Source organism: Dermacentor silvarum, chromosome 3 (assembly GCF_013339745.2).
Source record: "Dermacentor silvarum isolate Dsil-2018 chromosome 3, BIME_Dsil_1.4, whole genome shotgun sequence".
In the NCBI taxonomy this organism is placed as follows: domain Eukaryota; kingdom Metazoa; phylum Arthropoda; class Arachnida; order Ixodida; family Ixodidae; genus Dermacentor; species Dermacentor silvarum.
This window is the reverse complement of record NC_051156.1, coordinates 55430835-55493383: the sequence shown is the minus strand read 5'-3', so window position 1 is coordinate 55493383 and position 62549 is coordinate 55430835. Positions and strand designations below refer to the sequence as shown.

Sequence of the window (62549 nt, the reverse complement as noted above, 5' to 3'; positions counted from 1 at the left end):
CATACACCAAATTATAGAAATTTTGTGGTACATTATCAAAGAAAGCTTAGATTCAAAAGCAGGCTACTTCTCCATACTTCCTGACGAAACGACGGACATCGCTGGAATCGAACAGCCTACTGTTTCTGCAAGGTACCTAAACAAGTGTGCCAACGACATCAAGGGAGCGTGTTTAGGTTTTAGCCCAGAATAGATGCCCATCTCTCACTGCATGCGACAGCAGGTTGTATGTAAATGTGTAATTACTGCTGCAGCTTCTAGTCACCCTTCCAGTGACCACTGCAGCAGCAGAGAATATTTTTAATCAAGAGTTTACTAAAAAAACTACTTGCGTTCTACAATGTCTGTGGCCGTATGGTTAGGAGGCGCTTCATAAACCACAGAGGGAGTCAGCCATCAACGTGACCGCTTCGCTCAACGGTAACGCCGAGAGAAGTTTGTCCTTTAGATAGCGAAGCAGCACAAATCAATGCAAGTAAAAAGCACTGTCTTAGGTCCATAAGTTCTTAATATGAAAAACGTAAAGACCGCTCATTAGCTATTAAAACCGCAGAATTTTTCGCCGTTTATTCTAGCAGTTAGCATCATGATCACGATTATCACGCGAATTAAAAAATTACGAGGATGCCAATAACCAATTTGACCCGACATTGCTCATTGAAAGCCCGGCCCGCGCGGCATTCGCCAAAAACACTCAGATGTTGGTTAGTTCAACTTACCGCATCATCTGTGGGCTTCGTTTGTCCTTTTTTTCCTTTTCAGCTACCTGCTTTTATTTCTTTTTTGAAACGAAGGAATACCCTCCTTTAATTTTGGGTGCAGAATAATTGTTGGCGTGTGCAGGCAGTTAAATTACACATTTTCGTACTGATTTATGCATTATTCCTCTATTATTCTACCCACATGGCACTGTCGCGACCGCTGCATGGCCCAAGTACATATCACGATTTCTGCGATCATAGTTATGTTCTTGCCAGGATCATCTGTCTTTCTGTGCTCAAAGTTTACTATCTGTGACTGAGCAACATGTTTATTAGTCGTATTTGACGCATTATATACACTCACGTTTGCTTAAATACGTAGATTTATTGGAGACTCATACGTATTTTTAAATATCTACTGCGAGGTTTTGTGTATACAAGCAGTGAACTTTGTTTCCAGCGACTCTTTTATTGCCCTTTAGCGAGTTGTATCTTCGCATTTCTAATATATACTTTGCAGAACTCCTACTTTTTATTTCTACTCACTGCTGCGAGTATTGCTCGGTGTAATTACAATACACGACGAATTACAGCTGCTCCTGCGCAATCGATTGCAACGAGGGATAGCGCCATTGAGGTTTCTTCCTGGCCGTTGCATATATAGAAAAATGTAAACAAGGTTCTTGAACGACAAAGATTCATCAAAGTATTTGTCTCAACTTATTCATTTCATGGCCTTTACGTTTTTCATATAAGCTGCATGCACTGCTTTGCTGGTTTCGAACTGATATTGACCCTTTTCGCGGCGATCCCGTGGGCGCTGCCATATTTGATCACGTGGTGACGCGTCCATTGCTTGCCTCAACTGCCTCCGTTGCCTCCTGTTTACAATGGAAGTGTATGATGCCGGCGCGGCCTAGAAAACCTCTGTTTTCGGAGATATCGTAGACGGTGACTAGGTGGACGACACGAAGCTTTGATCACAGCTTCAGAGAACATGCAAAAGCGCTTTCGGAGCTGATTGAGCTATGTCCAAACGCGCAGGCAGTTTATATGGTGCTTCTTCTAAAAGCGGGGCTAAATATGCATTCCAAGCTTTGCGATTATGAATTCAGTCAGGATTAGTGTGTTTTGCTCTTTGTTCTTTATGCGGCAAATATTTTGAAGCAGTGGCTTGTCCCGTTTCTGACTCAGTAAAGTTCGTCGGTGCGGTACCTGTCTGATATTTTCTGCCTAGTCGCTCGCGGGTGTGCTCAGTTCCGAATCCGATAGATTTGTTCTTGCTGCGCACAAGGCTTGAAACGTAGCTGTTTTGTACATTGTAATACCTTGTAGCAAATATATATTACAGCTAGTAACTTGCTTACTCTTGTGGACCGTCACGAAACATTCAGCTTCGACCATTGGTGCGCCATAGGTGTAGTCCGTCATTTATTGTGTGTATACAGTGCGCATATATTCAAGTGTGCGTCCATTCACTTATTCTTGATACGTCGGCGATAGAGTGGACGTAAGTTTCCTGCCATTTGGACAGATGGTATAGATAACGTGTGCTATAGATAAGCTTACTATGACAGGAAGCGGCGCTACTCCTTTTGTCATGTTTAACGAGTCGTACTCACTGTTGCCGACGTTCTGGGGATGAAGCCCTTTCTTTGAAGGTTAGTGATACAAGGCTGGCGGATGAGCAAATTTCTGTATCCTCTAGCAAAGCCGTACATCACCAAGTGCCGGTAACACGTTCGGACAGTTGCAGCAGCGGTCCGCGAACTTCGCCACACAGATTCATTCTATTCCTTAACATGCCAGTCACTATTTTTTGCAAGCCAACTACTGCACACGTCTTCAATCCACATTATTCAATCTAGCATGATTGGACTACAGTGTGTTACCGAAACTCAGTTGCATTTCCGACAGCTGATCGCATCAGAAGCAGGGTAGAATCGGTAATGGTTTCGTATTCGTGCGCGGTTCGCTGAGGAAGAGGTATGGCGCGCCTCCGTGAGCGCCATCTTCGTTTCTCTAAACAAATGCTCCGCGAAAAGGGTCACTAGTTCTAAAGTTCATGTGATGTTTTCTTTACTTATTATTTAGACAAAAAAACAAACACGGAAGCATTGATATCAGTTATTTCTGCCACAACTTTTGGGGCATACGAATATATTCTGTTGTGAAAAGATAATATTTTAATGGCCAGTGCATAGCGTTCAATAATTCGTTTGCAGCATCTAATATACAATGAATTGGCAATGCAGTTATTATTCATGCATTTGATCCCTCGACAAATTCTATAAGGAGGAGGCCGCGCTGCAACCTGAGCCCCCCCCCCCCCCCCCCCCCGAACAAATTTCTGGCTACGCCACTGATATATATATATATATAATTATTATATATATATATTGTTACGAGTCAACGCGACAAGAGACACACGTTGAACAAGACGGCGGGACAGCTTAAGAATCACCAGCACAAAGACTGCTTCTTCGTCTTCGAATACCCTGTCCTACTACTCAGAATCAGTTAATGCACATACTGTCATCGTCGTTTTAAACGTCTAGATAGAGTACGCGTCATTTGCTCTCTCTCCAAAGAGCATCGCCTCGATGCTAGACGTGTTGGCTTGGTGAAAATGAAAGTCGCTCGTACAGTCACTCGATGACGTAGGGCTTCATGCGCACTACGTGCACAAGTTCAGAACGGTGTTGGCGCGGCCTTGTGCAGTGAGGGGTATCTGGAACGACCTCGTGTGTGACGCCACTTAGCCGACGCAGCACTTTATAAGGTCCGAAATATCGCCTCAGAAGCTTCTCGGATAGTCCCCGTTTTCGTATAGGCGTCCAGACCCATACTCTTTCATCGGTTTCGTAAGTTACAGGTCTATGATGGGCATTATAGCCACCTGCATCGTATGCTTGCTGCTGGTGTATTCGCACGCGTGCGAGCTGCCTGGCTTCTTCTGAACGTTGCGTAAACGCATCGGCATCCATGGCAATGTCGTCAGGTTCGTGTGGTAGCATGGCGTCGAGCATCCTCCTTACTTCACGTCCGTGTACAAGGCTGAATGGAGTCATCCGTGTAGTTTCTTTTTTTAGCCGTGTTATAAGCAAACGTGATATAAGGCAGAATCTCGTCCCAATCGTTGTGCTCATATTCACGTACATGGAAAGCATGTCTTCGAGTGTTTTGTTCAGGCGCTCTGTTGGTCCGTTTGTTTGTGGATGGTAGGCTGTTTTCTTTCGTTGACTTGTGCCACTGAGCATCAGGACGTTATCTAAAAGCGCGGCTGTGAATGCGGTGCCTCAGTCTGTTATGACGATGGTTGGTGCGCCATGTCTCAGCACAACATTCTCTATGAAAATCGGGCCACCTCTGCTGCTGTGCCCTTACTGGATAGCTTTTGTTTCGGCGTAGCGAGTAAGATAGTCAGTTGCTACAATAACCCAGCGGTTACGACTAGTAGAGGTAGGAAGCGGACCCAAGAGGTCCATTTCGATCTCGTCAAATGGTGTTTGCGGTACTTGAAACGGGTTGTAGCAAACCGGCTGGCTTCGTTGGAGGTGACTTGCGCCGCTGGCACTCTAGGCAGGTCCGAACGTGATGTTTCATGGCAACGGGCAGTCCTGGCCAATAATATCTTTGTCGCACTCTGTTCAGTGTCCGCGTATATCCTAGATGTCCAGAAGTGACCTCGTTGTGGCATGCTTCCAGTACTTCACTACGAAGAGCAGTAGGAACGACTAGCAAATAGCTTGATCCGCTCGATGAGAAGTTCATTTTGTATAGGGCTTTGTTCCTTAAGCAAAACGATGACAATCCTCTTGCGAAAGCTTTAGGTGCTGTCCGAGTTCGTCCGTCCAAGAAATTAACCAGGTAAGCAACTCAGGGTCGTCACGTTGCTGTTGTGCAATGGTAGACGTGTCGAGAAGACCAACGAATGATGTTTCCTCTTCATCGGTCGAAGGAGCTGACTCAATGGGTGACGGAGACAGGCAGTCAGCGTCGGTATGCCATTTCCCTGACTTGTGCAGGACCGTCATATCAAACTCTTGCAGTCTCAGGCTCCAACGTGCCAATCGCCCGGAAGGATCTTTCATATTTGTGAGCCAGCTAAGAGAATGATGGTCGCTGAGAACGTCGAAGTGACGACCGTACAAATAAGGGCGAAATTTTGTAACCGCCCATACCACGGCGAGGCCCTCTTTCTCAGTTGTAGAGTAATTTGCTTCTGCGCGTGACAGCGTTCTGCTTGCATAAACGATCACTCCTTCTGTGTCCTCCTGGCACTGCACAAGCACAGCTCCGAGACCAACATTGCTGGCATCAGTGTGAAGCATTGTCGGAGCTGTCTCGTCAAAGTGGGCAAGCACAGCGGGCGTTTGTAACCGGTTCCGCAAATCATTAATGCAGTTTGCTGTTCGTCGCCCCATACAAACGCAACGCCATCTCTCGTGAGGCGAGTTAACGGCGACGCAATGCGAGCAAAGTCTGCAATAAACCGCCGATATTATGCGCAGGGGCCGAGAAAGCGCCTGACAGCCTTTTTATCTGAAGGAACAGGGAACTGTGCGACAGCGGCAATTTTTTTAGGATCCGGGCGGACTCCCGCGTGGCTGACGACATGTCCAAAGAACTCTAGCTCCTCAAAGCAAAAGTGGCATTTCTCAGGCTTTAGGGTGAGGCCGGCGGACCGTATAGACTGCAGAACTGCTTCGAGCCGTTCAAGGTGCTCTTTAAACGTTCCGGAAAACACTATGACGTCGTCGAGATAGACTAAGCAGATTTTACAGTTCATCCCCGAAAGCACGGTATCCATAAGCCGTTGAAAAGTAGCAGGTGCAGAGCACAAGCCGAAAGGCAAGACCTTAAATTCGTATAGTCCATCTAGCGTGACAAAGGCGGTTTTCTCACGGTCTCTCGGGTCTACTTCAATTTGCCAATACCCGCTTTTTAAGTTCATTGAAGAGAAATAACGAGCGTTTCGAAGCCTATCAAGTGAATCGTCTATGCGGGGAAGCGGATACACGTCTTTTTTGTCACCTGATTTAGCTTTCGATAATCCACACAAAAACGTAGGCTGCCGTCCTTCTTCTTTACCAAAACTACAGGTGATGCCCAGGGGCTCTTGGAAGGCTGAATCACATCGTCTTCAAGCATTTGATTTACCTGCTGCTGTATCGCTTCACGTTCTTTTGGGGCCACACGATAAGGGTTTTGGTGAATCGGTCTCGCTTCGTCCTCTGTGATTATGCGGTGCTTGGTTAGGGGCGTTCGACCGACTCTTGACGTCGTCGCAAAGCAGTCGTGGAACTCGGCCAGTAGGGCAAGAAGTCGTTCTCGCTCACGTTGCGGTAAAGTAGTGTTTACATCAAGCACAGGTGCTGGGTCTTGCGCATGCGCTTCTTCTAGTACTGAAAAGCACCCACGAACATCAGCGACATCGTCAAAATAGGCGACAGCCGTACCCTTTGGTAGGTGCCGTCGCTCTGTGCTAAAATTGGTCAACAGGTTCGTGCGCCCATCGGTGACATTTACGATGCCTCGTGCAACGGCGATACCGTGAGTAAATAACAAGGGGGTTACTTGGTCTGCAACTCCTTCACAATCAAACGGTACGTCACATGCGACCGAAACAAGGATACATGACCGAGGTGCGACGACCACGTCGTTCTCGATTAGACGACAGGCGTTGCGTTTCAGCGATAAGCAGGGAATTAAATCCGGAGTCCTGTGAAACGTAACCAAGCGGTCCGGGAAGTTGATTATGGCGTCGTATTCCCGTAGAAAATCCATGCCTATGATTAAATCTTGACAGCATGTTGCAAGAATGACGAAAGTTGCCACGAAGGACGAACCTCCTATGGTGACTCTTGCCGTACAGCTACCAGCAGGCGTGAGCAGTTGGCCGCCCGCAGTCCTTATGAGGTCCGGTCCAGGGAGTTTTTACTTTCTTAAGGCGAACGGCTAGAGCTTGACTCATTATCGAATAATGGGCACCAGTGTCGACTAGCGCTGTCACTTGCAGTCCGTCAACTGAAACAATAATATCGGCACTCACAATTTCGTCGGTGTTAGAGTTTGTCGGCTTCACGGCGTCCTGCGGCGGGATTATTGGGGGTTTTTCATCGTCTTGTTGGCCGGCAACCATAACCCCAGAGGTCGCCGCCGTTAGTTTCCCCGGCGTGGACTGGGCGACCTTCTTCCCCGGAGGTCAGCAAAAGTACGTCCACTCGGTGCAGATGAATGAGCAGGGGACGGAGAGCGTGACCGCCGGCCAAAATCGGTCTGGTGGTTGGGCTGAGAGTCGTCGTTCAGAGTGCGCGTTGCGGGTGCACCTTGAAAAGCAGTGTCGGCGCGGCGTAGCATGTGGTCGTCACTGGTGCTTCGACCGTCAGACCAGGATTGATAAGGTCGAATGAGGCATCGCGGTACCAGCAATGACGGGAGACATGGCCGATGCATCCGCAGTGATAGCAGAGGGGGTCTAGTGACAGTGCGTGCCTAGTGACAGTGCGCCATACGTCACGAGCCTAGTGACAGTGCGCCATACGTCCGTTCTTCGAATTTGCGGCCTCCTCAAAGGCTCGTCTTGTGGAGATGACCAAAATGCAGCTGACGGCGGCTGGCGGTAGGACGGGATCGGCACAACGGGCGGATGTCTCAAAGGTTCCTCTGTTGGTGATGACCATGGTGTGGCCCTCGGTGGCTGATGGTGCGACCGCATGGGCGTCGTAGCTGGTTGACGTCGGACAACGTCGGCGTAACTTGGAGGGTGCTGCTCATGAACAGGATCGCCTGCCGAGAATGTGTAACTTAGGGGGCGCTGCTCGTGAACAGGACTGCTTGCCGAAAACGCTTGCCTAACTTCATCACGGACGATTTCAGCGACTGATGCCATGGGTGGGCCCACTGCCGGTGTCCAGAGCTTCTGAAGTTCTTCGCGAAGAATCTCCCGAATTAGATCACGGAGGGAGTTCTGACTGGTAACGGTCATTGCGGCGGAGTGGATAGGAGTGCTGGTGGGCAAGCGATCGTACTGCCTGCCTCTTAGATGGAGTGCGCGTTCAATACCAGTGGCTTCCTTTATAAAATCAGCTATGGTACTCGGTGAATTGCGCACAAGTCCGGCAAATAGTTCTTCTTTTACGCCACGCATGAGGTAGCGCAACTTCTTTTCCTCGGGCATGTGAGGGTCAGCTCTAAGACACAGGCGGGCCATGTCCTCGGCAAACATTGCCACAGTTTCATTTGGTTTCTAGAAGCGCAACTCAATTAGTTGCTGGGCACGATCCCGTCGATCAACACTCGCAAATGTTCAGTGAGCTGATGTTGGAAATCATTCCATGTGGTGATGTTGGCTTCACGGTTCTCAAACCACGTGCGAGCACTACCGTCAAGGGAGAAATAGGCGTGGGAGAGGTTTTGTTGAACAGTCCACCCATTGACCTTGGCAACACGTTCGCACTGGTCAAGCCAGTCTTCAACGTCTTCATGTGCGCCACCATGAAAGCGATCGGGAACCAGTGGTTGCAGAAGGGTTACCTGGGACGGACTGTGAGTAGAGCTGTCTTCCGGAACGCGTGGAACTTGTGGCGGGCTGGTGGTCGCCATTGACAGGGGTAGACAGGGCTCGGACGAGCGTTCTTGCAGGGGGTTGAGCTCGGGAGCAAGGCCTAGCAACCGCCGACTGAAGCGATGCACAGGAGTTATTGGAGATGGGCTAGATGAACGGCTTCCGGGAGGAGTCTGGATCATCAGGCGGGGTTGTGTACCCATTACTTCCACCAGTGTCACGAGTCAACGCGAACAAGAGACCACACGTTGAACAAGACGGCGGAACAGCTTAAGAATCACCAGCACAATGACAGCTTCTTCGTCTTCGAATACCCTGTCCTACTACTCAGAATCAGTTAATGCACATAATGTCATCGTCGTTTAAACGTCTAGATAGAGTACGCGTCAATATATATACTTTTTAGGTTCTTTTTGTTTGTGATAATACTCCCAAACGACTTTCTGTCTTTCTTCCGCATCACTGCGCACTAGTGAAAGTTCCGAACAGTGCTAAACACTACAGAGAGGTTTCTGCGGCCAAACAATCCTCAGATGGGTATAATAAAGGTGCTAAAGGACGGTAAATCCGTTCGCACATCCATATTTAAACACCGCGAAATTATTTGTCGCAAGGGATGCAAGGCAACGTACAGTGCATACGACGCATACGATACCCATTTATTTAATCGGACACATAAAAATGTAGATGTTCAACAGTCACTTTAAAAATTACAATCCCCCAAAGAGGACCACAGGCCCCCTGGTCCTTTGCGAACTTTCTCTGCAATGATAATTCCGCACACATCACGCGCGAGTAGCCGCTGCTCATCCCTCCGATTCCGCAGACGCGTACGGCAGCAGCCGAGATAGAGGCGAAATGCAAGTGGCCTGTGTACTGTACGATCAAAGTGCACGTTGAATATTCCCAGGTGACCTAAATTAGTGTTATCCGGAGCCATTCATTACCACCTCCTTCGTAGCCTTAGTAGCTTCGCGATGTTAAAAACAATAAACACCACAGACCAAATCAATACGCGCGGGCGTACATTGACGCTAAACGACTGCATTCGTAAGCCTTATGAAGCCTTGCAAAAGCCTTGAGAATGTGCTAACATCTGGTGGAGCTGAAAACATGGTCTGAATAAAGTCAGTTTTGTGTCACAGGCCAGCCGCAGATACGATCACTTTGGCCGCAAAACAATACTACAAACTGCAAAGCACCAAAGCAAGAACATTAGAAAAAAGTCAACTTTAATGCACTAAAATCCGCGCACAGCTTGGACACATACGCGAGCACTTTTTTTTAAGAGGCAGGAGTAAACCAGGTTCAAAATAAGACGTAATGAAGAATCGCTGCACTTCGCATTGTGCGTTTTTGCTACCTCATTTATGTCAGGCCGCCCGATATTATGCATCCACACTTTTATTTGTGGGTTGCACTCGCCGGATTTCTCGGTTGCGGCAACCGAAGGGGCAGCAGCACGGCTTCACCATGAATTCTCGTCCCTGACACATTTGATCTGGTTCCCCAACGCACTCGATCAATCCATTTGCGGGTACAGCACTTTCTTCACACTGGCATAGAATAAAGCGCGCTTCCAATGCGTGCTTCTACGTAACAGGGATTGGCCAATGGGGGAGAGGAGGAGGCTAGGCGACACGAGGCGGCAGGGAGGAAACACCGGAAGGAGCAGGGTGGCGGGAAGATCTAAGAGTGGTATTATTTCGAAGATAGAGGGGATTTAGTAGGGAAGCCCGAAAGAGAAGTACCGCTGCTGTATACGCCTCATACATAAGGCGATTTTACGGTGGCAACACGTTCTATCGCTAGACCCAATAGCATTACCTTCGACAGTCATCTTGAGATGAGTTCTGCCGAATTTTTGTTTTCGACACCACTCCGATGGCACACGGTGAACGAAAAAGCCTACGCTGCCTATTTCGTGTCAGCAGCCTGTTCTTATATGCGACGAAGCCAGCGCCATGAGAGCGACATGACGAAGCAGAAAACGACTGGTTGATTAAGGTGTATGATTCCGGTTGATCGTTTATTCCGTTGGGATATGCTATTACCATGCAAAAAATGCGGCTGCTGATGTACCACTTTAGGGAAATTGTACAAGGCGATACATTCTGTAATAAGAACAAGAAAGGTGTGAAATTTTATTTTCTAGGCAGACTTTCGCTTAGGTCAGCAAGGACATATGCGACACCTGCCCACAGTGCAGTACAGAGATCCAGATTCTTCGGGTCCTGGATGGTCATAGTGTCCCCCTCCGAGTGATGAAAGTAAAAATATTGGGTGTTATCTGTGGACAATGAAGCCACAGGTACACCCACGAGGTACCAGGAAACAAGGTCAGGTGCCGCCGCTCCCGTCTTCAGTAACGTAGCTTCGATACTGCTGAATAGCCGAAGCACTTCTGCAATGATACATCTTGCCCGCTCGCTGTGTCCACTAAACGCGAGGCCCTTTGGTTTGAATGTACCTGTATCAGACTCCATTGCGATGTTTATGCGTTCAACCTTCTCGTCCATATGCGCCCTGTAATATTGCTTGCCTCCAACCATTCCCATCTCCTCTGCAGTCCACAGTACAGAGCGGATAGTGCGTCGTGATCGTAGTCCAAGTTGATGCAGAACATCCAGGGCTCGCCAAGATATGAATGCGCCTCCACCGTCATCCATAGCACCCTGGCCGACGTCCCACGAGTCCAGGTGGCCACTGATTATGACAACCTGCATTTAGGTGTCATCGTTATCACAAGCATAGTTGCACACTCAAGCATTAGAACAAGCAGTCGCTAGCAAGAGAAAAATTATTACGCACTGACTCTTTCGGATGAAGTATATGCTCATGCAGTACAGAGCAATGATCACATTAAAAGAATTTAATTGACATCATTGATGTGATAGCTGCTGTCGGAATATTTAGCATCACAATGCTCGGCACATATGTAAAAAAAGATCTAAAAAAATTATTTCGCTGTGACAGTATCCAAATGTAATCAAGCTACTAAATAAAAACTTTATCGAAGCATTTCACGATACTCCCACCTTGCAAGCGGTCAAAAGCAGGCATTGCGTTGCCACCTCCTTGACGCTGGCCTCACTGAAGCACTTGTTTTCGCAGTGACACAAGCAGGCCTATATTGCTGCATCAAAACCAACAGATGGTTTCAAAGCAGTTTCAAATCTTCGTTCATGAACGTAATGGCGAAGTCCTTGAGCTGTCTGCTGGCGTCTGTGCCAGTGCTGATGGCGCCTGTGAATGCACATACGACTGCACAAATGACTTAACAGCTGGAAACCGGGTTTACTTTGTCTGCAGATTTATCTGTACTCTTCGTTCGCCGTCGTTGTTACTGTCAAGACATCATGATCGTCGCCTTGCCGGACCGCCTTTTTCCCCTCCGCGTCACCCTTGCCACAAGGTGAACAGAACACTTTTCCCACCAGCGCGACTACAGTGCTTGCGCTGTAGCCACTACAATCCCAAAGTGGCCGCCATCGGTAGTTCATCCGTCTTACTTCTTCTATAGCGATAGCATTTGAGGCGGACTTCACCCGCTTTGGAAGTATCATTGTTTGCCCTAAAGGAGCCGCCGATCTTGAACGCAGTGCACTCTAACACGGGGAAGAATGACGAGAAACTATCATGTGACGCACGCGCCAGAACTTCTAAAGAACGACTTTGGCACTACGAGAAATGTATGTGCGCAGTCGTAAACTAATGATAAGGGTATTCATTTGCTTTGCTGGAGGACAGAGCTGCGACCTCACTATCAAACACGCTTTTTTTACCGCATTATAGACGGGCTTCCCCCAGTTCCCAAAGAAGAATTCGAACTGTGTTGAGCGTACCCGAGCGGGTAACAGTGGGTAACATTGTGCGCGGAATCGGAAGTTTGTAAGAAATACGAGGCATAGAAGGCGTCCCTTTCATATATAGGAGTGTTAAAGGTCACTAGTCATGCGCGCGCACAGATGTCGAGACTGCACAATCTCGGTATGATATAGCATACTTGGAGAGACTAGTTTTTTAGCGGTACAGCTTGTTGAAGTAAGACTAGAGAATAGATATAGTGGCTCTGTTTTATATGAGTGCATTTCATTTTGCATTGGTTGCATCTTTTGGGCGGAGTGACTGATACCTGCGATAAAAGCGGCGCTACTCTTCGCTACAGCGGCGAGGCGCGAAAAAAATTAAATGTATATATATACAGGGTGTTTCAGCGAACACTTTCATAATTTATGTAAGGATGCCTGTGGCAGATAGCCCAATTCTGGTTAATGAGCTGGTCTACCCAGAGAGGCGGACATTATTTGCACAAAAAATTGAAATGCGTAATCGACTAATTCGCAAAAATTCACTAATTAAGTTTTTAACTAATTACCTGATGGCCCATATTGCAATTTACAAATTGTAGCCGTGGAGTTCGGAAGGCCGATCCACTTGGAATTATTTCTCAGGATGCCACCAGTTTCGAGATAATAATTCCTGAACTTTGCGGAGAAATGTATTGGCGTTCCAGTTAATTTTGTGCTTCAATGCATAAAGCGACGTTTTGTTAAGAAACTAACTGGAACGCCAATGCATTTCTCCTTAAACTTCGGGAATTATTATCTCGTTACTTGTGTCATCCCGAGATTTCATTCCAAGTGGATCCGCCTTGCGAACTCCACCGCTACAATTTGTAAATTGCAATACGGACCATCAGTTAATTAGTTAAAAATAATATATATATATATATATATATATATATATATATTATTTATTATGATGCTACAAATCGCCCGAAGGCATTGCTGTAGGGGGGATGTTACAGAGGGGGGGGGGGGACACGAATAATGGTTGCAAGGTGAACACACCAAGAAACATAGCAAGAGTAAAGAAACCAAAAGCAAACAAACCAAGAAAGTAGATTCTGCAAGTCGGGAAAAGCGCTACGCGCGGTCACAAATGTGCGCTCTTAGCTCGTGCACAAAATCTTTGTCGTTTGTCGGCACCACAGCTTGAGGCAGTCTGTTCCATTCTTTAATGCTGCGGGGAAAGAAACACGACTGAACTACTTTTGTCTGGCAAGAAATTTCGCGTTTCTTTTTTTTTCTGATATGGTCACGTCTTTGTGATACGTAGACAAGTGGTTTTAGGTAAACGCGGCGATTGATGGCGGAATTATTCCGATCACATTGATTTAATAGTGAACACCTAGATACCGTACGGCGGTGTACGGCGGTACGGCACTTAGTGCCGTGCGCTATTGCACTTTCATGCATTTTATGTCGTGCAAAGTTTAGAGAAATATTTGAGACATCAGCGCAACAACACCACAGTGAGAATGTAGGAGGTACGTGACGGCGGCTGTACGAGCCGTGCCGTCGTCCCTGATCAGAAGGGGGAAGGCGGCGAGCCGAGCGACGGGGCTGCGACGACCAGCGTGGCTGGCTTTTGGAACGACACTGCGCGTGCCGAGCTTGCGCCCCGAGCACGCGCTGCGCTTCTTTATTTTTCTTTCTTTACAGCGCCTAGGGTGCCTCGATGCCAGCGCCGCCGTTCAGGGTGGTGCCAACCTTTGACCGCCCCCGCGCCGCCGCTTTCTCGCTGCGACGCCATATTGTGTCACAGCGAGCCGTTGCGATTGCTTGGTGCGGGTGCTGAGTTCGAGGCACAGTGCGCGCGGATGCTTCGCGGACGCTTCTACTTGCTAGACAGTGTTCAGCCGCATGACTGACAAGCTATCAAGTGCATCGTGTCGACATGACGGGCTGTTGTGTTCCCAAGTGCGCCGGATCGACGCGTAAAGGACTGCGTTGTTTTCGCTACCCCCGGGACCCAGAGCGACGGAAGAGATGGGACGCCCAAGTAAAGCGCGATCACTGGAAGGCAACGGATAACTCCTGCATTTGCGAGGTAAGTGTCAAGAATGTTTAGACTACCGCACCGTGTTTTTCATTTAAATAAGAAAGTATTCTCTGATCCTCGCTCACGTACCTACGTTCGCTCACGAACTAAGTAAGCACTGCACCGATGCTGTCTGAGTAGCGTATGGTTTGCGAGCGCGCGTCGCATAGGCTTTTTTCGTTTTGATGGGCGCAGTCTGTACCCTTATTTTAAGGACTGACGAAGATGCTTAGCCGCGAAGTAGTCTTACATTAGCTACGAATCGTCACGTAAGCCACCTATTTTCCTTTTTCACGGGAAGCACACATCGTCTGTGTCTCTTGTTTCTTTTTTTTTTTCTTTTTTCGGTACTGGTTATTTGGGACTAAAGAACGCAGTGCTTCGTCTGGGGAGAGCGGCTGTTTTGTACGTGGTAAGCGAAACATTGTGATTTTCTCTGATTTCTCAGGAGATATCTTGCGGACCTCAGGGTGTTACGTTACATAGCTGATTTTTTAGACTTGTACATATTTGTAGCGTGGTGATCGTAAGCCGATGGTCATTCGTGCTCATTCCCGATCGTAGTGGGTACTGTGACGGTCTTTAAATGCCTGTGCACGGTATGCCCAGGTGTAGTAGAGTTAAGGGGCATCATGGAACCAAAATGTTTCGCCGCTTTCTGGCATGGTGTCTGTTGTAGCCTGTGCATTTCTTCGAAACGTGTGAAGCGAGGTAATACAGCATTGCTTCTGCTAAAATTTATTTTTAGGCACTGTAATGGTTTCTCTGTATTTACAAGGCAACTTTTCATATCAATAATCACTTTTGTTGTTTTACCTGTACTTAGAAACACTTTGAAGAGGACCAGTACGAGGGAAATCGACAGGATGGGCGCCGTCTGTTAAAGTCAACAGCCCTACATCATCATGGACTATATTTTTGAAGTGAAAAACATTGCTAATCTGTATTTGACTGTCTTAGTTTCATTTACGGTTTTTGTACGCGATATGCATGCAGTGTTGTTTATTTTTTCAATGTAGTTATCAGTATTCTAATGGTAATTTATAAAATGTTCTGTACTCGCCATCGATGTGTTTGGCTGATGCGACGTATTCGATGGTAGCTGATGTATTCTGGCTGGATATCTTGATTAATATTACCCGCGGTTGCGTTTTCTTGTTTGCATTCTTGTTTTCGATTTATATTGTATGTAATAAGGTTGATGTACTCACTTGAACCCCCCCCCCCCCATGTAATGAATAAATAAAAAAAAACTCTCTCTATCCCGAATTGTGTGTCGAGCCTACCTTGCGAATTAATTTTTTTATCTCGTCTTTCACCATAACCTTCAGGCCCCACACAGTACATATAATTTTTCATGTACACGTCTCTTTCATGATTGATTGTACTAGACATTATAAGTAAATGTATTTTGTGCATCGTTTGATTTCTTGTGTGTACTACGCAAGATTGACACAGACAAGTTACGTTACATTTTTTTCTACAGCACTAACTAAACCTTATTTTCACATCGCAGTTATTTTTACACCAGCTTAATCCTGTCAGCACACAGTTTTGTGGGCAAAAAAAGGAAAAATTGCGCGTAGATATCGTCAAATAATTGCAACGAACGCGAAGAGCACGCGCAACGCAAGGGAAACTAACCGCCGTGCGCGAGTGGCTGGCTACGGTAAAGGAGGCGTGACGTGTAAACCAAAATACAACAGCGAAAAAGAAAAACTTCCACACACAGGGGGTCGCAAACCTTATATACCAAGCATCGAAGCGCAAAAAAAAAATAGTGCGTATTTTAAACATACACACGGCATATTAAATGTGAATAGGCAACTTGGGGCATGTTCCCGGCGCCATACATTTACGTCTTCGACCTTCGACGAGTTAACGGCTATTGGTTATAAAGATATGCAGATGGGACACCGATAAAAAAATCCTCATCAAGGCAAAGCACTTGGAAGCGCGCCGCGAGTAACACTTTATGAACGCAAGCGTAGCTGAGTCTCAGCTCGTGTGACACAATATGGCGGCGCCAGCGGGGTTGTCTCCACCCTGGACGGCGGCGCTGGGCATCGAGGCACCCTAACAGCGCCGACCATAGCGCTCCGCGCTGCGGCGTTGGTGGGCGCTACAGGGCCCCCCGCCCAGACGGAACGGCGATACATTAAATGCCAGCAAAAAGCTTCAAAATGGTCCGGGGTCAGTCCAAGTAGCGAGTCCGTTGGAGGCGAATGGAACTGGCAAGTCCTTCCGGTGGACGAGGCTGATGATAAGTGGTTCTTGAGGGAAAGGGAAAGGTTGGCGCTATCTTCTGCAGCCCTTGAGGGAGCACGGCTCAGCGCCAAACGAGGCTGCGAGTGGCGTTGCGGACGCACGGTACACAGAAGGCCGGCACGGAGAGGGTGAAGGCAGACGCCTCTGCAGCAGTTCACGCAGACCTGGCGGAACGAACGGGAACCGCGCGCAGTCATTGGTGGGCACGACAAGCCGCTAGCGCGGTCGTCACGCGCTGGCATGATGCGTCAGCTCTGGTGGGTGTGGCTTAAGCACGCGCTTGTCAGGGTTTGCCCTACCCATCGTAGAGGTCGCAAGCTGCAAACATCTGCGCGCGACACCGCCCGAGTCAAGAGAAGAGGGTCCGGGACGCGCGGGCCGGAGTCTCAGTCTTGCCACGGTCAACGGCCTTGGACGGGATTGGCGCTCGTGACAGCCAGGAAGGCGTCGTCGGACGACGCTCGATGATGGCACCGGTGCGGGTAGTCGAAAATCTGGGACAGCCGGAGCAGAAGCAGCCGAGTCATGTTGCCTGGAGATATCCAACGCGGGCACGACGCGAAGGACAGGATGAGACGGTGGACGCGAGACTGCATCGCGGCTCGCGTCGCGGGATGATGGTGTCAGTCTAGCTGCCCTATCCTCGTCGCGCGACGATTGTGCACAGCCCCCAACGTCTGACTTGGCAGCGTGGTCGCCAGAAGGGCCCAATGGCAAGTCGGTCGAATGAGAGGACGGGCAGCGCAGGGCAGGGCCGAAGGTTACAGCTGCTGCGTCGCTCTCGATGGCTTGTAGGTGCCGCGGTGTATCGACAGTTGCCAAGGTCGGAGGCAGCGGAGACGGCACGGGGCAGGGCTCTTGCGTTGACCTGGAGGCTCGCTCAGCCGGCAGCGTAGAAAACTCGGGTGAAGCGTTGGTCGGGGACCGAATAGCAGGAGCGACGTCGTTGGCGCCAGACCCGATGGCGTGAGGCACAGGAGCCGGCGTAGGGTCAGTGATGGCACCACTGTCGCGTATCATCGTTGGAGGCGAGCAAGGCGATGGCGTGGCCGGTATCGCGGTCGTGTCGATACCCTTGGTGACGCCATTATGCGCGTACTCGTACGTAAGAGACCCCTGGAGAGAGCCGGAGGCCGGGGACTGTGCGGTAGCGCATCGGGTTGTCGCCAAGACGGTATCGGGGCAAGTCGAGGGAGGAAGGCTTGCCTGGTGGTGGCTTCCGGGCACAGGTTGAGATGCGGGTAGCGCTGGCGGTGGGAATGCAGGCAGCGATTCGCGCACCGTGCGGTCAGCCACTGGAAGTGGGTGGTAGGCAGCGCCGAAGAAGTCGAGCACGCGCTGCCGCAGTTCGTCGTACGGGCGCGGGCCAGGCGGTGGAACGCCGAGGTGGAGCTGGAGAGCAAGCGGCAGTACGTCGAGGAGTACCGCGTGCTTGAACTCCTGGATCCAGATGTGGTTAAGCTCCAGAGCGGCCTCGAACTGAGCGAACCATGCGCCGACGTAGCTGCAAGAGAACGGCGGCAGTGGTGGGTCGAACTGCGGCTCCGGCCAGCGAGCCATGGCAGCGTGTCGCTCGGTGGAACGCGCGTTCTCCCGGGTCACCAATGTAGAAGGGACGTGACGGCGGCTGTACGAGCCGTGCCGTCGTCCCTGATCAGAAGGGGGAAGGCGGCGAGCCGAGCGACGGGGCTGCGACGACCAGCGTGGCTGGCTTTTGGAACGACACTGCGCGTGCCGAGCTTGCGCCCCGAGCACGCGCTGCGCTTCTTTATTTTTCTTTCTTTACAGCGCCGACCATAGCGCTCCGCGCTGCGGCGTTGGTGGGCGCTACAAGAGTACACACGCCACCGCTTCAGTATACTCCTTCTGCCGCTTGCGCATTCGCGCCTAAAGCTCAGTGAGTACACAAGAAAACAAAAAACACGTCGATTAGACCGCCTGTCTTCAAGGAGACTTGTGTAAATGGTTCACATGAAGTGAAGAATGACTTCGTCGTAGAAATCAAAGAAATTCGGCCGTTATTATCTGTTGGCCTTCAAATGCCTTCAGAAAAATGCTTGAACATCAGACGTGCATCTGAAATGCAAGAAATATACTTGTCCTTTTGTAACGCATTTTAAATTTGATATATACTGGGACAAGGCTTCGTACCCAGTCGGGTCAATTCCGACTTTTAAAACTACCAGTGACCAAAAACATTCAGAAAGCGATCTTCTTTTTCTCGCTTAAAACTCGATTGCAATATTGTCTTCTCCAGAAGGTAAAGAACTCAAAAAACTAAACCATACCAAATTTCAGTACCTTCTGGATTCGAATAACTGATTGTTTAGTGGTTCTTACAATAACCCAATTTCTGTAAAGGGAATAATGAGCCCTCGTAGCATACTTATGCGACTATGCCAAATCATTAGTTAACGACCAGCGGTGGTTAACTCACACTCTACAGTGACATTCCTATCCGTTTCATGGTATTAGTGCCATTTTTATAATGTAAACTGCAATCCATGAAGCGCGCAAAACGCATCAGCCAGTAGCTTTAGTGTGCTTTCTACAAGTCTTACCACCTAACCTTGGCACTCTAAAGTCACATTTTCGCATGCACAGCCATACTAACCAAAGTCTTCGCTTTGTAGAAACAAAAACTTTGCTCAACTTGAGAGCTAGGTAGAGTTTTGACAAGATACAAGAATACCGCTGCTGTAAAGATGACTCTTCTGTTTGCAAATAAGATTTTGCATACCAAACTACGGTCTACACTCCGTCTTTATCAGCTTAAGAATTTACTATTGCGATTTCAGAACTTCAGAGGAACATTCAGAACAAGAAAGCACAAAAGCCTACCTCTCCAGGTTTCTCTCTTCCGCGAATTTCCGCTACGGTGTTTCGAGAGATTCCGGAAGAGAGATTCTTGTTGCGCATGACCAACTTGACGGAGACTGTAACGCCTGCGATATATTAAGAGTGAAGTTTCGTGATGAAAAAAAAAGAAAAAGTTCTGTCCGTCAAACCTCAGTGCTCAACGCTCGTTTGCGAAGTTTACAAGCTGTTAGACACCGCATTCGCGAATATATTTGTGCAGTTAAAACGTATTTATAAAGAAGCGCTTGTAATCTAAAAGATCATTCGTTATACAGGCCACTTCGTTGTAAAAATTCCGCACCTTACCTCTTGCAAAAGAGCATGCTTGTAACACGTACGTTCAGCAAAAGAAAGCCTTTCGTTATTTATTATGATACAAGTGGTGCTTAGTGTACGAAGTCGGTTTTTGTCTTTCTGCAAAATTTGTGCGACGGAATGTCTCTCTGCAGCAAACATTATGGAATCAAACTTTCACGCCATACTCTGTTGGAAAGTCAGGCAGTGACGGGATGGGGAGCTTCAGGGCGTCCAATGCTGCTATTCTCTGAGACCCTTGTCATGAAATTATGTCGTTCATCTGCATGCTCATCACCACTGCTGACTTCATCGACCTTTGCCTCCTTCCCGTCCTTGACAGCGTCGACGCTGTCGTGAACCGCCACGTATTCGTCAGCTGTTATACATGTTACTGCGTGGCAACAAGCAGCGTGCAAGTGATTCCTGGATCTGTGTAGCAGGGATGGAACCACTAGCCGTCATCAATGCGATCGTCAAGTGCGTAGCTAGCGCTCTCGCGATTCGTAGGAAATACAGCCTTCCACTTTCACTTACGCATGAAGTCTATCGACACGCTCCACAGAGCACTTGTAATTATATCAACGGCTTATTCGAAATTCTTGGCCATGTGCTCGATGTTTAGAACAAATCGCAGCAGCATTATTGTACGGCAATGTGGTTTAGCAGAAACTAACATTTTAAATTATGGCTGCAACAGCATGGTGAAATTTGGTGGCAAGAAAGTAACTTTTAAGTGCTCTAGCACGGAGGTGGTGTTGTGTGTGGTAGCATATTAGAGAAGAAGGCAACACAACCACATAATTTATCCTAGGGCGAAAGCCACGCTTAGAATGAGTCCACCGTCATCGAAGAAATTTGTTTGGTCACATAGTAAGCAGGAAGAATACGAATGCACTCCTTATAGGTATCGTTATTTTGCCAATTTCTCGACTACAAGTGGCTTCAGCTTTTCCATTACCTTCGGCGATACAACGAATCAGCGCTGCCTAGCATTTCTGCGATGTTTTTTTTTATTTCCTGCCTCTACAATGCATGAATTTTCGCCGCTTCTCTGCGCATGCACACGCACATAGTACAAGCTTGGTCAGGGCAGGGTCAAGCCGTGAAGGGAAGGGCCGGCAAGCGCTCGATTAAGTTCACGTCATTTCTACGGCTCCAGATTGGACAGATCGATGTATATATCTTGCGGCACAACAACACGAAGGTCTATCTGTGTAGTGTTTCGTTTTTTTTTTTTTGCCATCAGGGCCACGCTAGTGCCACTTGCTACAACATGCGCTTGCTACACTCGGCCCGCTGATCTCTTGCTAGTACAGAGCCGGCACTCTCCTGCGCGGTGTTGTTCTTGTGCCAGCCAATGCTCCCCATACTCACTGGAGAACAGTGATGGCTGCGGAGGGCAGTGGCGGCATCGCTACGTGCGTTCATTATAAAGCAAGAAAAAGCCGACCGATACGCTTAAATTTTTCCCTGAATGCACAGGCGAACATGCTGCTGTAGTTTTCACTGTAAAGACGCTCACATACATATGAAAGAAATTTGGCCCGCCACCAGGAAATGCAGATTGCTTCATTACAGGTAATTTTGTTGCCGAAGCATTCATTATTTTTTATTTCAATATACTGAAGACCTTCGCAGTCCATGCAGGAGTGGTACACATGATACGCACTTGATTTACAACGGTGTCGCATAATGAAAGAGACGAACACCATCCAAGATTAGAAGAAAAAAATTTGAAAACAATTCAATGCTGAGTACAGTGTAAACAACACTGTTAACAATACAGTGTTCAGCTCACATGCGAAAACACACAAACCCAATACAAAGTGGGAGAAAAGTAAAAGTTTATAATAAACCGTCTAGTCTGACTCATTACCCCGTGCTGTTGATCATTTATCCACGTACTACCACACTATTTAGAAGAAATACATATGTTTGATTTCTTGAGCAAAGGTTTCGATCGTTTCGGCGTTCCCCGCAGGTGATCGTAGTGCATTCCGGTATGGTATAAATGACGGAAAAACAGTGTTTTCGTGAATGTTATTGCGACTTTTAGGTAGCCGAATTGTCTTGTTGAGGTTACTTCTTGAGGAGTGCCTGAGCGGTTCAAGGAGACGCTCTGTTCTGGATAATCGGTAATGCTCATGATATTGTACGGAGTGTCTACATTATTTACAATGATGGCTCGTTAACAACGTGTGCCTAATAATTTAGTAAATGGTGTGAGCATTGTTGCAAGAAACCTTATATTGGTTCCATTATTTACTTTTAATACATGTTGAAACACGCGCTTGTGTCGCTGAATCGTTGCACACTGAGTGTACAATTTTCAATCATAATACAGGGTGCTAAGCCCCAGAAAAATTCGGTGCTCCTGGCCGGGGTTGCCCACGCGCGTAAATTTATATAGCGTCTCGCTGCGCCGGAGCTTGTTCACTAGCAGCTGAGAGCCATAATCATTTCTTTACACATAAACGGGTATTTGCTTTTGAAAAAATACAGGTATCGAGCGCTGCACTTCGATATACCCTCAGCCTGTCGCCAAATCTGAGGCAAAAGTAGTGCATCCAAACCTCTACGGTGAATTTCGCTAAGGTCGGGTATCCTTCCCCGTATGCGTTATACAAAGACCGACGTAATACTAGGAAACGCGACGTTGACATTTTGCATATGTATCCTGCAGTTTCTGACAAGGCATCTGACAGTGTTACGTTTGGACTAGGTCAGCATTCTGTATACAGTGTCTCGAAACAACATAGGGGGTTCTGGCTTGTGCTGGTGATACCTTTGTACGCGCGTGTAATATTATTTTCGATACGTTGGGATTTCTTGCGTTGGATTTATTCGTAACGCTCCTTTACAGTGCATGGCGATTAAAACGTGATCAGGGGCTCCGAAAACGGGGGGGGGGGGGGGGGGGGCAGTGGAGGCAGTCGACCCCGCAGGTTTTAAACTAGTGGGGGCATGCCCCCACATTCAAAGCTGTTCCGACCCCCCACCCCTCTTCTGCCCTCCCTACACCCGTGAGGCTAGCGCCTCCTTTGACTAGTTAAAGGGTGCTCCGTTCCTTCAACAAACGACACAATATTTTGCAGTCGAGGGTCTGACGAAAGATCGTCTGGTCGAGAGGAATCGTGGCGAAAATAGGACACAGACGCCGACCAAGGTGAAAATGTTTTTACAGCGCCGCTGTTTATTGCTAGGCTTCCGCGCATTTTTCCTGTGTGTGTGCAAAAATGTAAGCCGATCCTAGTGATAGTGCAGAAAGTGTCCAAGCGCAATGGCGTGCACATACCCCTGTAGACACCCGGATGTGGGCTCCGGGACCTGTAACGCGCCCTTGAGCTACCCTTGTCACACCAACAAGGGTAACAAGGATAACAACAGATTTTAGTCGAATTTATTCAGCAGCAGCAAGAGGCACTGCCGCCGCCCCCGAGCAAGGAGTGCCGTAGATGTACTCGTTCGGCGCGTTCACCTGGAGATACAACGGCTAAGATCCGATCGTACAACGGCGAAGATCCACTTCGATTGGATCTGAATATACGCGACCTCCCCATTCTGTCTCACCTCGGTGTCGTGTGCTCAACAGATTCAATAGTCACCCACCTTCACTGGGTGTAGTGGCTCATGATTTTTTTCTAACATTTCGGCCCCCACACGGAAGCCTTGTTCTTAAACATGAAGTCGAGGGTCTGATAAAATCTCGTCTCGTCGGGAAGAATCATGGCAAAAACAGGAAACAGACACCGACCAAGGTGAAAATTTTTGTTTCCTAACTCGCATTTCGCCCCCCCCCCCTCCCCCACGGGAGCCTTGTTTAGCATTGTGAACAAAGGCTAAAAGGCCAATAAAACAAGGCTACAAATATAAAAAAATTAAATGAAGGCTTCCGTACTTGTGGGGGCCGAAAGGTCGGTTAGGAAACAAAATTCACCTTGATCGGCGCCGGGCTGTTTCCGGTTTTTGCCCTGAAACTAAATTTTCTGGAAGCTTGTGATTTCTGAGACTCTCTCTGTCGGTGTTTTTTTCTATCTACGTCGAGAGCCCTTTCAGGAGCACGTCTCAGTGCCACGACTTGAGGATGTCTTTCGTTTCCTTTTTTCCTTGCCCCTATCCAGACCCATGAAAAGCAAGAAGATAACAAATGTCGGCGTAAGCCTGTGTATAGAAAAGCACGATTTAAATCATTAGCCTATCACTCGTGAAACTTGATGCGCGTTTTATTTTGGTTTGGCCCTAACCGCCTTGGCCACACGGAAGGACCGCCAATCCATACACTCGAATGCTAAACATAACGTGACCAAGATATATATTTTTATGATTTAAAAAATTTGGTGCAGTTAAAAAAACACCCTGTATATAAAAAAATTCTTGTGTATGAACCGAAGTTGAAGGAAAAGTGCGCTTTTTTTAATTTTGTGCATCGTTTTAATATGGTTTATATGTGTATATGCTATGTCTGTATGTATACGTCCGTATATTTGTTGACATGTATTCTTTCATTGGAAGCCTTCTTAAACCGTTAGTTTGAAGTTCTCATTCATTGTTGAATATGTGCGTTCTCACTATTGAATCTCCGAAGATTCTATCAGGCTGCATCCTTCATTTTTCTGCACTGCGCTTCGTCAGTGGTCGGTGAAACGCCTAGCAGGGGTGTGCGCGGCAAGTTTGATTTCGTTAAAGTACACTTTCCTAAAGGAGTAGGCGTGTATTTGGAGAACTCAGCAGACCCTGCGAACATCGCACTTGCATGCTCACTTCTGGTCGCCTCAAAATCCAAACGAGGGGACAGTTATCATTCGAAGAACGTATGAAATTTCTTAGATGTATGGTACGTAATTTAATACACAATCCGCTGATTTTCCATACAGTGCCGGACACCAGAATTACCCGCACATGAAATAAATCACGCTTTTTGTGTTTTGAGAATAAAGTATTCTTTCATAAAAAGCAGTAATATATAAATATATATATATATATAATATATATATATATATATATATATATATATATATATATACATGGGAGAGAGGTTAACTACATGATGCGACATGAGCACCCAGACGTCGCCCCCACACATCAGATACACTTCTGGAGCCCCGGACACGTCATATTGAAACGCATGGCGGCCGGAGATTTTTGTGGAACTGGAGGGCACTGCGTGTTCGTTCGGGGACCCAAATACAGTTCCTATGCGTTACTGAGGTTCTTGCCTTCATCGCATACAACAACCAATAAAACTGTTGTTCCCAGGGATGAGGGGTGGCGCAAAGAGCACCGGCAGACACCGCTACGAGTATCGCTTTTGAATCCACTTACCGCTGTACGTGTGCACATTACTATTGTATTATGTGTTTACAAATAAGCTGCTTGTATTTGCTTTATTTTGTGCTTTTGTCAGGACATTACTCAAGTGTAAATAATACCTTTAGCCTTGTTCTCTGCGGTTAATTGTCTTTTGTAAATGAAACAAATAAACTGCAATTTCAAGTTCGACTGCAAGAACAAACTAATAAAAAGATGCGAGAATTACCTCTGTTCTGCAGCCGCTTTAGCAACTCGGCGTCTTCCACGGTGACGGACGCGGCGGGTATGCTGGTTTCATTCGGAAAGAACACGGTGTACCCGGTGTGAGGAGACCCTATTGAAAATGGAGTCAAGGACCGCACCAGGACTGCGACAGCGCCTAGATTTGCTGCCACAGCAGGGCCTCGCAACCTGTACTCCTTCGACCGGGAGTAGGAGACGAACTTCTGGTTGAAGACGACGATCCTTCCCCTGGCCTTTAATTTCAAAAGAAGTTCATTTAAATGCCCACGAGGATGTCAAGAGCTTGGCATGTCTCTGTCAACATAAAGAATTAAAGAAGGAGGTTCGAAATTAAGCAAATGCAACCAAACTATTCACGTGAGTACCACGCTCAAAAGTTCAACCTGTCCACACAACCCATGCTGAGCATGTCGTAACATGCCGATAGAAAAGAAAGCGTTTTTCGCCGCCTAACTACATTACAGAAAGTATTGCTTCTTTCTTATCACGCTTGAATGAAGGGGTCTCCTAAATCATGCTGGTCACACCCACCAATTACATATGAAAAGTTATTTTGTAGCTTTTTTGTGATAATCTGACGATATTATTAGGCTATCATAGCTGATTCTCACAGGCCAAATATAAGCATTTTAGCTTGTCCGTGTACGATTAACGTTACAGTATGCCGAATACGTTGACGCGGGCAGCAGTGCTGTTCCCGCCTTCTTATGACGTGGAATCCAACTCGAGCGCGGATAGCTAGGTGCCTTAACGGATTTATTCCCCTGTTCTAGTGGCGTTAGCAACATCAATTATTAACATACTGTGGCTCTTTATTTGTCTTTCAGTGAGAAAACTCGTGCGACATAAAACAATTTCTAGTGTCTTGTGCTTTCAAATATAGTCACAAGATGTCGCGACCAGTACTACTGTCGGTTATGCCTTTGGCGTTTCTGTATTCCGCTACCGGTAACAATATATCGTCACGTAGTAGTGACGGTGAAGAAACAGTCACAAAGCTGTGAATGAGGGAACGGACTTGTTATTTGGCGAATCTGTGGCCACAAAAGGAAGTTGCGCTGGAAGCACAACGGCGAACACAGTCGGCGATCGTTGAAATCTGATCAGCGGCGAAAAGCGTCGGCTTTTATACATGAGTCATTGAAGGTTCCAGAAAACACTATTCAATTCGCATCGCTCAAGCATTCGGATTACATAAGCGTCGGTGACAACAGACAACGGATAGAAGCATCGATAACGTTCGAGAAACTTTCGATACATGCAGGCGCGTCCTGCGCCTAGCGATTAAGTTTAACATTTGTTGGCCGCTGAAACGCGGTCACCGGTGAAAGATAAACAAGTACACGTGTCAATATTGTTACGCGAAGCAATATAGACGGGCGGATTCTCGATGCTGTAATGGATGCTTTTATTTTAAGAAGGTGCACTTAACTTGCAGGGAGATTCTGAAAAAGTAATTTTTAGAAATGGGGAGACCTAGAATCGGTTTTGCACGGGCGTCTAAAAGCGATATATATATATATCACCTTGATAGACTGAATACACGTAAATCGTTTATGTTACTTAAGGAAAACCCGATTGAAAGCTGTGTCAAGCATAATGTCCATTCATTTCTGGTTTTAGCACTATTACGACAACACCAGGCATGTTACTGAGCATTCAAAATGGGCCCGCTACACGAACACAATTCATAAATGCTTACAAGTTGTTGGCATTTCAGCTAACCACTAGGAGATGAGTGAAATAATAAAGTTGATTCCTAATAAGAAAATGTGCTAATTTTTATTCCAGTTTCCTGCGCCGTCTACTCGTAAATATATCTTCTAAGATGCCTAATACAATATAACTTCTGTACTCTTTTTTTAAACTTAGCCATGAGGGCGCAATGCAACCTTAATTAGGGCGGGTAGGAGTTTGGCCACTTGGCGCAGACGAATATTCATTCCAATTCTGGTGTGACAGGCAGACAGCGTAGTACTACCTTATTATATTATTTTTTTTGCTTCCACTTGCATCATGAAAGTTTGGAGAGGTACTGCTCAAATTTACTCCCCAAAAGAAAACGCATCACACTTCACTTCACACGAGCAATCATAGCTCCCCTAAAAACTATTCGAATTTGGTGTCGAACTTCACATGTGCATATTTGAGTTACCATGAGATGAACGCAAACGCGGTTGGGATACGCAAAGCTTATGTTTCAACATTTCCATTTAAATGTCCTTTTGTGTAATAGCGCGCAGTAAGTTTTTAAGAGATGCTGTTTTTAGTTTCTGGATTTCAGGCGGGAAAACATTATAAATAGACAATAGGAGCACGCTCGAAAGGCTAAACAAATGTTTCAGGCTGATGGCAATAAACAGCAAACACACGACGCAACAAGCGTGGTTTGCATGCTCGCAAAAAAGAAGTCGTAAAATTTATTGCTCACATAGAGCTTACGAGCGGTTTTAAAAAGGAACACTAACTTTCTCTTCCATGCATTACATAGATTGCTGCACTTGAGGAAGACAAAAAAAGGCTATAATACAAGTTAATTGATGAATTGACGGCCGTCTATCAAAAACCAACGCTATCACTCACCCACAACATATAAGCGGATGTGTCGGTAAGGTTGTTTGTAACACTAACACTCGACAGAAGGAATATTTTTACAAAGGGGTTGCGAACCCGAATTCGAAGTGAACACAACTAGAACCCAGCGAAGACGGTGGGGCGAAAAGATATCTTTCACCATTTTCTATGCACATCTGGAGGGAAGACCAACATATGCTTGGAGCTGTGTCCTTGATCTTTCTTGCGGTCTTTTTCCCAAGGTGGCATTGTATCATAATGGAAGATATGCTACCGTGAAGCCTAAAATACGAGTCTTGGTAAAATACGAGTCTTGGTTTAGACGCGCCAAAGAGTCTTGCGCGTATGGCGCAATTTGGCCTGTTACGCTAGATTACCTAATCTTGCGGGCATCACTTGCACAACAAATCCAGTATAGTGTTCCGGTATATATTAAAGACTTACTAAATAATGGTTAAATATTTATTTTTGCATAAACGCAATAATTGACTCAATAACTGCTGAGCTAGAAAATACGTCAGCGTATTTGGATTGGCGTTTCCCTGAACCCTCCGCCTAGCGCTTCGGCAACATAAATCCAACGCCAAGAAATATTTTGCAGTTTTCGTAAAAGGGTAACAATTATGTCCTCCCACTCTGCAGATTTCTGCTGAACAATCATTACTGCTCGGATTCATTGCCAAATTTTCAAATATGCTTTAAACTCAATAACTGAAAAGCTCATTAGTGATGCTCTTAATTATCCTCTTAGGAATCGCCTCAAAAGATAGAACACTGCTCTGTATCAGAGGCGTTTAAAAAATTTGCACCTTCGCGAACTAAACTAAATGGGAAATATGGCATGCACTGGTACGTGTCACATAAACGGCAATATTACGTCGAAGCTGTTACGTGAAATTCGAAACGGTCTCGGTCTTTATGCGGCGGTGAAGACTGGCGGGCGATTGCTTGGCCGACATCAAATGTAAACGCAAGGCAACGTGCGCCGGAGCCCTGAATTCTCATTGAACGCAAATGCTCTGAAAATAATATTTGCATATATCTGCACTAGAATAGACAAAAAAAACTATACACACGATTCTGTTTATTTATTTATTTTATTAGTCCGTGATTTTGGTTTGTTACGCCGGCTCCACATTCAGTCTCAGCTAGAAGCTTGTGCAGCTGCGGCGGTGAAAGCCACCGCCTTGGTGTTGCAACGCAGACTCCGTGGTAGCCGTCATTAAAAACAGCCAGCCGTGACCGCGCAGGAATGTAGCACAACTGCTGCTGCATCGAGCGAGGCCGTGGGCCAGAAAAAGGACCCTCTGGCACTTCCGAGAGGTGCGAGAACTCGCTTATACAGCTTCACTATATTTGATGTGTCAGTTGTCAGATTGACACACATATGTGAACGATCTTCTTTCTATGCTGAAAAGAGACTTCGTAGTCTTTGAAAAATGTTACTACGTCCGTACTAGGGCATCACTAAAAAGAATAAAAAGCAGGACTGGTCCTGGTTACCTTATCGCGATTCTCCTGCAACTCTTGAAATGAGTCGACGACCAGGGCTTCCGCAGTAAGACCTCTACAGGCTGTCTTTGCACTGAACCCTAGTCCCAAAATGGCGAGCCTCTTTCGTCGAGGCGCCGTCATCCAGGCCTTCTCTGTTCCTCGAATCCAGCGTGGCACTTCCACTGGCTCCGTGTGCACTTGTTCAAGGTTCCGGCTTCTCAGCAGCTCAACCATGTAGTCTATGCTTCTCTCAAGCGTGTCGCTGCCAGTGAACCTCGCGCCAAAGGTGTCCACGAACGTGGCCAACTCTTCGTACGTCTTGTTTCGCTCGGAACCGAAAACTACCGCATTGACGATGGACTCCACTGTTGGGGCGTATCCTTGTATTTCATCTACTAGATGCCTGTTTGGGCAATAGAAAAAATGGCGTTGTATGTTATGCATAGCTGGTACAATATTTATATCGATTTTCTACTAGATAACAGTTAAAATCATCTGCTCAGTGCATTGTTACAGGTGTCGTATCGCTTATAAGAGAATAACGAAGACAAGCAGTGCTGCTTATAGCTAGGCCGCTCAGTCAGCTGTTCTGTGACGTCTAAGGTTACAAATACTGGTTATGAGTAATGGCTTGATCACTACATAGCGATGCAGCATTACAGCACTGCGATTCTATACGAGAAAAATTGAAGACAGCTGATAAAATGCCGATTTTTAAATAATGGCAACTTCCCATTACAGTTTTTATGAGAGGCTAGAGATATATCAGTGTCACTGTGACAAACTGTAGCACTAAACATGACAGTTTGCTGAATGACGGAGGAATTCAGTGCTTCACAGTTGTCGAACAAGGCATATAGCTGGAGCCAAGGTTTCAACAAATTTGACCAATTGGCAGTTCTAAAAAGCTTTAACAAAGACCTGAGTGAGACTACGCCCCTTATCGAAACGTTGGCTCCAGCGGCATTCCTTGTTCCACCATTGTTTATCCCTTCTTTAGTTAAGTGTTAGCGTGAACAACCGAGATTTTTCTGTTAACAGTATGTATCTTCTAATTGCTGCGTAAGATACAGATTTAGTCATTTGAACGTTGCACCGGATAGACACAGAGAAAATGAAGGTCTCTAGGAAGAGTAGAAAAAGCGCGTGTACCACTTATGAACACAAGCTTACCATTGGCGTGCGGGAAAATGTTTGCAGGCTCTCTGTCGTGCTAGTTTTCCTTGCGCTTTTCGTATAGCTTCCTTAATGAAGAATATTCAATTTTATATGTATTAAAAGTAGTTATGGCTATCTATAGTACCTTATAGTGACGAACGCAGGACCGATCACCAACGCTCGCAAATTTTACTGCCCTCACCACTCAAAAAAAAAAAACAACAACCTTGGAGTACGCTTAAGCTTCGCCTTTAAGAGTGGAGCGCGATAGCGTTATTGGGCGCCGTTGAGGCCGACAGCAACGCCGTATTTTCTGCGACATTAGGCCCGATCAAAATTTAGGAAGGCTCGGTTTTCAAGATACCTTCATTGTTGCCTAGAACCAAAGTACAGCGAAACACCATCAGAGTTAGAGGACGCTTAAGCTTCGCCTTTAAGAGTGGAAGGCGATAGCATTCAAAGATCCCTGGCTGATTATGAGGCTTTTTTCTCGTATATTCAAATTACAATCCGACGATATCACGTCCTTGGGTTGTGGTTAAGTCGTGCTTTACGATTTTTTTTCACGGATTTTTGTTCACTGACGCCCTCCGCCACGCGAAGGGCCCGCCCCGTCGGGGTGGTTCGGGATGATGTGGTTCGGCATGATTATTTCCGCCAGACGCCGATGCTTCAACCGACGCCGACGCCGGATTTTCTGCGAAACGGGGCCCTTAACGCGTTCGCATTAAAACTATTTTCCAGTCGATTTGCGGCCTGTGGTGGAAAAATTACAGTGACTAACAGTTCTTTCGTTGCCGCAAACTATTCCGTAATTTTATTATGTCACTACTCACCGAACAGCAAGAGAACTAAACAAATACCAGGAAGTTACGTGGAATTGTTGATAGATTGGCACTAAACATTTGTTTCGCCGAAAAGACGAAGCATTGATTGCGATAGCAAGTTATTAGAAAGTTCTACGCAGTAAGGTAAGTAGCTTTATCTGCTATCCTTCTCTGCTCACCCTCACATGCTTTCCCACGCACCTACGATATTATCGTACAAGGATTCGGCGACGCCGAAGACAACGACGGTAATTCGCCTAGACTGTAAATGTAATTACCATCGCAAGAAAAACAATATAGGACGTCTTTTCTTTTTTTTATTGTAGTGTACGACCCTATGGTATTCAGAATGCGCTCGTTTCTCTGCCTGCCATTCATCGTTCGGTGATTTTCATGTTTCCCATCCTTGATAAAATTCTTCATTTAAATAGCACAACAATCCTGCGTTTAATGAACATCATCAGGCCGGTGGTATTCTACTTCGGCAAGTTAATGACAGACTGGACTGACAGGTTCAAGTCATCGCCTTTATACCGATACGTATTTCAACATAGGAGCTGTTTGCACGTTACCTGGAAATAACTTCATCTGTGCAAGAATTGTTTTCGCCTTCGCTGCAATATACACGTTCGGAAACAAGTAAGGTAGCCATTGCAGTCACCAGCCGTGGCAGAGATGCAGGTGTCCACGCGGTCAGCATGCTGCATGCCTGTGAACAATTCACGCAGCAAATTAAGTTAGTGTGAAATAAAATGCAACCGCTGACATGCATGTAGCTTTAACATAATCAGCACAGACAAGTATTGCGGGAGAGCTTTGGGTTAGAAAGTGGAATTTCAGAAACAAGCCACTAGATTTGATATGCGCGGCAACATTAATCAAGCCAAAGCCCCAAACATTAGTCACTAGATTTGTGCCTATCACGCGAGCATGTGTGAAGACAGCGGCAAGGCAACTATGAGGATAGTATGACGGCGAGCTCTGGGAAATAAGCGTCGCGAACTGTTTCTGTTGGCGTTAGCGAACTGCCGAAAGTTTGACGCCCAACCCCGTGAGCACGGTGCCAGTACCTGGGACAATCGTGAAGTGAGCAGAACGCGACATAGAGCGTCACAAATCGCTAGCTACGGCGGGGATGGTTGCGAGGAAGGACCGATTCACAAGCATTAGCAGCATAGAATCCGAATCAAAGTGCTAGCTACTACAAGGAAAGATGCGGCAAATTGACCTGCTCTCGGTTTTGTAAGTAACTTATTGCTATGCGACGTCACGCCCGCCAAAGACAGTGGTAAGTTCTGCAGTTATTCGGTTGCCCCATTTCTGCGTCTGCGGCGTAATGAAAACTTGCGCACGAACGTGCTCTCGCTTTGTTAACCACATTTTCGCTATGCGACCTGACGCACACGTCAATGCGTTTCACAGCGCGGAATCTTTCCGTCAACCAAGTGATAAGATACATAATTCTGTAGAATGAAAACGTCTTTACAATTATTATTTAGATTTTTTCTGCATGACGAGAAAGCCTCACCCTAGTATTCTAAAATGGGCTTCGACGCAAAGCTCTCCCTCCCCTCCCCACTCCCCGTCATGAATGCGCTTGATGGCCGACGATTTGTAAGCGCATCCCAGTCAAATCGGGCGGGCGATAAATGCTGAGCTAGCTCGTATCACCGATATATATGTCACCATATTTTAATACAGCAATATGACTATCTGTTGTTTATCTCAATGTTAGTCAAGCCATTGACGATCCCGCTGGCTTACACAAGTATCCTAATCCTCACATTCTGGTCACGTTGCCCTGCTTTACACTCAATCTCCAGACCATAAAGTCGAAGGCAGGGCCACCCCTCGGCTCGACTGAAGTAGTATTGTCAAGCAGCGACAATCCACAACACTGCTTGGTAAAAAAAATCGTAAGCATGCCCTCTCCGTGGCTACTACAATGCATTCGAACGAGTGCGTGCGTGTTTTTCTCGCTTGTAGCTACCATTTATGAAACGTTGGCCAGGTCTCTCAATCAGGATCAAGCTTTAATTTGAATCAACCTCCATCGGTACTCGGCCGGTGCCTGCCAAACAAATGCCGCCAAGTAGCTCTTGCAGGCCGCTTTTATAGCCTTATCGTGGGGAGTCGTGCAATGATGCGCGCTGGTGCGTCTCGTTACAGGTTGTGTTGTGTCATAAATGTGTATGATGGGCATGCTGCTGCGGGTTCATGCAATGTGAAGAAACGCTTTGCAGAATTTTGTGATAAGAGCTTCAATTGTATCGAAAGTTTGGGTGACAGCGCAAACAGACGACCACAAGAAGGGAGACACGGACACATCGTCTGTTTGCGCTGTCACCCAAACTTTCAAGATGTACCAACTCGCCCAAAAAGAAGTATTGATGATCTCAGTGCTGTTTTTTCCATTCTATTTCAATATATCAATTAGAGTTCTTATAAATATTATCACGTTATTTGTATGGCAGTCTGATTAGGCTGTCATGTACCACCTTTCGCTAGGTGTGATTATTCATTTTAAATTATTCGTCGTGGGTCACTACTTTGTAATAGTGTGTACGTGTCACTGAAACGTTACTTCGTTCTTGGCAGATGTCACAGGCTGGACGCGGCGGTATCCCTGAGATCTTATCATCACTGTCGCCGGGCGTTGGCACCGCGGACGCTCCGCGGTACATGCGGCCTCCGCATCGACGGTCCCACCCGTGAACTAAAGTCCCTATATAAGAAAAGTACCGCCATCTACTCTTTCCTCCGCCGCATGCTCTCCTAAAGCGCTTGCTTTTTTCTTTACTTTTTGCTTGCGAAAGCCAAGTCAACGGTGGCACACCTAGAAAGTCCACGTTGAAGCTTTCAGGCCGGGCGCGCGCCGCAGCCACCGCCGGCGACTGCGGCTGCGCAGAGGACTTTCAACATGGCTCTGAGGCGGAAAAAAAGAAAATATAAAGGAGTGAAAAGCGCGCGCTATCATCGTCCAATCGGAGATACAAGAGAGAGAGAAGCGGCGTTTGTCAAAGGATGGCGGTACTTTTCTTATATAGGGACTTTACCGTGAACAGCTCTGCAGCATCCCCTGGTGCACGACAGCGTAAACCGGTCCGCCTGGTGTCTTTCGCAGCGTACATAAAGCATGTCTCCCCTGTGCTTCGCTGTAGTCAGCGGCAAACCGGCCGTTGTCACTGAAATGTTACTTCTTTCTTGGCAGGTAGGTTTCTTAAACTGCCTTTAGCACGTAGACATTTGGTTATTTTGCCGCTGACTGCACTGCAATATCTCCTGCGTATTCGATAAGCGACAAACCGGTAGAGGGCGCATTCCTTGTACGTTTCAGTTGCAAGAGAAGTTTCTATCTAGGGAAACACTGTTCCAGGATTACAGACCGGGCTTACACCAAAATGTCCGCTGATAAGCGTGAATCATGCACGTGTCAAACTGTACAAGTCTGGTACAGGTTCCAGCCATAGCGATGGCTCATTTGGCCCCCATTTTTCGACTATTAATACCAAACTGGACCAACTAACCAGCACCGTTGAGACGCTCTTGGTGAAGGTTGAGGAACTCTTTCAAGGCAACTTGTGAAAAGATGGCTGATACGGTGGCCGACATTGAAACCTCTTTCAATTTCCTTTCGGAAAAGTACGATTCTATGCTCTCTAGTGGGACTGCTGAAACCGAAATGTTTCAGCTGCGGGCTCAAGTGCAGTCACTTTTCCGTACAGTCGCCCGTCAGGCTGAAAATCTAGAACAAACGACGCTGCAAATGAATGAACTGGAAAAATATGGCTGACGATGCCATTTTGAAATCCATGGCCTCCCTTTGAAACCGGCCGAAGACGAAGTCTTTCATGTGCGACCTAGCTGGACAACTGAGCTTAACGAACTTCCAGGAAGCCGAAATTTGCGGCACACACCGTTTGCCGACCCAGGGGAAATGTAGAACCAGCCTGACTGTTCGTGTGCAAGTACAGAACGCATCAATGAAAGAGAAATGGTTTCGCGCTCGGAAAGGTCTCCCGGATCTTGCCAGCCGGAGAAGTTTCCTCGTCTGTTCATAAACGAAAACCTGACGCGTATGAACCGGGAGCTCTTCCGGCTGGTCTGCTCCAAAGGAAAGGAAAATGGTTATAAGTTCGTGTGGATGAGAAACGGAAACGGTCTGGCAAGAAAATCTGAGGGAGCACCTTTCATTCGAGTTGAAGCCTTCTCGGATTTGGATAGCATTGCCTAGACATGGCTGACATAGAAAGTATCTGCACTGACTGAGGATGTACACAGCTTTCTTGAGCTTTTTTTTTCCCGAAGCCTCCACTAAGCAGTTTTAATGTTGCACATGTGAACACTCGGAAACATTGGAATCGGTTTTCTGCCATCACTTCATCATCTCGGCTAACGTTCGACTCTTTTTTACTTACAGAAATTAATACTTATTCGGACAGCATTCCACTGTACTCAATGCCGGGATACCAAGCGTTTTCGAACATGTGTTCAACCAGAAAAGGAGGAGGCATGACAGTTTTTCTATAGGTAACAGATGGGAGATTCGCTGTTAAGGTTTCCTTTTCCCAAGCTGCAGTTAACTTTTTCCTTTTTCCAAGCTCAAGTGATCTCGCTGAGCTTGAGCACACATGTTTTTTTTTTGTGATTCTGTAATCGGTTTACCCACCTCCCAGTTTCAATGCACGGCTTTTCTTATTCGAACTTGATTTCACATTGTCAACCTTATCGCTTAAAGAGCACGTGTTGATCATAGGCGACATTAATATTGACTTTCTGCGTCCCACTGTAGGCTTGGTGACAGATCACTGCGATAGCCTTTCCAAATGGGGCTTTGAATGTTTCCCTTATCAAGCGACTCGTCAGGAAATTTTGGCCGGAAAGCTCGTCGTGTCCTCCATTGACCACGTTATCGTTCGCGCGCAGAATCTAGCCGCAAATTACGCTATAGTAAAATCTAAATTTGCTGACCATTACTTCGTTTGCGGCTCAATGAGTTGTCCACATACTGCGACAGCACCCACAGATCATAAAAAAAAACTAATTTCAGGGCTTGATCTGAAAATACTTGATAGGCTGGTGGCTCATTAGGACTGGAAATCTTTTTTTAGCAATAATGTCTCCTGCTGACTAGCCGCCATGTGAGGGCCTTCAGGCACATTCAAGCTGTATGTCGCAGCTTTTCGCCTGGAGGACACCCAACAATGTTTGTTGGAAATAAAGTCATTGTCATATGGCAAGGTCGTAGAAGTGTTCGAGAGCTGAAAAGAAAGTGCTACCCGAACAATACATATTAAACAACCTAACTTGGATAACAAGTGGATGTCGTCTGACATACTCACTGCAGTAAAAAAAAAGAGAATTGCTTTGGGCCCAATGCAAGCGTGCCCCGATATGTTCAGACCTACGGGTCAAATTTACACTGTTCAAAAATAAATCTAATGCCATCATCCACTCCGCAAAGTGAACACATTTGCGAGACAAATTTAAAGCTGTTAGTTATAGTAGTAAGAGAGCATAGTCAGTAATTAACAGCTTTAGAGGCGCTAATAAGCGAGCTGGTATAATTATTTTCCTTCCAGTTTATCCAGCGGCAGACAGAATACTGCTGATCAGTTTAGCAGCCACTTCTCTCGTGTAATTAGAAACAGAAACTTACAGGTAGGTTTGCGCACTTTGCACCCGCCGTGGTTGCTCAGTGGCTATGGTGTTGGGCTGCTGAGCACGAGGTCGCGGGATCGAATCCCGGCCACGGCGGCCGCATTTCGATGGGGGCGAAATGCGAAAACACCCGTGTACTTAGATTTAGGTGCACGTTAAAGAACCCCAGGTGGTCAAAATTTCCGGAGTCCCCCACTACGGCGTGCCTCATAATCATATCGTGGTTTTGGCACGTTAAACCCCATAATTTAATTAATTTTTTGCGCACTTTGCGTCACCGCATTAGTGAATCAGCATATCTGCCTCCAATTTCCCAGGAAGAGCTAAGATCTGTTATTTTCAGTTTAAAATGTACTAAATCTCCTTGAATTGACGGTATTTTCGTTAATGGTTTGCGTAGAACATGATGATGTGAAACAACTGCCACAGCGTGGCTGCACTGAGGAGGAGGAAGACGTTCGTTCTCCTGCTTGATATAGCGTCGCCATCTTTGCCACCGTTGGCTTCCGTGTAAATGTATTGTAAATTTCATTCAGCATCAGCTACACGTAACAATATAATACATCCTAGAGGTTTTTCTTGCACTACTTAGTCACAAAATTTCAAGTGGTGAAATTCTTGTAAAACTGAAAGCAGCAATAGTCACAAACGCGGTACGCGTAATAAGATTCAAAATGATCGTCCCATTTCAATTCTGCCTTCTACTGCGCAAACACTAGCAAAACATTTATTCTTAACGATGACATGCTTTCCGGACACACACAGCATTTTTTCACCTAGTCAGTATGGTTTCCGGCCGGGGAAAAACACTCGAACCCTTCTGGAAGATTTCTCTGATCAGTTAATGTACCTTCCGATAATAATAAAGTTGCTTGTGCGCTCCTTATTGATTGTAGCAAGGCTTCCGACAATATTCATCCCGGTCTGTTGTTAAATAAGCTTTTCTTGTTAGGATTTCGGGGTGCTTTCTTGTCGTTGTTAGCAAATTTTCTTCGGGATAGGCGTCAGCTCAGCTCAGTTGGGCAAGTGCATTGCGCATTCACGATTATTAATGCTGGAATTCCACAGGGATCTATACTCAGTCCCTTATTATTTAATACTTTTGTAAATGACCTCGATGCACGATACCCGTTTATCTTAATCAATACGCCGATGACACGGTGACCGTAACTTCTGCCAACAGCTACTATGATGCGATTGCTTCTTTACACTCTGCTGCCACAAAAGCTATGGACTGGTTTAGAAATAACCTAATTAATATAAATGTATCTAAGACACCATTAATCTGCTTTCATAATCCTTTGAAGAAGGTAGTCCTTGACTATCCTCTTGTTTTGCATTGTTCAGATTGTTCATCTTGTTCTTGTAACCATTACAGTATTCATCTGTTGTAAGGTATCTGGGTTTATATCTTGACAACGATCTTTCTTGAAACAGCCACCTTGCTTACATTTACAAAAAACTTCGCGCCGCATCATGCCTTCTACACAATATAAGATATTACATGCCCTTATCGGTACGGAAAATGATAACATACGCTTTAGGCTACAGCCTGCTGCGATATCGAACAACGATTTATAGACACTGCGCTGTTCGCTGGTACAACAGAATAAATGCTATACTGCACTCTCTCTTAAAGAAAATATTTTATGATGTGAGCCTGAATGCTGACGCAGACCGTTTCAAAATACTTTCGATGCCGAATTTCGATGATATTTTCATGCAAGCGGTTGTTTTAAAACGCTTCTAGCCCCGTGATTTCCTAGTTCCGTACATTTCTTCCCTTTGCTTAAAGCCCGAAGACCGCTTTTTGAGGCCACGTGGTTCCACAAGGTGCGTTACTAGAGCACGCGCTTAATATGTTACAACCTACTTCAATAAATGACCCCCCAACACCTTCTGGAAAAAAAGCAGATGCAAGTTAGAGATTTCTAAGGCGTATCAGTTTGTACAGGGGTATATTTTATTTCATTTACCGTAATTGCTTGTGTTTGTGCATGTGATTGCGCCATCCCTTTGCACTATGACAGCCTGATTAGTGCATGCTTATCTAGCACCGTATGCTCATTTTGTTCACGCGCATTACTGTGTTTCAGTGATTCATTATGCTCAATGAAAATTCGTTTCGTAGAAACTGTATAAATTTTAATCATTTTTGTTTTCTCGTATGCTATACTGGAGTTCGCTGCTTATTATTATTCTGTTATTGTACCGTACATGGTTTTCCTACCTGCCAGGCTCTGCCGCTCAAGCCTTTAATGGCTTTGGCCGGCCTCCATAACTGTATTGTTTTTATTAATGGGAATGAAAGTATTAATATTGTTATGAGCCAGTTGTCCGGCAGACAAAGAAGATGCTGAAGCATAGAGCCGAAGAGATGAGGAAGAGGTGAAACTGTGGTTCGCCATCTTTGTTGTTGTTGGCCAACATTTAGTCTCCTTGTACATAGTGTGAATAAACCCCCGTTTCTGTAAATCTCCCCGTAACATCTTGGTGGAGGTGCGGGGTACATCACCAGCACATCACGGAACTTCGAAGCGGAAATCTCGTGGGCCCTTCGACCATGTCGACTGAGAGGCCCGCTGCTTCAGCTTCGGCTACCACAGCACCGATTGTCTTGACTCAACTCCGGGACCCTGGCGCCTTCTCGGGCACTGACAACAAGGACGTTGAAGACTGGCTAATCGAATACGAATGCGCCAGCAAGAGCAACCGCTGGGACCCGACTCTAATGCTGGCGAACATCATTTATTACCTCGAGGGAACGGCCCGTGTTTGGTTCCGAACACACGAGGAGGAATTGACCAGTTGGGACACTTGCAAGCAAAAACTGCAGGAACTCTTTGGGAAGCCACTTGGCCGCCAGCGAGCCGCCAAGAAGGAACTTTCGTGCCGGGCCCAAACATCTACTGAACCGTACGTTGTGTACATTCAAGATGTATTAGCACTCTGTCGGCGGGTCGATGACAAGATGCTCGAAGCTGACAAGGTCAGCCACATTCTTAAAGGCATCGCAGACGACGCCTTTAATTTACTCGTGTACAAGGACTGCTCGACGGTCGACGACATTATACGAGAGTGCCGACGCTTTGAAGAAGCAAAGAGCCGTCGTGTCTCACAACAATTCGTTCGGCTCCCTAATACCGCCGCTAGCTCATCGTGTGAAGACGTCCAGCCGCCTGGTACCGAAAACTTGCTGCGTCTTGTCCGGCGTGAGATTGAGGCTACGTCTCCGTCGGTTCCCCCGATACGTTCTTACGACGAGTCCCGCCCGGCAGTATCTCTGATTCAAGCTGTCGTACGCGAAGAGCTGGCGAACGCAGGCATCCGTCCGATCTGTTCTGTAAGTAGCCCTACGGTCGGCAATTTCTTTCGACCTCCACGCCCACAATCGACCTACCTCCGATACCGCGACCCAAACCAGTGGCGCACACATGACGACAAGCCCATATGCTTTAATTGCAATGGAGTTGGTCATATTTCCCGCCATTGTCGCTATCGTCAGATTTCGTCTCCTCGTCCCGCGTACGCTTACCGCCCAGAAGACAGCCGGTTCTCGCCTTTTCATGCCCGCAAGGACCTGCCGCACTGTGATGTTGCTGCTCCGACTCCACACTACGATCGCCGCTCGCCGTCCCCACAGAACCGGCGTTCTCGCTCACCGATTGCCCTTCGCTCACCGTCGCCATACCCCCGCCGTCCCTCATCGGAAAACTGACCGGTGCAGCTCCCGGAGGTGATGCTGCATTGACCAACCGACCCGGAAATCCTCTGTTGACCCTGACCACCCGACAAAACCTTTTGGACATAGAAGTGGACGGCGTGCCTGTTTCGGCGCTCATAGACACGGGGGCGCAATTATCGGTTATGAGCGCTCGCCTTTCTCGTCGTCTCCGCAAGGTTCTGACGCCCGCGGCGTCGCCTGTCGTTCGTGTAGCCGACGGCGGCACATCTTGCGTCGTTGGGATGTGCACTGCGCGTGTGAGCTTCGCCAGTCACCAGACCTCAGTTCTATTCGCCGTTCTGCTGCAGTGTCCACATGAAGTCATCCTCGGCCACGACTTCCTGAGTACCCATTCTGCCCTCATCGACTGCTCTTCTGGCCTTCTCCAGTTGGAACTTCCTTTTGTACACGATCTCCCCACCGAGTCACAGCCGCGTTTATGTGTCGCCGAGTTTGTTCGCCTTCGACCAGCCGCCGCGACGTATGTCACACTGACCTCTGATTCCGCCATTTGTGACGGCGACTACGTCATCTCTCCTTCCCTAGACGCTCTTTTAACAAGGCAGGTAACCCTCCCTCACTCTGTTGTGACTGTTTCTGCGAACCGGGCATGTATCCCTATTCTGAACTTTGGACGGACTCCACAGTTTCTTCCCGAAGGTATCACGCTGGGACATATAGCACCTTTATACGCACACGACCCTGTTGTTGGTATTTGTTGTTTGTATTAATAATAATAATAATAATAATAATAATAATAATAATAATAATAATAATATATTATTATTATTATTATTATTATTATTATTATTATTATTATTATTATTATTATTATTATTATTATTATTATTTGGCGGCGATACCTTCGCCCAGCGCTGACACCACGTTTTTTTAACAGATTACAGATGTGCCACGGGAACGTGTTCGAGCTGCACTGCTACTGATTTGTCGATTCTGTAAGCTTCTGACCCTGCTGCTGCTCTTGGATTCTGGGATTCTCGTAAGTCGTCGCAGGACCGGTCCATCTTTCCTCTACACCAGGAATGGGTAGCTAGTTACTGCATTCAGCGACAATCGTCTACTTCATCTGGAAACGCTGGCAGAGGAGCGCCTATAAAATTTGCCCGGACGCCCACGATTCCTTGCAGTTGGCGGCGATACCTTCGCCCAGCGCTGACATCAGGTTTTTTAACGGGTAGAGTGTTGAGACTTTATTTTAATTTTATTTTTGGTTGGGTGTATCGCCGCTGACTGCAATTTTGTTGTTTAGTGCAATTTTTTTGCTTTATTGGTGAAGTCACAATGTCTGATCAGGATGAAAATTGCGTTGTGTGTCACAAGCAGCTGCCTACTGACGGAAAGTTAATGACGTGTTCAAGCTGTAGCCATACCTATCACTTAGGCCAACCTTGCTCGCGTATTGCCCAAAATACGTTCACCACCATGGGGATGTCTAAAGGAGAAGCTTGTATTTGCAAAACCTGTAGAACTACAAAAAGCCGTGCTGGTTATACTACTCAGTCTGATACTACTCGTGTAGCGGAAAATGCGATCCCGGACGTGTCGCTGGCGGCTGAGCTCAAGGTCATAAAAGACAGACTTCTCTGCTTACCGTCTTTGACCCAAAAAGTGGACACACTTCTAGGCTTCAAAGAAGAATTTTCGAAAGTAACTCAGTCCGCTGACCATCTAGAGGAAGCGGTGACATTTCTGTCCCATAAATGCGACTCGGTTATTACACAGCTAAATGAATGCCAAACTCAAAACGCAAGATACGAATCTGAGACGGCCGTTCCATCCTCTACAGTGCAAACACGGGCAGCGCAGCTATAGCGGCTGCACGATGTTCAAAATGACAGCGAGCAATATAGCCGCAATGCTAATTTGTAAATTCACGGCCTTCCACAAGAACAACGCGAAGACTTGAAGCAGAAGTTGGGGCAGCTCGCTGCAAAACGGGGATTAGCAGACTTCACCCTATCAGAGGTGGTAGCTGCTCATCGCCTACAAGGAAAACGCGACTCGATTCCCACAGTTTTGGTGCGTTTCACGTCTGTTACCGCTAAGGAAAGATGATTTCCAAGCTCGTGGCAAGTTGCGGGAGCTCTATCGCTCTAATAAGCTGCCAAAATTATGTTTCAATGAAAATCTAACCAAGCAAAATCGAGAATTGTTCTGGCGAGCAAGGACAGTTGCCAAAGAAAAAGGATACAAGCTCGCCTGTGTCAAAGCCGTAAAGATTTTCACAAAGAAAGATGAATCCTTGGCTCTGATTCGGATCAACACGCTAGCAAACCTTGAAAAGATTGTCTAATATAAAGGCAAGCACCTGCCACGATTTTCCCTATTTTCAGTCGTTCTGTGAAAGCTGCAGTTACAAGTCGAATGACGACTTTATAGTTACTAATTTTAACATTAGAAGTTTACGGAAATACAGGGAAGAATTTAAAATGCTTGTCATTTAAACACTTAGTTTTGTGGATATGTTTGTTGTTACAAAAGGTAATGTCGCAGAAACAGACTTGGATAGGTTTGTTCTACGCTGTTATCAATAACGATCACATCGGCGAGGAGGAGGGATTGCTATTTTTGTCAAAAATGTGTACGGCGTGTCACACATTGATGTATCACTCACTTTTGCGGAATGCCTTCCTATCAAAGTGGCTCGGGGGCGGTTCCCGATATCGGTATTCGCATTTTGTCGTCCTCCATCAAATAGCGTCAGTCGCTTTTTAATAGAATTGGAAGCCTTCTTGCAACGACTCAACCCGGTGGATGACATATGCCTAGTTGGAGACTAACATAAACGCTCTTTGGCCACACAAAGGGCGTGGTAGCGGAATACTTATCACTTTTAGCCTCCCGCAGGATTGAAAATACTAAACATTTCAACCAGAGAAGAGCTAGTAAATGGACATGTAGTCAGCTCATGCATTGATCATATTGCGGTTCGCACTTCGACCCATGTGTCATAACTCAACGTTTGGCAGATCATTATTTTGTGACTTGCCGCTTTGCGTCGTCAGTCCGAATAGCAGCACGTGCTTGCGCAGATGACTCGCCTAACAACGTTCTTAATATTTGTATAATAGACCAGCGCAAGCTGGATGACCTAATTACAGCGTTTGATTGGTCTGCGTTAATGAAGTCAAAGGCTGCACATGTCTATGATTGCTTTTGTGAACAAATACAAAAATTCGAAAACTTGGCAAAAAGAACTGTAACGAGGAAACGCCGAAAGAATCATAACTGGTTAAATCCTAACATAATTCGTGCTATAGCGGAGAGAGATGTGTTGTGGAAACGTTCGAAACGTTCTCCTCAATATAAAACACTTCGTGCAGAGTACACAGCAGCGAGAAACAAGGTAGTTGTCCTTATTAGGTCATCAAAACGACAGTATTTTTACAACTATTTAAACTATCCTTCAGAAACCCGGCAGAAACATGGTCTTTAATAAATCACCTTTGAGGTAAAGAAGACCGGAGCTCTGCTACTGATACCTTTTCGAATGACCCCGCAACAACCACTAATAAATTTAACCGTCACTTTGCTCGTTCGTAGGATGGAGCAGCTTACGGGCATGCGTTGGACTGCACGCTCCAAAAAGCTGTATCTGCTTCCGCCTTCCTGCCGAAGCTATCGTAACATGATCTACGTAGGATAATTTTCAGTTTCAAACAGAATACACCACCCGGTTTTGATCGCCTTTCAGCGCGCATGCTCCAAAGAAACATTGAGGTACTGTCAGGCATTCTTCTTTTTATGCTGAACGGGTTTTTGGACGATACTTCTATCCCTGAAAAACTAAAAACTGCTTTAGTCAAGCAGCTTCAGAAAGGAGGAAAACAGGACGTAATTGAAAACTATAGGCCTATATCTATTTTGCCTATGAATTTTCTCTTCGAAGTAATCTTTTCCTTCATTGACAAGTTCTCGATTTTGTCCTCTCATCAGTTTGGATTTGTAGCTGGTAAAGGTACAACATTACTTTTAGAATCCTTTTGTGATGAAATATTTTCCGCGTTCGACCAAAATTTGTTTAGCATTGCGTTATTCCTGGATATGAGTAAATCCTTTGAGACAGTTATTCACGACATTCTGTTGAAGAAATTAGGTTTATTGGGCTTCCGGGGGCCTTTTTATGACATCCTTAAAAGTTATCTGTCGAATCGATCGCAAACAGTGGTACTAGGCAATCACTATAGCTCTGTCTTGCCTATCAAAGCCGGGGTCCCTCAAGGGTCTATTATATCTCCGCTACTTTTTAACATTTTCATGAATGACCTTGCGGCCACTGTTTCAAAATGCGCAATTTTTCAATACGCCGATGACACCGTACTGCTGGCAAAGCATTTATGCTATAAATCGGCGGTCAATATGCTAAAAACGATATCTATGACGTAATTGATTGGTTTTCTGAAAATTGTCTTGTAATCAATAAATCAAAACCGAAGCTGATTTCTTTCCGAAATTCCTTGAAGATGACGTCGACAGATGAACACATTTATTTTCACAGTAATGTTTGTTCGTCATGTACTTGTACTCCAGTGGAGTATGTGCAGTCAATAAAGTACATGGGTGTATTCTTTGACTCAAACCAGTCGTGGGAAACCCATTTAGCGTATGTATGTAGTAAACTCCGAAGTGTTGCCTGGATACTTTATCACTGTAAAAGTATAGCTCCCTTTTCTGTCAAAAAACACAATTGTGCACGCTCTTGCGTATGGAATATTGAGGTACGGCATCACAATTTTTGCCTTCTGTTCTGCGCGCTGGGAGAGCCGGGTGAACGCTCTTTTAAAAAACATGCTCCAAAGTGTAGCGTATAACTCGCCTTTACTTTCATCGGAAAATATATTTTCCTGCCGTAAGTCTATCGCCGTAATTGTTATTTTTGTAATGAAGAAGAAGAGTACAAGGACAAGGCCAGCCAGATCGTCTGTTCAATGCCTGCAGTGCAACCAGTGGGCCAGCCGGATCGCCAGTGCTTAGCACGAGTGTGAGCCGTTCGGGCAACCAGCTGTTCCTGCTCTACGTCACCTGCCTTTTTGGTTACGAACAGACGCTACCATCTGAATTATTCGGTACACCCCTTTACATTTTAAGTATAATAACTAGAGACCGGATTTTAGGCAAATGCCTTTTTTGTTCCTTGCGCTCCTATCGCCCCACTTTGATATATGAGCATGAATTAGAGGTTAAGAAGGGCTTTTATAGTGTTTTATAGTGCCTATAAATGCCTATTTTCAATATCGGCGCCTATATGAACACAATTTACCCTCAAGTTTCGCTTTCGCGTGCAGTTAGAGACCGTTATTCATGTTACCGGGCAACATTGACTCTTCGGAACTCTATGGGGTTTAACCTAGTCCTCTAGTTCACCAAACTCCTGGAAAACAACCGCTAGCAGCAGTGAAATGGGAGGCGCCGGCAAGCACACGCCGCCGCGCTGACATAGCGCGAGCGGTTGGCGAATGCGAAACAGCGGAGAGCCGGCAGGGGAAAGGAGAGTGAAGAGCAAAAGAAGGAAGAAAAATGTGATACGCAAGCGGCTTTTGTTTTGTTTGTAGTTTACTTTTTAAAGTGTTCAACGCCGTCAAGCATTCCTTCTCAGCGTACAAGATCAGTCTCAGTGACAAGAGGCACAATTTTGAATCCAAAAATCTGGAGATGGTGGTAGTTTGCTATTGTTTCCACAATCTTCACAGTGATTCTTATACTACGTTCCGCGTGCCCTCTAAACAGATTTCTTCAAATATGTGCACTTCAAATGGGCGGAAGTGTATTTGGCAGTGTTGGGACGTTCTACCTGTACAATTCCGATAATGTCATTGTATATGAGAAAATTGCCAGAGTTGTGCCTAACAGACCTCAAGTAACAACATGTTAATTTCTTAATAAATCGTAGTCTCTCTTGCATTTATTATTTATCTGTTTTGTTGTGTCTTAATTTAATTGCGTCAGGCAGACATAAAGTAGCGTTTTCTTTAATCAGTATTCCCAACTTTCAAGTATTCTTTTTCATGCCTGTTTCACTATATGCGACGCTCGAGTACAGTGGCCGTTCAACATGAATATCAGCAGTGTGCTTGTAGAATTAAGCCAATTGATCCTCATTAGTCCAGTTGTTTTATGGGGCAATTGCACGGCTATGTTCATCTGTTGGCGCCTTTGTGCCATCATATACAATAACATTTCTTGTTTTATTGTCGTAGATACAGCTCGCGAATGTCTTCGTTTGAAATAATTTGCATTTATGTAAAGATTTATTGTGCCTATATTTACGACGTTGGAGGCCTAAAACGTTGTTTTGCCTGCCTATTTTTGGCGCCTAAAACGCGCTTTTTTAATGCCTAAAGATCCGGCCTCTAACCCTAACCAAATTCGCTCCAGTGTTTGCTGAGCAAAATAATTTTTATCACGTATTTAGGTAGTAGCCCACAAGCTAAACCTTCCTCTCAACCCCGTTTATCAACCAAATATCATGTCTTCATATGAATTAAAACAGTAACCTGTATGACCGTTCTCTGGAATTATTACGACTTTATTCAGGAAACATACCAATTTCATATATAATCACATAGATCCCGTATGAGCCCAGTAAGACAACGAAAAAACCGCTTATATTTATTTTTCAATAATTTTGAGGCAAAGTTTTGGGTTGTGAAATATTGATGTTCGAAGTTCCAATTTTCACAACTTTCTTTCTGTCTCTCTTGTTTCTTTTCTCGTGTGCAAATTTCTCTTGCTTGTGCCTACAAGAGCGCACTTTAACACGTGGTCCATGACAGCAAAATGTATTAATAAACTGTGTGTCTGGAATCATTTCAATATAACTTCTGATGTATTTTATAACCTGAATGTATGCGTTCGGTAGTAAACGAAGGAATAGTTCATCTGCGTAGTATATGTGAAAAACATTTGGAACAGCATCTGCAATTACTTTTTTCACATTTGCAGCAACGTGTCATATTCTCAAGAGTTTTGTAGTGATCGGAATGCCGAGCAAGTGGCCATTATTTTAAGAGGGCTGTCCACAAAATGTTACAATTCGCTTTATTGAGACAAACACATCAGAAAAAAAATGTGTACATTGTCGATCGAAGTATTTTACAGGCGGTTTTTCATAATGTGGACCATCATTTATTTTTTAGGAATCCAAAGCAGTTTGTTTTGTATGCTGGTATCATGCTTATCCGCCAGCAGTAATGCACCATTATGTCAAATCTGCCTGAGCCGCGGCATCATTGGCAAAACTTTACCCTGCTATAATTCACTTTTGTTCTCGATATGCGTTTTGTTAATAATAATATGGTGCATGGAGAGATGACATCCTTGTTTCTGTGAATGGGCGCAGATTAAGATGAGATAGGCATAAAAAGCATAGTGCTGCACTCCAACAAATTCCTAAAAAAAGGTCTTCTACGGAGCCTTCTCTTCTAATTGCATATATCGCCTCTACAACATGCCACACACGGTACCTAGCACATTACCTCGACAAAGGAATGGTGCCGGTCGAAGTCCAAGCCTTTGGATGTGTTAAGCCTTTGTTTGGACGTCTGATTTGCGGAAGCAAATTTCGCTTATGTACGATGCTCTGCGCGTGATTTGATACCATACCGACACCGGGTGGATCACCAACCGCAAATTCACGGCGTCCAAGCAGGCGACTGTCGAGACTACTGAGTTTTGTGGCGCTGCACACTTAATCATCGACCAAAAGGAGCCAGGAGAGAAGCATCGAAGCCTGCCAAGCTTCTTGTGCTGGGAGACGTTACCTTACCTGAAGATATTTCAAACACGCTGAAGAAAAGGAACCAAGTATTTTGTTCCTCCTTGAATCCAGGCGCATGACTTGCTGGCGCTTAATAGGCGTTTGGCCAACAATGCAGAAAGCGACGACCACGAGCGGTGCCTTTTGGATAGTGTGGCCTGCCTTTCTACAAGCCTTAACCACAGGCATCGTCCCACTAAGGACTGAACCCGTGACGTCGTCACATATTTACAACAGAACAAGCTTTACCTCCCACAAGCAGCCAAGGATTCGGAATACAAGCGTAGCCATTCGTGACATCATCGACCACCTTCCTAGCGTATGGGCCAGACACAACAAAAGTAGGTAGCGGGAAGAAAAGCATCCTTTAATTTGTTACCAACTTACACGTGCAGTCAACATTTGGGAAAACGAATTTGGAGGGAAATCAATAATGTTACTCTACTGTAGCGCCGAGCGAATTCCGAGCCCGCTCTTCTAGGCATTTCTTGCTAGCCTGTCCGGCTCAGTTCTGAATCAGTTCTAGAAGGCGTCCACAAGTACTATCCTCATGTAATTGGAGCTATATTGCCAGCAGAACACTAGGTACAATTATAATTCACATAATATACGTAAAAACTGATGTTATAAAAAGATGAGGACACATTGCTATTCGCAAAAAAAAGCCAACGAACAAAATGAAAACAGTATTTTCTACTTCTTCATATCTGTTCTGTTCTTGATGCTGTTTTCGCATTTCTGCACAATGAGAGAACATGTATAGCGGCCTAAATTCGTCGCTAAACAATGAGAAGAGAAATCAGTATTCTTATCCCGCTAGCAAAAGAAAGAAAATGAGCCGCCTTCGTTTCTCTAATTATACACACATCTGTGAATTCCTGGGTGCTTGTAGCATGCTCGGCACAGCCACACTTGTGAGATTTCACGCAGTTGCGCGGCGAAAACACACTTAAATGCTTTGTGCTCTTTCTTGTATCTATAAAAATTAAACCTCTTGCGCAGCACTGCTGCTAGTTAAAGCAACGAAAAACGTTATGCCAGAACCCCGATCTGGTGATGCCTCTCCATGCTAATGCGATTAGCATTCACGCTATGTAGCGGCGCACGGTATTTCTCAAGACACCTTATTTTAGAATGTGTAATGGTCATCCTAAGACTTCCGTTGCTTCGACTGTATGCCACACACATTGTCACCGATATCAGCGCACCTTCTCTCACACTCGCTTGTCCAAATCGCCCTTGAGCGTGACTTCACGACGACGTCGATGGGACGACAAAGGCGGTTTCACGACGGCGGCATGACAACGATGAGATGTTGATTCCGAGATAATTAAAGAGGTATAATGACGACAGCGTGACGACTTAAGGCGTGGGCCATTTGGATGACGACGAGCGTATGAAGACGATGGTGTTATGACCGTATCACGAAAACTGTACGGCGACAATGGCGCCACGACGACGGTATGACGACAACCGAATGACGAAGCAGGAATGAAAATGGCGGAACAACCACGACGGCTAGGCAACGACGACCAAATCACTATTTAATGACGTGATAATTGCGATACAATGACTAAGAAGGAATGACGCCGCAGGAACTACGAAGGTGGTATGAGGACTACGGCACGACAACAAGTATACATTTCTCAAGTGATGACGATGGCAAAACGACAGTCCGACAATGTTGCCATGACGAGAATGGTATAAAGACGACAGTGTGGATATAATATAATGACGACGAGGGCGCACGTCGAGAGTGGGAAGACAAAGTTCCAACAATGACAATAATGGAACTACCACGACTGCAATATATGACAAGACGCAATGACGATGCTGTCATGATAACAATACGAATACAATGGGATGAAGACTAGGGTATGAGAAGACTGTGTAGCGATGGATGGCGCGACCACAACGGCATGACGAAAACCGGATGATGAAGCTGCAGTGACGACGATGGAACGAACACGATGCTCCATGACCACGAGCACAACCTAGTGAACCATGCAAGTTGACCACTTGAGCCACAGTATTTGCGTTGAAAGAATATCTAGATATTTAAAAACAGAGACAGATAGATAGATGGATGGATGTACGGATGGATAGATAGATGGATGGATGGATGGATGATGGATGGATAGATAGATAGACAGACAGATAGATAGATAGATAGATAGATAGATAAATAGATAGATAGATAGATAGATAGATAGATAGATAGATAGATAGATAGATAGATAGATAGATAGATAGATAGATAGATAGATAGATAGATAGATAGATAGATAGATAGATAGATAGATGGGTGCACAATGCCTGAGGTAGGCAAACAATGTTAATCACATTATTAGCAGACAGCGTTTCTTTCTAGGCGTGAACTTGTGGGGTTTAGCGTGCTAAAATCCCCATGTTATTATGAGCTACGCCGCAGTGGGGCGCTCCAGAATGATTTTCACCACCTGGTGTTTGTTAAGGGGACGCTAAAGGCGTATAAATATTAGGTCAAGTTATCAATATTATAGTTAACTCAGATTTAGTAATAGAAAAATTGAATTAAATAAAGCACGCGACACGATTTGGCACTCTCCGCGACATTCAGGTACGTAAGCATTCCTCATTAAAATGTCGTCATTAGCACTCAACCACTCGTTACAAAAAATAATTGCATTGAAATATAAGACTTCTCCAGTTCTAATCGAAATTTAGAAAAAAAGAACTCATTGACGTTACCCTTGACAAAGACGGGGACGGTCGAAAGGGTTCCTTTTCACTCCTCTCTGCGCCTCCTGCTGCTTTCGCGTTTCAGTGGTTTCGCTATCCCGTAGTGCTGTGCTGGTTTTGCTGGCGCGCGAAACTCACACAAACTGCAAGTAGCAGAGATTGCTGCGACCGGATGTCGCGGATGCCCGAACGTTCTACGCCACGTGACCAAGAGCAGCAGCAGCCACGAATCCAACGGCCTGTCTTCGCTCTCTTTCTCCATGGCCACGCATTTGTGTTTTGCGCAAAATACCACAGCGCCGCCTCACTCAACGACGGCGTTAAAGCGTATGGATGGTGCATGCAATGTCATCGCTCCCCGCTCGGAGGCGTGCGATTTGAATTGAGCTAAAGGTATGCGAGCCCTTCAGACGCGATTTTCCCTATTTTCCCGCGGTCACGAAAGTGTTAACTTAAATCTTTTCTTTGCCCGAAACAAGCGCTGTGAGGTTTCTGAAATGGTGTTTTAACAGTCCGCGTTGACCCTTTAGTGTCCCATTACCGTGCACCCCATTAGAGGTACAGGGTCGTCCACTCTTAGTACGAACACGGCGCCGTGTGGCCGTGCTCCGCGGAGCGCCAGCGCACATGGCGCGGCCACGCGGCGCCGTGTTCGTTCTAAAAGTGGACGACCCTGTACATGTGCGTTTATGCATTCCGGGTTCGCCGGAATGCAGCCGCCGCTATCGGGATTGAATTTGCGACATTGTGATCAGGAGCACGACGCCATAGCCGCGAAGCTACTGCGGCGGTTTTTGAAGACTAGGTCTTACTAGGTCGCTTTACACGGGCTTGGTGCATCTGGGTATATTGTCGCCACTTTCAGAACAAGAAGCCGGCCGGATAGATGACTTGTAGATGTAGTATGGACATGAGACAAATTATACCTCTCCATGCCGAGAACACGTTGTAATAGACGGCACCGAAGGATATTATTAGGCTATAATGAAAACAAAATAATAATTATCCGGTAACGGGGTGGGATAAAGCGCCTTCGTCGCTGTCACCCTCTGCCGTGCCGACGCTTAGTGCTCTCAATAGCCTCCGAGATTGCGTGCGCTGGCAGGTTTTTCTCCAGCCGTCCCGTTCGGCGAACTTCCCAGCAAAGAAAGAAAAAGAAAAAAAAAAGATTTAAAGCGGAGCGGGCGCCAGGCCGTCCTCGGATGGCGCGGTTAGCCGAGGCCACCGGCTCACGCGGAGACGCTCGTGTAAGACAGACCGCATGAGATAACAGCGTATGCATTTACTCTCCTTTCACTTTTGCGCAAGATTTCTACGATATATCCCAGGCAATTTTAGAACGAAATTGTATACGGCGAGGCGAAATCGCTTGTGTACAGAAAACTATCATCATCACCATTCGCTCGAACGTCGTTGTCTTCTTCCGCAGCTGGCTCGTTGGCTCGTCCTCGTGCTCTGCACGCGCTCGTGCTACTGCTCCCGCGTTCGTCGTCGTCGTCTGCTTCCATGGCTGAGAGCGTTGCCGCTAATCATTCCAGCGTAGAATTTCACTTCTCTTCTGTCGTCCAAATGGGGAGGCCGCGTTCACGGGGTTATGAGCATTGCGGGCGTATGAGCCATTCATGGTCTCACGTAACGGACAGATTTAATTTCTAAGCACTTTAATTTTGAAAAATCGCAAGCGGCAATGGCGAGCGAATGCTGCTAACCACGCCGCCGAGCGAACTCGAGACATCGAACGCAAGCGACAACGGCGGACTGAAGGAACACCCTGGAAATATGAAGGGAGACTTGCTAGCCCAGGTAATTGTAGAAGCCACAATCTTAACAGAGAACAGCGGGCTTTTTGTGGACTTTGTAACTTGTGACGGCGCGACTTGGAATCGACGCATATGGAGAATACTAGGTGTCCGAGGAGGAGCAAGCAGTGTGAAATGCGGAGTGAAGTATCCCATTGACGACAGTCGCCACCTATACTTCACATCAGATTTTCCTCACCTGATTAAATGCTTGAGTAACAGCCTGCTGAAGTGCCCCTTCAGTACACCGGATGGACATGTAAGTGTGTCTTGTTTGCTTAATAATGTTGACCTTTCGAGAAATTTAATCACTGAGCACAGGTGTTGTCTAATTTTAAGATAAAGAAGTGATATAAATTCATTGTTTCCTATTCTGCTTTTTACTCTTCCAGGTTTCAATGCAGCTAAACAGATAGGCTTTCAATATTGACTCCCGTAGCGTGACACGTAATGCTATGCCAGGCATCTGCAGCCAAATGCCTTCGAGAAAATTAGTTGGCTTCGCATTTCAGCTCTTTGGGGAAAAGTGCTGCAAGGTCTTCAACTCTACAAGGCTGAAATACAGGCAAAAATTGGGAGCATCAAAGCTACACAAGAATTTTTCAGGTACTTGTATTGAGCGCAGTCTAGCTTACAAAGTTGAATCTACTTTTTTTTCTGATGGCAACAAAATGTGCATTAGCTTTGTGGTTTACATAGTCACCTGATGGCCGCTCATAGCTCTTTGGTATTTTATGATACATCAATTTCAGGTAGGTCCTGCCGAAGACATTGACAAATGTCATGTTTTTTCTTCCAGGAGGATCAACTCCCTAATCACTGTAATGACCTCGAGGTACCCAGCCAGAGCCCTGCGGCCAGACTCATCTTCCAGCGCAGCTATTTTAGACTTTTTGATATATTTGACAGCTTTAGAACAGCACGCAGGTGTAGCGAGCCAGGCGATTTGTCAGTGAGTCAACAACCGTCGGTTTGCGGGTCACCCTGTCAAGCACACTTGAACTTCTGTCGTACCTTAATTAATTAGGCTTCAAGTACCTTATGACATCTCGACTTAGTCAAGACCCCCTAGAAGACTTGTTCAGTATTGTTCGCCAATCCTCTGGCTCTAACGACAACCCTACGCCCACTCAATTCCGTAATTACCATGAATTGTATGTCCTTCTATAGTTTGGTAAAAACTGTAAGGTATGGAAATTCCGATCCATGTGCTTTGAGTGCTCTGCTAGAAATTGAAGGAAGTGGAAGCAGTCGTCCTCGTAAGACTACCGTTTGGGATCGGGTTGACAGCCTCATCGATGCAGGAAATTTGCCTGCAGTAGAGGCAGCTTTGTCGTCACCTGGCGATCATGACAAGCATGTAGAGAGAAGCGATTCACGCCTAATTTACTATGTAGCTGGTTATGCTGCACGGAAGTGCATAATGAAAAAAAAAAAAGAACTGTGACCCATGTATGCAAACTTTGACGTAGTCATCCGTTGCAGAAAGCTCTGACGTTGCGATGTATACACGGCAGAAGGATAATGGAGGTCTTCTTTAGTCCTCCAGTGCACTTTTCCATTTTGTGGAAACGTTTGAAAGCCTGTTTACAGAATGATTTAGCAAGCAAAAACTGCATGCTGACAGTATTATGGATATACTCACCCTCGTGAGGGCAAGGTGCACGAGCAACATTGGTTGCAATGAGCAAGCAATGCAATGCAATGAGCAGCTGAAGTTACACGAAGTATTATCAGCTTCTATTTAACTACACGGCTCCATTTTTTCGTGAAAGGCATCAACCTAGAGCAACGTAGGAGAAGGGAAGCAGCTAAGCACCGGCAAATAAGTAAAATCGAATGAGAAAGCTGTGCAGTACACGTTTAAGACATTTTCTCCATTTTTTAAAATTTCAATTAAAGTTAAGTTTGTTTTGAATTAAGAGGGGGCAGGCAGATCTAAAAAAATAAAAGCATTATATATCAACGCGAATGAAGCCTACATGTCGCGGTGGTGCACCATATAAAAAAGGGCATGAACGGACCAACACCGTACTTGAACTCTTGAGGAGTCTTTCCTTCCTTGTATATTTTCTTTTTTTCATTTCGCCTTACTCCATATTCTTAGGCATGCTCTTTGTATCTGCATGCTCTTTGTATTTGCATGCTCTTTGTCTCTTTGTATCTTTGTAAGTGCTTTGTGTCTTGTGTGTGCTCTGTGAGAAAAAAAATGGTAAGCAAGCCTTGGGACTTCCAGCAAATACGTCAAACGAGAAGTTGCTAGCACTCGGCGTGCACAACACATTAGACGAACTTATTGAGGCCCAGAGAGTGGCGCAGTATGAAAGACTTACGCAGAGTTTGACGGGCAGACACATATTAAACGACATCGGAATATCCTACGAAGCACAGCACGGACTGCGAGGAGACATCCCAAGGAAAATAAGGGAAAATCTCTCAATACTCCCAATCCCCAGAAACATGCACCCGGAGTTTCACGAAGATAGAAGAATCGCAAGAGCAAGAGCTCTCCACAAAAAATTCAGTAGTGCTAGGGACGTGGTCTATGTGGACGCGGCGGAATACACAAATAGAGTATGTAGATAGTTGCTACCAGTCTAGAGGGTGACTCCAGAGTTAGTGGCAGTGTAAAAACAGGAAAGGCTGAGGTGGCGGAGGAGGCTGCCTTATCACTGGCAATAGCCTCCACGGAGGCCAACATCATAGTCAGCGACTCCAAGACCGCCGTCAAAAACTATGCCAAAGGAAGAATCTCGCCGGAAGCGCTACGAATTTTAGCCAATTATCGAGAAGATCGAAAAGCTTACATCATATGGGCACCCGCACACTCCTCCCTTCCCGGGAACGAAATTGCGCACAACCTGGCTCGAGAACTGACGACCGAGCAGGTAACACGCAAATACTGGGAACGGAGAGAGACCGGATGACCAGCTTTACAGAGATAACCAAACACTATAAATTGGGCAGGGCCCGTTTCCCCCCGGCACACTCCTCGCTAAGTAGACGGCAAGCGACAGCATGGCGCTTGTTGCAAACAGAAACATATCCGAACCCGGTGGCCTACCACCGCTACTATCCAGAACTTTACACCGATAGATGCAGATTCTGTCAAGAAAGGGCGGACTTGCAACATATGGTTTGGGCTTGTCCTGGGACACCCATACAGAATAGAACGCACAAGACCAGAGAGCAGTGGGAGACCGCGCTGCTCAGCTCTGCACCGGAAGACCAACTTAAGGCAATCCAGCAGGCCGAAGATGCCGCCAGAGCCCAAGGGCTCGAGGCCGTCATCTAGGTAGAGACGCCTAGGTCTCGCAAATCTGCTACACAAATAAAGTTTATTCCTCCTCCTCCTCCTCCTTTGTTTTGTTTTGTAAGCATTGTTATTGTAAAAAAATATTTCCTGCATGCACTAACAGTGAGATTTGTAATATGTTTGGAATATGTGCAGTTGTTTGAGTATTCTCCGGCTGGGCTTATTTTGCTTATTTATCACTCCTGCAAAAATATTGTACATCGTTTTTCTTTCAATGCTGTTCCTAATAAACTTAAATGTGCATTAGAAAATAAAAGCAATTTTATGCGTTCAGAGGAGATTGTCGCCTGCTCACTGAAATCATTGCTGAAAAAATTGTGTACAATTAGAAATAAGCTTGTTTGATATTTTAAGGAAAATAATTTTTCATAAATATATGCGCCGCATTTTCTTTCCGGCGATGTGCACCCACACGTCGCATTTATGAACGCAAGAAAACTGTCCGCAACTTGAACAAGTGCGGTGAGCTTGGGCAACGGTCCACTGCTAATGAGAGCAGCGCACGTTCGACGCTGGCCTTAGTGGACCGCAGTGGACGATTAGACGGTGATTACTGGTACTAGATGTAGATAAAACGAATTCGCGCTCACATTATCGTCACAGTAACTGCTACAAACTACCGCAAGCTGCCCACTTTGGTGGCGAACCAGCACTCAAATTCATGTACTCGCGAGGTCATCGATAATGCCTCCCGAGCCGTCGGAGTCACAATGGTCAAATTTTTTTTAATATACAGCGCAAAATACAAAGTGACGCCTTTTCGGTAATACAGATAGCAACAACTAATCTAGATTTACGCTATGCGGTGAAATAACCCACAGAACCCGCATAGTGTAGGCGCAGGACTGCAAAACGTTTCGGGTGAAAATGTTTGTAGCGGCATCTCTCGGGGGCGACATCAAGGGCCTCAAGCGGAGCCGTCATCTGAGCCCACTACACCTATTCTAGCACACTGTACTCGCACGCCACCGTCGTCGCGAGCCTCTGTGCGTCGACCTTTCTGTGCCAATGAAGCGAATTCTACGGGGACCGAGTTTCTGCATATGTCTTACCGTGCCAAATAATTTGACAGAATTTTTCGCTTGTGGCAACAGATGATGGAAGAGCGTAGCTTTCATGTGTAAAGGGGTCATTAGCCTAGGTGTGAAACAGAAGAGCAGAAAAGGTAGGTCAAATTTAACACTTGGCGGTGCATTTTGTTTTGCTGCTGTAAATAAGGAGGGGAGGGGGGGGGGGGTCGCGTTTCGTCTGTCTGTCTGTCACTCGATTCAACCGCCCGGCCGAAACCAACCACCGTGCACTGGTGGCACGGGGTCATACACGTCAATATTATAAAGCGCAAATGAAACCTCAGGCCTATTTGAGGGAACTATATGTACATAACCGTGATCCGCAGCGTTCATTAATCAAGAATACACATTGGACTGGTTTATACGTTAGTAAATGAAAAATCAAAGCGTTAGAAATAGGGTCGAAGAGACGCCACGCGTTAAAAACAAGCAGAGTGGAGCCGCGGCTCTGTAGCCGGCTTTAAGCCAACACTAATAAAAGGTTCCAACAGATGGCGCGAGAACAGGGCGAGCGCGGGAAATTTTAATTGAATTCAGCAAAACCTCCTATTGCACCCATCATGGGACGAGTGAGAGAGTAGGGGAAGATCGTGAGGGGTGAAAGGGGGAGAATAGAGGATGTTACGTATCAGGGGCGGCAGAAGACTATCGTTTTCGACGTCATTTGTAGCGAAGCAAGCATATATGCGGCCAAGTTTTTTTTTCAGGAGCACCCTGACTTCTGTCCGCTTTGCCTGCGTAGCTTCCCCTTAACTGACACAGAAAATTGTCCGCTAACATGGAGAGCAGTTTGCGCCAGGTCACATGCGTGAGACGCACCCGAGTCTCGCATAGGTACTGAATTTGTAAACTTTAAGAAAAGCGGAAAAAGGTACAAAGAACTGTGAACGATTACGCAGTGCTCCAATAGAACTTATCTATTCACTCTTCAGGGAACATTACAAATGATGGCCTTTCAGCCACTGATATCAGACCCAAATGCGTCATTTAGGCGTATATGGACTGCATACGGCAGGTACATCTGCCGTATGCAGTCCAACCCATTTTCATTGTTCTGTAAAATTCATTCTCATGATCAGGGACCCCTGTTAGTAATTGACCAAAGTGAACATATCCTGCACAGACACTAGAGCCTGCCTGCTGATCATGAATCCTTGCTCCTTTGCGAGCCTATTAAACATTACCTTAGTCTTCTGCCTATTAATCGTCAGTCCTACTCTTACACTTCTCCGGGTAAGGTCCTCAATTATTTGTTGCAATTCATCTGCAATGTTGCCGAACAGGACAATGTTAACCCCAAATAGAACATGGTTTAGATATTCGCCGTCGATACACACTCGTAAAACTAAAGTCAACCCTTAGTTATCTATAAAGACAGACAGGCCTGTTAATGTAAAACCGCGTGGTATTCAACGGTGCCATTGCTGATGTGTAAGATTGGCATTGTTTCAAACGTCTACGTGTCACAGTGAATTTATACCCAAACTTGCATACCCAACTAAACGCATAGGCGCTTGAAGAACGTAACAGATCCATGCACATCGAATGCGCAGCTGGACTTGGGTCGCAAATAGAGCAAGGATACTTCCAACTTTATGCGCTCATTTCATGGGCATATAAATGGACAAGCACAATATTCGAGTTACTAGAGCTAGAGCACAAAAATTAATTGCCAGAGACAAGAATTTTACAATTTTCTTTGGTTCCACTGGCATGCACATATAGCAATTTTTGCAGATAAAAATATTCAGAGCGTGAAACACTCACCGAGAAGCCGTATTGCATATCGGCGTTAGGTGTCGTTAACGCACACAGAGCGCGACACATTGGGTTATATATTATAGTTCACGTCAAAAAATACCTACACAGTATGGTGAACAATTATTCCAATCAATCTATTTCGCTCATGCACTCAACACCTGATTGGTAACTCTGACTTTTGCTGAGAGTGTTTTCCGTATTCATCTGGAGAGAATGAGCAGCTGACCCCGTTACGCATCATTCTCGAACGGAAATACGTTGAATTCGCTCGCTCGTGTTTATCAGAACACACACCTACACCAGCGCAGGAGAAACAAATCGCGTTATTGAAATCAGGGGCGTGGAGCAAGCGACGATATACGCTCATAAAAAAAAAGTGCTTTAGAGCCTGCATTGAGCCGCAGAGCAGTCCTTGCGAGAAGCTTTGTCAAGTCGACGAGCCATGGCGCTGTCCACGTCGCTACTTATGCATCAGTCATCGCCTCCATGTGCGGCTTGTAAGCGAGCGGCTCGCCGGCATCGAGGGACACTTCGAGCGCCTCAGTTGCATCGTAGAGGACGCCCTGGACCTCGGCGCTCGAGTCACCCTGTTCCTCAAGCTCCTCGAAGTAGGCATTCACTCGGTTCGGTGTATTCGGTTCCCAGTGGTACTCGGGTTGAAATGCTCGCGCTGGGTACTGCGTAAAGGAGCGGAGAGGACCGTGGTACACGTAGTAAGAAAGGCGCCCTCTCGTTCGTATTGAGAAGACGTTTAGTTTTGCACAACCTAAATAAAGACAGTGCCGTATGAAAGGATGTACATGTTTAAGGCTCACACATTGCTTATTTGCACACTTCAGCGATTCCTTCTATCAATCGACAGCTGTGGAAATCCACACAAGAGACAAGTTAACAGACAAAATGCTGGCTTTAATTTACCAACAGTTCTTGAAGGAATGCGGCTGCAGCCAACGTTTCGAAAAGTGGAGAAAGACAAGTGTCAAAACGCTGGCTTCAGCGGTGTTCTTTTTTCGAACACAGTTGCTGTCGGTTACTGAAGTGCTATGCTGTTGCACTGATGTAAATACTTAGGACGTTCGTGTCACAGGCCAAATCTACATAATCACAGAGCTCGGTGCTGTAATCAGTGTCTAGCGTGGAGCAAGCAACACTCACGCAACAATTTTTTGTATCTGTATTTTGAATAATATATTGTCGCCGGTAGTAGTGGGAATAGGGCAAACGTAGAGGCGCAAGAAGAAAGAAGTGCACGTGCTAAACCGTCCCACTCGATAGTTAGCTCTCGCCGCCGTTTTCTCCAGAGCCCAGCCGCTCTCAATAAACGTCGTCAGCCCCCTTTTGAAGACGCGTGGTAATATGTTGTATTCGTATTGCAAGACTTGAACATAGGGAACTATCGTTTTTTTATTGCGATATCAATTATATGGACACTCAAGGCGCATTTCTGCCGCCGGCGTCGTCGTCGCCGTAAGGTTCCGTATAAAGGCTAAGGGCGTAAAATCATCTTCACGCGCAGTATGCTGTATGTGCGAGTGGAAGCTTGGGAGGGTGAGCCGGCGATCGCGGCGCAATTTCGCGCACGCAAGGGAGGAAAGCGCGAAGGAAGCGCGCGGTCTTCCGTCGCACACAACGATCCAGGGGGAGGGTAGAGAGGGGGGCGCATTCTACTCCGCCCGGCTCGAGCAGTAAGGCTCCGTGAGGAGGATAGGGAGAGAGGGGGCGCGTTCTACTCCGGGCCACCCGGGAAGCCGCACGCTGTATCTTGAAAGCCACCTGCATCGGGGACACAGTACGCTGTGCGCTGGGTTTCCACAGCTTAGGTCGTGTTGATACGAGACGCAGTACGACGGTCAATTCGCTCGCTTCTGCTGCCGCTCTTCCTCACTCCAGCATATTGACAGCGAGTTTCCGCGGTCATCGACTGAGATGTGTTCATGTGTACCTGTGCGCATGTTACACAATTAAAGCTTGTTAATTTAGTTAGTATGCCTATGTTTACAAAGTTATAAAGGCTGATAAAATTACTATCCTTACTTCCTATAGCTGTCCACTAATTTGCTATCGCAATCGATGCTTCGCCTTTTGGAGGGAACTGCGATTTTTTTTTTTATCAAGAAAGGCCTTTCGCACCTGAGGCCACCAGTGATCGAAGATCTCTTGTTCACAACCACTTGCCGACAAGCAACGAAACATGTGCATGTACCGAAATCAAGTACAAGGCGAAAGGCGGGGTAGGTAAATCACTTGCAAAACGAACTCTCAATATATTAGGTTGTAACACTATAACAACTGTTGGTCACATTAATATAACACGCGATCTTAATCAAGCCAAGTAAGGAACATTGCAGAGGTTCTGCATATATATTTATTGCAAAGCGAGAACTTTCGTATTTGCTATTTCTGAAACTTTCAGCAAAACAATGTCATTGGAAAGAGTGCGACAGTATATTGCCACCATTTATTGCCAGCTCGTCACGGACAATTTTCCGTCGGACACGGTAGTAGACAGACGAGTACGCGGCACCCTGCGGAATATCGACAAGCCACAGCATGCCCGCCAAACAAAACGTGACCTTTAGCTGACGCATTTCCATTTGCAGCGCCACTTCTGGTATATCGCCCATCTACATATGCTCTAATAAGTTTGAGTTACGACACCTATTTTCCATATTCTATAACCGTCGAGCATGTCCACGAAGTTCCGCGCATGTACAGCAGCACAGGTGTGCACACATGTGCAACTTGTCTGGGACTGCAGCTGATACGGCTTGTGGCGATGTCATACTCAGTATTGGTCCCTTTGCTATTTGTGTCACGATTTTGCCATTATATAGTAATGGTCGCACGAAAGTGCGATTGCCATTTCTTGTTCTGTCAATTTGGTAGTTTCATTCCGTCTATCATAATAAGTCATTATTAGCAGCTTCAGTTGACTGCTCAGAACATTGTTTCCTCCAATACTGCATTAACCAGCAATGTGTTCCTTTTCACATAGTTGGGAACTCATTCTGAACAGCGCAAGTAAATTACAAGCACTAGGAAAGCAACATGACGAACGGTGACCTTCAACTGCTGCCAGAATTCTTTCGAGAGGAAATGAATAGTAGAGATAATTTATGTGGGACAGAAAATCTTTGAAACAACAGTTTGAGTCTGCTGACAGATCGGCAAGTACATCGCTTGAGCTCTTGAACTTGAGCTTGAACCGGTATCTATGACGCAGCGGTCACCTATGGTAATATTTATTTTAATGAGTTAAGCTACCACCTTCTCTGCGAAGGTTCAGCATATATAGCACGCTAAAACAATAATTGTCGCCCTAACTGAGTACAAATGCAATTTTAAACAGAATTTCAGGACTGATAGCGCTTATAGTTTATAATAAACTGTCTGTCGCATTTCAACACAAATCCCGACGCTCCTGGCGTTGAGTACGTGGAATAGCTAGGAACCGTTCGGTTGATCCTTTCAAAGTTTCGCAACAGTATCCACGCCTTGCAGTTTCCTTATCACAAGGGGTTTTCGGGGGGGTT

The 62549-nt window shown here is 46.1% G+C and overlaps 2 protein-coding genes across 2 annotated transcripts in view; both read right to left on the bottom strand.

Annotated features, from left to right (window-relative positions):
* Window positions 1–10415: 10415 nt before the first annotated feature.
* Window positions 10416–41597, bottom strand: LOC119444363 (carboxypeptidase Q). Its single transcript, XM_037708770.1, has 5 exons — window positions 41542–41597; window positions 29212–29605; window positions 25118–25367; window positions 19267–19370; window positions 10416–10991 (listed from the first exon to the last, which is right to left on the bottom strand). Exons 1-5 carry the CDS (start codon window positions 41595–41597, stop codon window positions 10416–10418), a joined length of 1380 nt encoding a protein of 459 aa, XP_037564698.1.
* A 17795-nt stretch (window positions 41598–59392) lies between these two features.
* LOC119444362 (sodium-dependent proline transporter) overlaps window positions 59393–62549 on the bottom strand; it is a 24777-nt gene continuing 21620 nt past the window's right edge. The window contains exon 8 of the mRNA XM_037708769.2: window positions 59393–59693. Within this exon, the coding sequence (XP_037564697.2) occupies window positions 59481–59693 (213 nt within the window). The 3' untranslated portion in view covers window positions 59393–59480. The remainder of the gene's footprint in view (window positions 59694–62549) is intronic.

Coding starts and splice junctions, on each gene's coding strand:
- LOC119444363 (XM_037708770.1), bottom strand. CDS start 41,597: ATGGACCGGTCCTGCGACGACTTACGAGAATCCCAGAATCCAAGAGCA. Junction 19,371..25,117: donor AAAGCGGCTGCAGAACAGAG/GTAATTCTCGCA, acceptor AATATATCGCAG/GCGTTACAGTCTCCGTCAAG. Junction 10,992..19,266: donor GAAGAGAGAAACCTGGAGAG/GTAGGCTTTTGT, acceptor ACCTAAATGCAG/GTTGTCATAATCAGTGGCCA.